At 43.3% G+C, this 72,089-nt stretch overlaps 2 protein-coding genes across 3 annotated transcripts in view; one reads left to right on the forward strand and one right to left on the reverse strand.

The window, feature by feature from the left end:
• chd6 (chromodomain helicase DNA binding protein 6) overlaps positions 1-5,309 on the forward strand; it is a 93,398-nt gene extending 88,089 nt beyond the window's left edge. For both annotated transcript variants that reach the window (XM_040158522.1, XM_040158523.1), the window contains exons 43-45: positions 39-179; positions 448-552; positions 763-5,309. In XM_040158522.1, coding sequence (XP_040014456.1) covers positions 39-179; positions 448-552; positions 763-2,022 — 1,506 coding nt within the window. In that variant the 3' untranslated portion in view covers positions 2,023-5,309. The remainder of the gene's footprint in view (positions 1-38; positions 180-447; positions 553-762) is intronic.
• Positions 5,310-21,972: 16,663 nt separating this feature from the next.
• On the reverse strand, positions 21,973-45,366 carry rspo4 (R-spondin 4). The gene is made up of 5 exons (XM_040158913.1): positions 45,282-45,366; positions 35,210-35,398; positions 33,860-33,997; positions 31,438-31,682; positions 21,973-22,044 (listed from the first exon to the last, which is right to left on the reverse strand). Exons 1-5 carry the CDS (start codon positions 45,364-45,366, stop codon positions 21,973-21,975), a joined length of 729 nt encoding a protein of 242 aa, XP_040014847.1.
• Positions 45,367-72,089: the final 26,723 nt, after the last annotated feature.

Raw genomic sequence — 72,089 nt, forward strand, 5'->3', positions numbered from 1 at the left:
TCTTTCCACTCTCCTCTTCTTCCTCTCCCACTCTGCAGTCCGGAGCAGGTCTGTTACATGGTTTTGTGGAGCGCCCCAAGCAGAGGAGGCATCGCTGTAAAGACCCGACTAAGCTGGATATCAACTCTTTGACGGGGGAGGAGAGGGTTCCTGTTGTGCACCGCGGCACCGGACGCAGGGTAGAAAACACGCACACAAACACACGGCACATTCACATCAACAGTTAAAGTGCATTTTAAAATCTCAAGTTCTTTTTCGATAAAGTTCAGTCACGGGAGGAAGCAACACCAGTGTCCTGCTGCTTTTCTCTCTGCTGCAGCTCGGTGGTGCTATGGTGTCATCCAGTAACAATACAGGCCGCCATAAAGTTGAGAAATCGGGAAAAATCCTAAATGTTGATGAAAATCTTTGTCAGTAAGTTGTTGTACTGGTTTTCCTTCCTTGCAGCTCGGTGGTGCCATGGCCCCAGCCATTAAGGAGCTTTCCAGGTGGCTGGATGCCAACTCAGAGTACTATATAGCTCCAGACTGGGCTGATGTGGTCAAACACTCTGTGAGTATAATACACTTTAAACATTAAGTGATGATTTTAGTTGTCCTTTTTCACTTCCGACTTTCTTCTTCCTCCTCCTCTTCTACTTATCATTATTTTTATGTTACCTTGCATTTTTTAATAATCATATTCTGTACATGCTGTTCAGTACTTATTCATTGTTTTTACAGTTGAATATAATGTGTAATATGTAACTCCCGTAACCTGCAGGGTTTCCTCCCTGAGGGGAAGTTTTGTCGGATCCTGACGGAACCAGTCAACAGAGATCCGGGCTCTCGGCGCCGTGGACGTCGGCCTCGCAGTGAGATGCCTAAGCCCCTCCTGTCCGTCTCTGATTCCTCCTCATCTGGCCTTGGACCCCCCCTCTTCATGAACGGCGGTTTAATCGGCAGCATGGACTCCATGGTGGCCATGCAGAACCTCCGTGGTGGTATTCCTGGAATTCCCATCTCCGGGATCATGGCAGCTGGATTCCCACATGGTTTTCCTGCAGCTGTCCAGGCGGGAGGGGCCGGAACGTCGGCGGAAGACGCCAAGAATGGGTTGAGTATGTTACCCATGATGCTGCACGGCATCCCACACCCCCATGGGGCAGCAATCCCACAACACGCCTTGTTCAGCGTTGGTGCAATGATGGCACACACACCACCGCCACCTCCTCCTCACCCCAGCTCCTCCTCCTCGTCCTCCTCCTCCTCTTCCCTGTCTGCTCCGAAGGTCACCACAACAACCGCGCCCTCTACATCTGAGGCTGGCAGCCCCTCGTCGACGACGCCTGCTGAGAGAGAGAGCGCTGCCTCTTCGGCTACTGGTGGCGAAAAGGAGAGGAGCCGGGAGGAGAAAGGAGCAGCGGAAGCCAACAAAAGGCCAGGAGGAGTGGAGGCAGCAGCCATCATTACCTCCACCAGCAGGGCACATCTTGGCTCTGCGCATCTCGGAGCCAGCACTGGTAGCCATCTTACCTTCAACCCCTTCCTGATCCCGGGCATGTCCCACGGCCTGCTGTACCCGCACATGTTCTTGCCGCACGGTGGCATCATGGCGCTGCCCGCCATGCCTCCCGGTGCAGTAGATGGTTCCCCGGGAAGCCCAAAGAGGAGGAGGAAGAGAGGGAGAGAGGAAGGGGAGAAAGAGGAGGAGAGGGAGAAGGTGGCAATGGGGGAGTTACAAGAGAGAGAAAGTACAGTTAAGGCTATTGTTACCTCCCACCCGGCCTCCTCCTCATCTCCCTCCATTCCCTCTACCTCGGCTCCAGACCCAGGCCCGTCTCCAACTGAAGAGCCCCAGACTGGGCAGGGAGATGGGGAGGACGGGCCTTCGGAGCCCCAGGAACCAGACTCCCATAACCATCCTGAGGGAGCAGCAACAGAGGAGAACGAGGAAAGATTGGAGGAGACGGGAGGAGATGCAACACAGGAAGAGAAGCAGGAAACTGAGGAGCAGAGACAGGTGGAAGGAGGGGAAGCGTAGAGGAGGAGACAAACTGCAGAGGACAGAGAGACAAACCACTTCCACACATCCTGCTCTCTCCTTCTGTCTCCTTTGTTGCTCTTTTTCTCGACTGAGCAACAGTGTAAACTTTGTGCCGTGTCTGTCAGTCAATGTCCATGTAAAGACTTTTATTATGATGATGACTAATAATAACAATGATGATTATATTCAACTTGGTCATGTTTATATACCAAGACCCCACCCACCCTCTTCACTCCCTCCTTGTATACAAAAAAAACTAGTGTAAGAAATGATCTTCTGTGTATTCTTCCCCTTCATTCTGCATCGAGACTGAGTCGGGAGGGACACTTCTCAACAGGAACACACACACACACACACACACACACACACACACACACACACACACACACACACACACACTGCAGGCAAGATGTGCTAACCAAGAAGCGGCTTTGGCAGTAATATTGATACAGTTATGAGCTCAAAGATGGTCTGTTTTCACAAAAGTTTTGGAAATGCAGCTTTGGTTTGGTGTGTTTGCACAGACACAAGGATGACTGCAGAGTTGTGGCATAGCTGTCAGAGGTGGTTTTCTAAAGTCGTTCTGAATTACTCACCACATTTTGGGAATTCAGAGAAGCTCAAGGAGAGGAGCACTTGCGTATCTTATGTTCAAGGTCAAAAAAGGAGCCTGTTTGACTGAGTACTGTCTTGTTATTTTGACTTTTGGATGATATTTTTGGATTATCTCTGTGCAATGTTTAGAAACCTGCAGGCTAGATTAACCTGGAAGTGTCTTGGTGAGACTGCAGAGTCTGACCCAGCATTCCCAGACACGTGACACTAAAACACCTTTTCCTAGTTGATACTGAGAGAAAACACTGATTAACATTAACCTAAGTATACACAAGCTTCTCTTACGAGAAAACAGACAGCAGCCCAAGTGCGTTTCAGAGTGCAGCCCTTTTGAAAGTCTCCAAATCATCTTGATGTGACTCCATTTAGTAGATTTAAGAAAACTGCCAAATCAGAAAAAAAAAACCCAACAAATTTGTTTTGATAGTTTTTTACCTGTTAAAATCAAGAAAATTGTGGCTGTTATATTGACTAGAAGGTCAAGAAAAAGTCACAATAAAAGTGATGTTAATAAATCCCAGGCATGGATGTTGTATCTTAATTTTAAGATATCATTGTCTGCCAGTCCCCCATGTTTTAGATAAAATCATTCATATTCTTATTTTGGCTATAATTGTACTATTATCAATGCTATGCCATTGCTGCTATAACTTCTTTTTAAGAAGAAGTTCAGAGAAAAATATTTGATTTTGTTCTTCACACTAGAAGAATCCAGATTCCAAGAATAGGAAATGTTGAGTAAAACAGATATTCACAACATGAAGAACTCCATCTTTTTATCTGCTTTCATGGATAAAATGATACATTTCATGAGATTAATGTCTTTTTATTACTTTTTAGATCATGGAAAGCTTTTTTTAAAGATTACTTTTAAGTCAGACACAAAGTCACTTTGAGAGAATGTCCCTTAAGAGTTTAGGTCTAATCAGAAGAAATGGAAGTCAGAAATTTCAAAGTTAAGAGCTCAGTGAAGCCACCAGAGGGTGGTAGGAGGCAGATTTGATTGTATCCTGTCCTGCAAACACTGGGGTGGAGGGATGGTAGGAGAAAAGAGGAGAAGAGATGTTTTTGTTTTTTTGTTTGTTTTCTTTTTATTTTTTTTATTTTGCCCTGAGGTTATTTTTATCAGGGTCCCAAACGACATTCACTAACAGCAAATCATTGTAACAATGGCTCATCAATAGTGTAAAAAGACTGCCTGCAAAATGGTTGCAATCGTGACCTATAGCATCTTGCCATTTTTTTTTTTTTCCTGGCCATACCGTCTTCTCCTCACTTTTCTTTTCAGTGTGGGGTTCTGTGTTCAGAGAAATATTATCTGTGTGTTGTCGACCATCTGTCCAGTGAAAGGGAATCGTCTGTTTTTTTAGGAATGAAGAACAGATGACACAGGAGGAGGAGGGATACAAAGTGGTGTGAATCACTCGGGCTGAGTGCCTCGTTGTTGCTCTTTGTCTTTTCCTCGGATTAGTTTTAATAGCAGTTCATACTAAGAGTTTCTAAATATGTAAATCTATCGCTGTACATTGCTGTTTAATTTTTTTTTTTAAGTGCACCATTTATTTCTCTCACCTTTTGTTTGTTTCTCCAATGGGAAAAAGATACTTGACATATGCGAGGGGATTTTGCATTGAGGGTAGTCCCAGTGTTTTCTGTATCAAACAGACTGTACTGTACATTACATGGATGCAAGTCGCTGGTTTTATTCAGTCTTTTCACAACGGGGTCTGTATTTTGGGGGTATATGTCAAATGTTTCTGTTGATGATGTTGGACTTCATTTCTTTTGTTTTCACACATGAAAACATTATTTTTGCACAAAGTCTTTTTGTGAATGTTAACCTGTTTCTGTGCTGTCTTTTCTTTCCTTTATGTGTGTGAGAGTGTGTGTGATAATGGGAGAGAGCGTGTGTCTGTGTGCATGCATGCGCACACGTTTTGTTGTGGAGCTGTGTTAGTATTTCTGTCTCGTTTTTACAGGTCACATTTTCTTGTTGGGAAAAAAAACATAGTTGTTGCCTTGTCACAAGTTTGTGGCTACATATAATTTATTATACTTTTCTTTTGCTTTGCCAAACTTTCACCAAATATGACAGTCTTTCTCTCTTAGTTTCATTATGTATTATTCAAAGTAAAATGCCTTATTTAGCTAGTATTTTTTTTGTATAGATGTTCTGTTACATCTCCATATAGGGACATGTTATAGGGTTTGTGTTCAGTTTGTCCTTTTCTTGTTTGCGTACACGGCCTTGGTTGATGTGCATTATCTTCAAAAGCCAACAGTAATGCAAAGGTACCACTGTCCAAATCGCTGCGTTAATTCCCAAAAGTCAATCAGTCATCCCTCAAAGCACAAATGGAGAGTTAACAAAAAGTGACTGTTTTCTTACCAGTGCCTCTAAAATTATTTTAAATAGTTTCTCTTCTTGTGGGCTTCTCTCGCGCACTATGTTAACATCGCACTTCCGTAGTGACGTCGTGATTGGAAAAGTGATTAACTTTTGAAAATATAACTCTTTGTTGGATTTCACCATTAGCAGACGATGCCATGCTGTTCATTAAGGGAGGTTTAAAGGGCATTTTTCTCAAGAGCTCCACTGTAGAGATTTGGAAAACTCCCGCAAAGATATCAGTCCAGAGCAAAAGAGTGTTCGCCTCCTCCGGCTCTTGTAACTGAAACACTTCTTTCAGTCTGACCAAAAGTGGAGCCACCGTGGGAAGAGACCAAGACACAGTAGACAGTGAAGCCGTCACGGCGAGCGATGACATGAATAAATCAAAATTTTGAGTCTCTGGAAGCATCAGTTGGGTTGTGTCGGGCCAGGTGTGAAAGAAGTGTGTTTCAGTGGGTCTCAGATTGCAGAATTTGATTCTATAAGGCACACACCGTGCAGATTTCATTGACCGTAACTACACGATACATTGAGACGAATGCACGTCCGCAGCCGCTCATGCAATCTGCTGCGGCAGCTACAGGGGTATCCAGCGAACCATGTTCCGCAGTTACTTTTGGTTGGACTCAAAGACAAGTGTTTGACATCACCACTGTTGAAATAAATTTGGAAGAGGTTCACGCTCTTTCTTACCAGTGTTTGCTCTCGAAAATCTCCACAGTGGAGGCGGCGAGTAAAATGTTATGGGATGCAGGTTGAAAAATACCGCAGTTTCCCTTTAAGGATGGCTATCTGGTCCCATACCATTATGTTTGGTATTTAGCACATCTACAATAGGATGATAATGCACACGCAGTATGTATCCAGCTCAAGTATTTGATTGTTCTTGTGTGTTTGTAGAGATTCCTGAAGGAAAAAAAAAAGCATCAGTAAATCACAAGGGGAAGCCAGTTGTTATGTACCACCGCAACTTTTAAAAGGAAAATAACTAACTTTTAATTCTACAGCCCACATATGCACATCATTTCCTGTTACTGGTGTGTTCTCGTGTAAAAACTTGAAACAAACCCGTAGGTGCAGTAGTAAGAGCTGGTCAGTCACGACGATGGCTCTGTACCGTCTGTTCATGTCACACCATGCCTTCTTTAACAGTGTTCTCTCTTTTCATTGAAGTCCTTTTGGTTTAACTTAAATGTGTCTCTGAACGGTCACCTCAAAATGTTGTAAACGTTTATCTCATCATAAATAATGTATTTATTGTGAAGTTCTTGTCTTTACAACGTTGTCTCATGACTGATTAATGGTTGGTTTTGTTACTCTTGAACGTCTCCTGAAAGACAAAAGTGTTTTGGTTCACATGGAAGTTAAACTATCAGCTTTTTCTTTGTAACGCTCGTCACCTGCCAATCTGCTTTTCAGACGGAATAACATGGGATAACATGGTAAAGAGTCCTTAGAATACCTCCTCTGTATTTTCTCAACATACAGTAGTCTGGGGAACTGAGCTACTGTATGTGTGCCATACAATAATAATCTAACCTGAGGGCACTCTTTGGGATTATTGGGCTGAAACAATTTACAGTAGCCTTTCCCGTGACACAGGGTGCAGCTGACAGGTGCCCTTAATTATAAAATGTACATTTATGCATCTTTTGACTGAATTTCAGGAGAAGATGACTGAAAAGTAGCAGCCTCTGGAGCAGATGTAGCGCTTAATCTGCCCTGCTTCAGAAGCTGAAACAAGATAGCAGGCATAGATTTACACAGTTACAGCTCCTGTAAATGTCTTACTTTCCTTTTTTTTTTTCTTTTTTCTTCTTTTTTAACTTTTTATCAGAAATACTGAATTGTTAGTCACATAGATCCAGTTCCAGAATCAGCAATTTGATTTTAAAATACCTACAACATGCGATGCTGATTGACTCTCTCAAATCAGAAGACAGATTCTGGATTTCATGGCCTGTTGTTATACTTTTTTCCTTTTTAAAAAGTTTGATCTCTAAAATGATAATGCCTGTGAAACATTTATTACCACCCTGCCACTGGCCTGATTAGTAACCAAACCTTCACATGCTACTTCTACGGTTTGACCTGCACAGGGGACTGAGAAACTTGGTTTTCACTGTCTGTACAACCACCATCACACTGTTCATGGTTTAGATGGGGGTCTCTGAGTTCTGGGTTGTGTTTGTAGACTGGCCTTCATTTATTTTTGAGGATCCATGTTTAAGCCCCCCTCGTCCTGGTCGTTGAGCAAGACTCCGAACCCCTGACAGCTGATCTGTAGCTGACCTTTGGCCTCCCCGATGGGATAGATATCTTGAAATCTAACGCGAAGAAAGAAAAGGGGGACGTGGCCGGGTTGTGCGACACTCTTTAACGTGCACAGCCCCAGAAAGCAGACGACCTGCAAACATGCTCCAAAGCTCCAGTTCTGAACACAAACAGGATTATAACGGTTGTGTCACTTAAATGCTTAAAATTGAATGTTGTTCCATTAAAAAAAAAAATCTCAATATCAAAACGTGTTTTGCCTTGTAAAAGAGAATCTTATAAAAATGAGAAAATCCTGTCCCTATTACAGGCTGGTTTCACAAACGCTGAACTCTTGGCGTAAGAGGTGAAGAAATAAGAATTACAGCTCCTGTGTATTTTTCCCTCCTCTTTGCATTCTTGTAATTCGCACTTACAGCAAGCTCACTTAAACGTTACCTTCTGTTTCTGCGAAAAATGAAAGCGTGTGACGGGGGCAGAGGAAATAAACAAGACTTGTCTCTTAAACATTAAATCAAACTTTACAATAATCATACAGGAGTTAGCTTTTATCCTATCGTACCCATTTGTTTTTCAGGAGGCATGCCGAAGGGAAACTGACATTTAAAGCATCTCTAGACGTGATCGTGTGTTGAAGAGCAGCAGCAAAGCCCTGCAACTTAAAACAAAACTAACTACAGTTAAATAAAAATGTTTAATAATCAAAAAGAGTGAAAGAGAGCTGGGAAATAAAGATTTGCGTTGGCTGAACGAATAAGAACTCCATCACCTTACTCCTCCGAGTCCACGTCTGTGAAACCACCCACCTCAATATAGCTAAGATAGGGCAAGCTGAAAAAATACATGACTGCTCACGGCACCACTGAGCCAAGTGCAATGTCATTCACAAGGGTGTTCTTTCTAAAACGTGGAGAAAAATACAATAAGTGACTCATCCTGAAGTCAGAAACCTGGTCATTACTGAGTAAGTTACGTGGTGGGGTTTTTATCTTTGGTTTTTTTTTTCTTATTTGTAACTATAGCTCTCTGTATTCCCATGTGGACCAATCTCATGAGTCAAAACATGGTATGTGTGATCTTTTATTGTGCAATAAAAGATGACTTTCAACTTTCTTTTGTCTTCGGTGAGTAATTAATGAACCCTGGAGATTTTTTACTGAATTCTGAAATCGCTGCTGTACTTTTCTTAATCTTGTGTCGACATTTCAGGTTTGTTGACTGCGATAACCCCGGTGTGGACTGACAGCCGGTTTCGGTGCGTTGCTCCGGGGTCCCGCGCCGTCCCTGCCGGCAAGAGGCTGCAGCGTTCCCCCCATGCTGAAAAGGAGAGGGAGCGGGTAGAGAAGAAAAGAAGTGATGGAAGCTCTTCCTGTGATGCTGTTGAAAACACTTCGGGACGTCGCTGCTTGGAACGGTGTGTAGCAGTGGAGGGAGCAAAAGTACCACCACAGAAAAGCAGTAATACTGTTACATGGAAAAGATTTCACTCGGGTACAAGCACAAAAGCATCTGCATCAAAATGTACTCAAGCTATCAAAACTAAAAGTACTGCTTTTTCCCAGAATGACCCACGTCAGAATGATGTATCTATTATATAATAGGATTATAATTAGCATCAATTTAACGTCGCAGCTGGTAGAGGTTGGGGGTGATCCTAACTACTTTACTCCGTGTACTGCCCGGCAGCTTGGTCTGTAATAATACATCAGAATTTATTTGTTGATATTTTTGCGTTGATGTGAATCTAAAGAGTAACTAAAGCTGTCAAATACATGTAGCGGAGTAGAAAATAATAAAATGGCAGAAAATGGAAAGAGGTTCAGCACAAGAATCTGCTAGTAAGCATCAATTTGGTGATTTGCAAGTTAAATGAGGTGAAGGGCAGAAATGGTTTTGGATAAAAAGGGAAGGTTTTAAATGTCTGCATATCACATTGTTTCTTTGACAATTAAATGTGCACTTCACTTGGGCTGCCTTACGCTGAAATATGGTTATTTAAATGCCAGTGCAGACGCGAGCCCTGTTTTAACCTTGACATCATTTTGAGTTGCGAAAAAGGCACAGCCTCCTTGTTGTCCAGACGGAGGAAAGAGTGCCAGGATCCAGAGAAAACCCCCGACGCCGTTTGCTCAGCAAACGATCTCACGGGAAGTGCAGAAACAAAAACACCCAAACCCTTTTTTAGCAGCTTAATGCTAAAATAAAGCTCTTTGAATGCTGTTAAACAGTTACAATTAATCTAGACGTCTAAAATTGCCCGTTTTCAGCCTGCTCAAACCCCATTTTAACAGACATCTTTTGACCGAAACATTTCCAAATATTGCGAAATGAATCCCAAATGAACTGTCGTGAAGAGTTTTGAGAAAACTGGACAAACAAATGAGAAACAGTCACGACGATCTCTCGGGAAGTGCAGAACAAAAAACACCAAAACAGCGGGCACTCAGCGGCAAAGATGGACACAGATAAGTAAGAAGAGGAAACATTTTACTGTTGTGCTGTTAGGAAGGACGTCTCTGCAGCCAAGACCCCGATTCTTAATGTAACATATATGCAAGTTAAGGAAGTCAAGCATTTTTAAGAAGTCTGTACTGAACTGCACAAGTCAGCAAATAGCCATGGGTTTTAAAAATATGTAAACAGACTGTGTACCATGGCGGCAGCATCAATATACAGTATACATTTAGTGAAATATGCATTCATGTTGTGGAATAAAATCCCATTTCGTCGTAGCAGTATTGATAAATATACGTTTGACAGGAGCTGGCCAGGAAAAGGACGGGAGATCTTTTATTACCAGCTGTGGGGGGAAAAAAAGGAGGAATACCCACATCCTCAGCCGTGCTGCACCTTAGCTTTGCTTGAGCGACATCGGCCGAGACAAGCCGGTGATGAGACTGGCTGACTACAACATTTAATTCATACATTGTGTCAGCCGTCCCTTTCACGCCGTACGGCACTTTCATATTGAGAAACGTCAACCGGGCACTTACAGTGTGATTTACAGGCAAAGTGCGAAGTTCAACTCTGGTCACAAGTTGGACTGTGGGGATTCCTTCTCTTTTTCTCACAAGTACAACATTTTTGTCTGTGCAGAAAGAAAAGTGACAGCTACTTCGATGACATGATTCAGAGGCCGGAGTTGGAAAAAACGACTTTTTAAACTGGGAAAATCAGTCTTGTTCTCAACTTCACCGACTGTCTCCTCTGTATTTAGAGTTACTGATCACATGGTGATGATTTTCTTCCTTTTTTTTTTTTTTCTTTTCTTTCTATTTTCAAAGCTCGCTTTCCTACCGAGGCGTCTCCGGTGATTTGGAAAAGGTTCACAGGAAACAGCAGGTAACACACGCGGGTAACAAAGTGACACCTCCCGTCATTAGTTTTTGAATTATACGTCCCGTATATCCTATTATTTTGCTCACCCAGTCACCCGCAGGCGATACCGCTCAGGTCAGGACTCCCCAAAATGACTGAAGGTAGATCGAAGAGTTTTTACCATTCGGATAAAGGCTGCCGTTGATGCGAGATGTTAGACTCTCAAATCAGATCAGATGAACTTCGGAGAATTTTTGAAAGTATTTCATTGCCGTTTTTTGAGAATTTGTTGGCACTTTAACTATCCTCCCCTGGTGAACCCGAGTATTTTCTGAAATTAGGAATTCACAAGAAATGTTCAATCAAACGAGACATTTGCAGATTCCTTAAAATTCTCATCTCTATGGTCGATGGCTCAGGACCAGATTAATTGGACTCAAAGGGGATAGTTGTTTACCAGCTACCAGCAAGTTGCAACACTTCTGTGCTGGAAATTTGACTCATAGGTCAAATTCAAGACAGCACAAGAATTTCTTACTCATAATATCTGCTCATTTGGTCGTCTTGAGTTTCCAGTAAACAACATTCTGGTGAACGACAGCGTTTGTAATAAGCTCCTGTACAGGCTGATTGTATTCTGAGACCAGATGGTGGTTTCCTAACATTTCCAAAGGGCCCTGCTGACGTCAGGTGAGGAGGTGAGCTGTTTGTCTCAGGGTGTGTCTCCGTCTCGTCCTCAGGGATCAGCCTGCTCTCCGGCGGCGTCTGCTGTTCCGTTTGGCGAGTTGCCGACATTGTCACCGATGGGCAGCTGTTGTCGTTTTCTCTCTCTCCTCTTTCCGAGTCCTTCTTTTCTATTCTGTCTTCTCTCTGACAGATAAAACAATAGAGAGCAAAGAGAAAACATTAAATAGCGCAAACACGTTTGTTTCGGTCGGCAGGTTATTTTGTCAGGTTTTTGCTCTTCTGTATCTGGTTACAGTCACGTAACTGCAGACTTTGTATTTTCACCTCGAGCTCACGTGTTTAAAAGTACGGTAATGCTGCTGTCGCCTTCTTCGTCAGTGGACATATAAATGTGTCTGCGTGTCCACTTTTTGTCTTTCAGCGACGCAGTAAGCAGCGATTCGCCGCTCTGCAGGACTGAATACATCCAGGATGAAACTTTCTTTGGTTGAGAAGTGAGAGCTTCGGGATGTCGGCATCACATAACTGTTTCAACAGCTTCTCGGTGACTGAGTAAGCACACATCAAAATACCGTCATTGAAAAGCTGTTGAAACAAGAGTTTATTTCAGTCATCAGAAAAAGTTTCCGGGAAGTTTCTTCATTGACTTTAGATTGAAGGGATAAGCTGACAATTTTGTAAAGTCGAACTTGTATTTAGATTCTCTTCACTCTTTGTATAAGGAAAAAAAAAAAAATCTAATTATAATGCAGCTATTTTTCATAATCTCCAATCTTCAAAAGAGGATAAAACGGTTTAGGGAAGGATTTGCGAAATCTGTGTCTAGTGCCATATTCATGACACCTGGGATGGACGATGGATAAAGATGAAGATCTCCAACAACTGAAAGAAAGTTGAATGTTTGCAGAGTTGGTCGTGGCGTGACTGTGGCTGTAATGAGGCATCCATGCCTGCTTACGTTTCAGGCACTCGTGTGTTATTAAGGTCCAAGTCATCCGGATATAGCGATGTCATATATACACGTTAGCTGGCAACGTCAAAAAAACAGCCAATAAATAAATCAATAAAACTCACATTTCTTTTCTTTTTCATGGTAATTCACTCCGAGGATAAATATACTTATGTCTCAGCAAAACCGAAATTGAAAGTCAGTTCACTCAAAGCCTGTCCTGTTGTTTTATGACAGACTTGAACAGTAGAGGGTTAAAGTGCATCTTCTTTGTCCACGGAGGGAACTTTCGAGGGACAATAAGCATTTCTGCTGTGAAAAACCCTCAAAATCAGAATGAAAAGACATGCGAGAAGTGACGCAGGTACCTCGCCCCGTGTGCTAGATCAGAACAGAGTTCACCTTAGGTCCTAAGATCCCATAAAACTGTCTCGACATGTGCGTGCTTCAAGGACCGGAGGTTTACAGACTGAGGTTTACCACCGTGCAACAGCAGACCTGAGTAATATTCAAACAGCTGGCCTGCACCTTACTTTCCAGATCACGAGATTACATGTTTGCCTGTGTTGCACATCAAAAAAAAAAAAAAAAAGAAAAAGGAAAACTGGCAAACCTTGGGGTCATTCTCCCCCAACTCACTTCATCAGTTGTTCACATTTCATCAAAAGATTGCGGAAAAACGTGCAAAGCTGTAGCAAAGCTGTAGGAAAGCTAGTGGTGGCGGGCTACTTCTTCACGCTCTGTAAACGTTGCTCAGGTGTTTGGGACTCTCTGATTTTGATCCAGGATAAATACTGTGAAATATCATGTCAGCTGATGTTTTTGGAGTCTGCTGGTTTATGGTCTGCACAGAGTCCAGATCTTACAAGTGTCAGTAAAATATTTTCACTGATGAATTGCTGCCTTGAGAGGGGAATCTTGGCCACAAGGATGCAGAGACAGAAAAAGCTTTCGAACTCCCTCCTCAACGCAGATCTGATGTGATGTGACAGATCTGACACACAGATACATCTGATTTTATGTCCTTTTAAAAGCCTGAGGACTTTAGATAAAAACTTTACTGGGTCTGAACTCAGCGAATAAATTTTGATATTTCACAGTGGATCCTGACATATCGCGCTCAAACTTACCCATATATCTCGTATAGCTGTCTCTCGGTATCAGGGCAGGGTTTAGCCTGGATAGAAAATGTGGTTTTAATGTTCAGCCATGGAGGAGAGAGCTTCGGTTTTTTTGGCTTCAGTTTAAAAGTGGAATCGTTTACTGTAAAATACAGTGCTGAGGCTGATTTAGAGGTTGGTTGGACACCAAAGAGTAAAAGCAAATGCAGGCAGAAAGGAAAGAATTGAAGAGGAAAAGAGGCAAACTCTTCTAATTAGCAACCAGAAATGATCTCTTTACGTCACCAGCCAAGAATATCCACAAACAGTATACAACAGAACTGAGTCAATATCCCCAAAATGCTAAGTAATTACACATCCTGTCCATTTAATGCAGTTTTGGTTGTGTTTAGCCAAAGCTCAGGAAGAGAGATGCCAAGAACGGAGAAGTCAAATTGCGAGAGAGCATTTTGAAATGTACACGCTCCCTTTTTTTTCTCTTTGATATCAATCTTCAATATTAGTTATCATCAAAAAGGCAAATAACTTTACCTGTGTAACAGGCAGCCAGTTAGCAACCGATAAACAAGTCCTCCAAAGTAAACGACCAAAGGTTCGGCTGCGTCATGTTTCGAAATGACTGTTGCAAAAACGAAGAAATGCCATATTTGATATCATTGTTTTCTGATCTGCCACTGCTGTGGGTCAAGTTAGGTAAGGGTTGGGCAGAAAACTACCCGGTTGAAGTTGGAGAAAGGCTGTAGTTTGGGGGTTAAAAAATACTCGGTTAGGCTTAGGGAACCATCGTAATCATGGGTCCAAGAAGTCAACGTCGACGGTTGGGAGGAAGCGGGGAACCAACAGGGGTCGCCCGTTTCTTGACTCAACCAGCGCTGACTCCTCTCTGGTGAAGACAGTCTCAAGGTCGGCCGTGTTCTGGGTTGAACGGTTAAAGTTTGAAAGTGGGCAAAGGCAACAAACAACAAACAATTTAGAGCAAAATGTTAAAGTGAGTTGCCGGCATGGCATTTTGCGTCTTTTTTCCTCCGAAACATCTCTTCTCGTGACTTCTTTCTCAGCTCCTCCTCATTTTCCTACGAGTACCCCATTCATGAGCAGTTCCCTGCTGGGTTGAAGAAAAAAAAAAAGACCAAACGCGGCTCTAAAAGAAATGTTGGGAAAAGCACAATAGATTCTGAAAGAATTATGCTTTCTCTCTCCCCTTTAGCTTTCTCTCCATTTAATTCCATCCAAAACACGTGGAGAGCCGCTGCACACGAATTATTGCAGGGATAAAGAAAACACAGATGGTGACACTTACTATGTCATTCACTTTAGCTCTCACCCATCAACCTGAACTACTGGTTGCATTTGGGCAGCTCCACAGTAGAGCGGGGGTGGTGGCTGTGGTGTCGTAACTGCCCTGCTCAAGGGCACGTCGCTGGCGTTCCCACTTTCCGCTGACAAACGAATGCGAGTCTCGAACTGACATTTATGATTTCAAGCCAGATGCTCGCATGAAATGGTTGCCACTGGCGGAGCAGTGAAAACTTAACTCCACGCTGGAGGTCGGATGCGGATTGCTTCTCACACGTCGCTCTGAATGATGTTTTGTTGTTTAGCCCCGGTGTCGGAGGCCAAAGTGATGAGCAGGAGGTTCCGTTCTGTGTGTTCACATCAGACCTTCTCCTTTCTCCCCCTCGGTCATGGGGAGGCTGCAGTGCCACACCATAGTGCCCCACCGTCATCTGCCCTTCATTAGTAATGAGAGCTTGTCTTCAGAAATTGGATTTTTAAATCCCCTCGTCTCCCCTCTTCCTCTTCCTTAAATCAATCCGTTCTTCCTCTCCTTTCCCATCTCCGTCTCTCCTCTCCTCCCCTGCCATCTCTTCATTATTATAATCTGCCTTTCATTAGTAACGCTGTCACAATGACTTTGATTTTGGATGCTGCCCTGATGATTGGGAGTTAAGACAGGCTGTCCTGAAATGCCTCTGCATGTTCTGTGTGTGTGTGTGTGTGTGTGTGTGTGTGTGTGTGTGTGTGTGTGTGTGTGTGTACATTTGCGTTTACATGTATGCGCTGTGAGAGTTAGCAGACCTGAATACATGAGCATGTGCTGTACGTATGTTCTTCTTCACACATGGATCGATTATGTGCACGGTTCTGCTCCTTGACGTAACTGTTTATGGGTATGTATGTTCATATGGTATGTGTTTGTCCCTGCTCTTTTTATTCACTCAAAAGCATGCATGCTAAGCACGAGGGGTGTCGTTGCCTGTCGTAAACCTGCTAACCGTGGCGCTGCCTCGCTGTCGGCCGCCAACGGGGGCCAGGGAAGCTGGATGTGACGGTGACCAACGCCCGAAACCTAACCTTCCCCCTTTGAGGAGACATCTAAGAGCAAGACAACTGTCTGACTGAGCCGTGGAGCAGTGACATAAGAGCAATTAAGTCCTACCATCTGGCTAATTTCCTGCCACCTCGACCACTGTGGCTCCAGTAGGTTTTAGCCCGGCCGGTCTAAAACCTACTGGCTTGTCCAGTAGCACCAGTAAGTCAGAAAGAGACCGAATCACCCCTGTGCCGGCCCCTCCTCGCTGACTTCTTGTGCTTGGAACTGATTTCAGGCTCTTGCAGCTTCTTTTCAAGGCTCTTCAGGTTGTCTGGCCTCTCTTACTGTTAAGGGTGTTAACTCATTGCATCTGTAATGAAAACCACCGCGGTCTGTTTTCATATCAGTTGCACGAATACATGCTCCTCTACAGGTTCAAAATAGCTTTTCCAACCCTGCACGTCGCTAAAAAATGCGGAGGTCCTGGAAAGCTGACGGTTTGTAGATTTTTACCAAATTACACGGATAAAGTTTCTGTTGGTTTTCTGAGTAAAACGTACAATTAAAACGATCTTTCTGTGAACTGTTGTTGAGGGAAAGTCTGGAGTCTTGCAAAATGGAAATGTTTAAGTAAAGCACCAGTTTGCTTGAAATTGTAATGAAGTGCAGCGCAGACGTACAAATGTGCTGCACTGTAAATACGCGGTTCACGGAAGAATGAGTTCTCACCCACTTTGACCACAGGAGTCCGAGCAGCCCTGGCGATAACTAGAAGAAACCAACGGAAACTAGACCTTTACATCTAACAACGCCCAACTCTCGTCTCCTCCCGCCGCCACAGTCGGTGTCTTTTTGTCCCTCGGTCTCGCACTCACTCACGTACACAGAAAACCGGAGACAGTGACCTAGGTGGGAGGTAGCTGGTGCGTCAGGAGGGCAAGCCAAACCCCTCGGCCATCTTAACCGAGTCGGGCGCTGCGCTCGAAAACAGCCCCACACACACACAGACACACACACAAACGCATACTCATTCATCATGCATGTACACGCGCAGAAATACAAACAGTGTCCCTGTGGCTATTCTATTGGATTCCATTTATGCTCTAAACCCATAGCGCTAAATGTGCGACCACATCACAAACTCCTCCGTGGATACACTGACACCGAACTCTTGCATGTGTTGCCAGTATCAGTATACTGTTCCGTTGATCTGAGGACGTCCTGCCAAAACCTTAGCATGTTTCAAATGCTTCCATTCACCGGCTCAGCTTTAAAGCTGGGCAGTAAATTTCAATTTGTGGCCAGGTTTGGTTATTTTTGCAATGGCTGGAATTCGCTAATGAGAAACGGTACATTGTATGTGTCAGTGAGGATATAACGAGAACAGAATGACTGTACTGGAAGTAAAAGGTCACCGCTAGAGACGTTTCAGAAAATACCCACCTGCTCCCGATTACCAATAATAATAAAAACAATAATACATATAAATTATAGAACATTTTCAAGATACTCAGACACTTTACATGAACAATAAAAATCCAGAACAAGATAAAAAGACACTAAAAATCCATTATGAATTACTCTGTATTTGTCATACAGTTTTGTAGTATGATTTATGAAAAATACTGTACGGCTGACACGAAAATATAGTGGTGATTTGAACTACTTTCCCAGCACCCTCAGTTCGTCAAGTGTGACACAACAGCCCACGGCAGCGAGGAATCGGCGCAAAATGGCCGATAACACAATCGGCGCTATTGAGACAGAAGAACACACAGTTAAGCTTGTAAACGATTGAGGCCTGAGCAAGTTTTATTCACTGAAGAAGACAATGGGATAGTCATGAAAGCCCCAGAAAAAGCAAGCAAGCGAGCCTCGTTTTGATTCATTTATTTTTTAAATAACGGATATTTAAAGGGTTTTAACTTTTTTTCAATTACTTCTAATGCTGTCTAGTCATGCGAGTGCCCACACTGGCATCTGTTGTTTATCCAGCCTACCGAGGACATTGATGCGTCGGGGCGAGATTTAGTTTTTTTTTTTAAATTCAAACACCTAAAACAAACTATGGTTACATTTGCCTCAGAAATGACTGGAGTCATACAACCTGACAGGTTTATTTTCCAGCTGTAAAAAGGTCCCACTCGGTACATCACAGGTTTAGAGCAGCACAAGTAGAGAAGAGTCATGCAGTCAGCCATCGAACTTAGTAACGCAGCAGAATCTATCAAAATTTTGAGAACATCTGCAGCCCTAGGCTCCTGGTCATACCAGACCAAGTAAGACTGTAGCAGCAAAACCGCTCAGCGTGTTAAAATGACTAAAGGTGCATTTTATTGCTGCCGAGTTCAGCTTTTCATTTTTGAAAGGAAAAACGTCTAATTTCCTCCTCTTAAAAGTTACATGGTCTCACTTTAATGAAAAAAAAACAAACAAACTTGACTTGTTGTCATTTTCCAGTGCTTTGAACATCACAAACATAATTCTGTTTGCCTCCATTATATTCTGTATGGCTAGATACCATTAGGGGGAAAGTGAGAGAATATGTTTTTTCGTGATACAAGTCGACCGACCCTTTAAATCAAGATAATATTTGTTGTCTCAGAGGACTAAAATTTACTAGACAAAGACGAAAAGCCAGAGGATTTTTCAAAAATGCTGATATTATCCTCCTGAGCCTGCACTGACTCCTTGCACAGCACAGAGTTACACTAAGAACCACATGTTGCGGTGGGAAAAAAAAAAAAAGCACTGTACATCGGCATACCGGATAATAAATCAGCATCCAGTTATAAGCAGCACGGAGCCATGTGGGCCAACACACACAACCCCTGGAAACAGTGAAAACAACTGCGGGGGTCACGCACAAACATGCGCCCTCGCATGTACACGAGCCAATACACGATACAGCGGGGCAACAGTAGCGAGGAGGTCACACGAACAGCTTCTAAATGTGACTTCTGCAGGTTTGACCCTGTCTTCTGCTGCTCCGCTGGGGCTGCTCGGTCTCCATCGACAGCGGTTGTACCGGGCAGCTGCCAGCAGCAAACGGTAGCAGACTGGTTTCACTGGTTGACTCTGTGTGAATACGAGCCATGGTGGCGTTGAAAATTAGCATCTGTACACAGTGGAACCGCTTCGGAACAGACACAGGGCAACACATGGATAGACCCGGGTAGGGAATTAAGAACATCTTCCCCTCGTCTTAAGGGGCATTAACTTTACTTCAGCGTTTTAACATGTTCACAGTGACGATGGTTACATGTTGATATTTAGCAAGTATAATGTTTACAATGTTCACCGTTTTTAGTTTAGCATGTCAGCAAGCTAATAATTGCTATCTAGCACTAAACACAAAGCACAGCTGACGGGAATGTCATTAGTTTCAGTGGTATTTGGTCTTAAACCAAATTACGGGGTACACTGAAAATCTGACCTGATTTTGGCACTAGAGGAAAAGTAAGGGGGTCGCCACGGTTTTTACAATTTATCCAGAGTGGGGCGCAAATGGCTGTTCCGCATTTCATGGCAATCTCTCCAAGTTGTTGAAGCATTTAACTCAAAGCCACAAATGTGAACCTCATGGTGGTGCTATAGGAAAAGCAGGGGATCACCAAAGCAAAGAGGATTCTTCTTTTGGGAACCATTAGTGGCGGCACAACATTTTATGCCAATACATAAGGCAGATGTTGAGATATTTCACGGGAAGGGTGAAGACCTTGACCCACTAGTGGCAGTATGGAGGAAAAAGTCAGGGGATCACCAGAGTCATCAGAATTCCTCATCTGGGGACCATGGAAGTCTGTAGAAAATATCATGGTAATCAGTCAAGTAGCTGTGACCAAAGAGGTGGACTGTGACTGTCTGACCAAGGTTAGAAACGTATAGAACTGAAATGTTTGCAACATCTCAGATATTTCCATCTCAAATCGATGGAAGTTATGGCCCATAAATGCAAACGGTAACACACAAAAAACACTGTAGGAACTTATTTCCGATCCAGGTCAAAAAAGAAAAGAAAAGCCATGAGATCAGTCTCAGTCTAAATCTACGTAGGGGCAAGTGATCGTCGACTCGTATCTCGGAGTGAAATCACAGCTTTCTCAGAGTGATTCGTTTGGACAGTGGAAATTTGTGGAGCACTAACAAGATACTATATCATGATTTCATTCTGCCTCAAGTCTATAAAACATAGATTTGACAGAGTCACCTCTCATGAGATTTTTCACAAGGGAGACCAGGGAGATTTGGGACCAGGAAAATCTTTACCGAACAGACTGAACCTTTTCAGCACATGGCCTTTTTTTTTTAAATCTATTTTTGAGAAAATCGCTCAATCTTTGATTAGATATAAACAGTAAATACACTCCACCTACTGTATATACTGTAGTGCTTTTCAACCTTACTAGAACCAACACACACACACACACACTTGGAAAGCGGTGGTGGTGGAGCTGCAATGCAAGGTGCTGGCCGGGCCATCGGGAGCACACTGAGGTTAAGTATCTTGAAAAGACCACCAGGGATCAAACCACCGAACCTGCCATCAACAACAACAACCCACTCTGCCTCCTGAGCCACGTCTGTCCCTAATTAACCACATATAACACATACCACACAAGTAATATCGCCAGCAAGCGATCCTGCAGTGTGACATTATACCCGCATAGCACGCAAATGTTTACCCACCCAGAAGCGGTCTCGTACTGTGTACCGAAGGATCGGGAAGGCATGAGTAAATATACCGGATCAGAGGTGTGACGGGGGGGGGGGGACCAGCTCCTACTATGTCTTCTCTGCCATCACAACAAGCCGTATACTTGTCCTCATTTAATAAGCAAGGCAAATACATCTCCATGAGGTATCCTCAAGGACCACTGGGTAGCCTCAAAGAGATGAGGAGGTGTCGTGCAGAAAAATTCTCAAAGGACAAGAGACGCCTGCTAGTTGTAAAATAAGTATAGAAGCAGAACGATGGGGCATCTTTGGTACATTCAGTACTTCAAAACAGAGTATACAAGGACCACCTGTGGAGCACACTGAATCTCTAACTTCTTGATGGGCTGATAAAAGCTTCATGAAAGTACGTTGAAATAGACTGAATCAAGCCAAATTGAATCAGTCACACTGACGCAAAACCTCATGTAAATGCCTGGAATCCACCTAGAAACATACTTTTCTCATCTCTGCCCACAACTTCGAGGGCAGTCTCTGAAAGGAAGAAGAAAAAAAATCTCATTACAAGCTTTCACTTAGGCCTGCCTCTAAAACACATTAAAGACATTCAAGGAGTGAAAGTGAGAGAAAAAAGGGGACCGCAGAGAGCTCCTTGTTCTCTAATGAGTACCTGTTGTCCAAGGTTTAGTTGCCCCGGGGCTACGTCTGCACCGGGGATAACTTAATGCATATGATACTTGGGAAAATGTACTTTAGCTCGCTGTCTGTGTTGCGTTACACTTTAAGATCTGCCCAGATCCACGTGTTGCTGGACGAGAAGGCCACTGAGTTCGGCACTGTACAGGCGGCATGTTAAAGTAGCAGCGTCTGAAACAGCGTGTTTTAAAAATGGATAACCGGGATAAAAGCACGGATTCCTCTAAGACGCTCATACGAGGGGGAGATTACCAACATTTGTGTTTCTAATGTACAAGACAGTCTCGAAACATTTCGCAAAATGTGCACAGATGAAAAAAAAAGGTCCCATCACACGATTAAATGATTGAGGAAAAAAAAGAGTTTACCAATGATTTGACCAGCTCTGACAGTACCATGAATTTAATCATCTTCAGCTGTTTTACACCCGGGAAGGTTAGCTAATAGTTATGTTGTGACACACACAAAAAAAAAACCTTTGGTGAGATATTACATTTGAAAGCATTTATAGTAGGGTGTTGAACCTTTACTGAAGACAAAAACTCCCTGGGGAAAACAAAAGCCAAGACAATCAAGAGTCCTGTCAGTCATTTTGTCACTTCCGTGTTATCCCGAACGCACAGATTTAGTCTTTTCATCTTTTGCTTCTGAAATTGTGTGGAAGCGGCCTTGTGCCTGAGGTGTAAAGTAGCCCTTTCGAATGACGGGACAGACACGTACTGCAACATTAAGCGAGCGGGAAGAGGCATCAGAGAGGCTCGGGACATCAGCGTGATACTTTTAAAGTGGCTCAGTCTGAGAGAAAAGCACCCCTCAGCGTGAACTAACTCCCTTCAGAACGCGGATGCTTTGTCGGCTGACTTGAACACCGAGCTCCACAGGTTCGACTTCAGCCAGGAATCATTTAGACCACGGGTGCTCCCTTGCTCTCAGAAGTCTCCGCTGTGTCTGATGGACATCTGTCCACAGCAGTGGACTGTGATAAAAGGAAAAAGGAAAAACACAGATACCTGTACAGATCCAGCCATGTCTCTTACGCTACAGACACATGGAGAACAAAATACGATTGGAGGTACAGCCAAATTGTTTGAAAGCTTAACCAAAACTTAACCTGTTTCATATACAGGTATATAAATACAGTACATAACATTCAAATGGATAAGACATACAGTTGCTATCAGTTAGTTCCAGTTGCCAGGCTTTCTGTCGGTGAACATTTGAAGCTCGTAACTGTGCCACACGCACCCTGTATAAGGTCTGCTTGGCAGACTAATGCTGAAAAAAGCAGCGCGGCAGGCTTGAGTGTATAATTTCATGTTGATGCCCACAGCTCAGCTAGAAACTTCCCACCACTCCCATCTATTCAGCAGTGACAGAAATACATTTGTCTCTGTCCACTGTGATCCACAAGCACATCATTTAGGGCGAGTTTTTGGGATTTTTTAAAAGCATTTCTGGGGGGGGGGGCTGTAACTGAAGCGTAACTCCCAATGGCAGCTCCTCAAAGCACACGGATCTCTGGTTGTTTATATGTTGTGATCATATTAGCGATACCTCTAATGACTGATGAAGGCCCCCGGTTTTACAATGAGGCGTCTAGTTTCACTGTGGACATACGGTATAACACTAGGGAGAGCGGGGGAAATGAAACGAATGGATCGATGAATAAAAACAATGTTTTTTTCCCCCCCTCTAGTCTCCTCACGGATCCTGCTTGAAAACTATTTTTGTTCATCGAATTCAAAGGTTACTCAACCTCGGAGGCTCGTAGCGCAGCTGCCTCTGAGGAAATTAACGCCACTACTGGCTGGAGCTGGTGAGGACTGGACAGATGCCGCAGTTGCGCTTCTATGCAGCTCATGTCTCCTGTCCGACCTGATTTCATGATAGGAGAGCGATAAAAAATGTCTTGTAAGTCACCGATGTAATCTCCATGATCTGCAAAGCTCAGACCTTCCAACTCACTACATCTCACAACATTATCAATCGTTCGCCGCAAAGCCGCGATCGCTGCGCACCATCCTAAATCTAGCCTGCTGGCTGATTACAGGTGTAGCAACGAATAAGTTCACAATCCTGCATCAGTACTAGAGTAGTTACAAAACACTTACCCCCCCCCATTAATTCTACAACTGATTACACAATAAGTAAGAGGAGCGCTGCCGTTTTCATAAAACGGTTATTATTATCACATTCTGCCTTTGACAGTAAAGACTGACGGGAAATGCGGGCTCCAAGAAAGGAGGGGGGCGATGCGGGTCCCCAGACAGTTTTGAATTCGGCATCACGGTCACGGCGGTTCAAGGTGCATACCATGCAGAACCACCAAGGACGCCCCGTGCTGTGTTTGCGTCCTTACACCTAAATTAGCTGGATTCTGTTGTTGTGCTAAAAGTGCCAGACCAGAGAATGAGCTCATATCCCCATTAAAAAAAATGATCTGGATAATATCACTTTGTCCCCCCCCCAGAAAAAAAAAAAAATCCCGCCGATAAAATCGAACATGGTCTCTTTTCATCAGTAATGGAGCTGTTCCAGAAAATGTCACTTGTTAACATCAGCCTGGAAAAAGTGGGTCACTTCTGTTTCACTTGTGTTTCTAGCTGTGGGACACAGTCTTGTAAACAAGTTACCCAAAATTTACACACAACGACGGGGATGACATACATACAAAAGCCATTTCACCCACGCAATGTAATACCATCCAACTGTCTTGTAGTGAATACTGTTTATAAATCCTTTTGTTCTTCATCATTTTAAAAAAAAACGGACTGGAGGGTTCATCTCGCTCCGTGGTAATTGTTGAGCCTAGTTTTGTGGTGGTGTTGTGTCAGTGCACCATGTTCACAGCCACGGTCACACACTCGCAAGTCAAACGGGACAACAACCAGAAAATGCTGCTGAGGGTCGCGGCCAGAAGGGTGCTTTTGTAGCTGCAACCCAAGAGCCTGTTTGGGGGGGGGGTGCCAGCTGTAATGGAGGCTGTCAGGCTTCAGAAGGACGTCTTTTGGCCCAGTGGACTTCAGGGTCAATAGATGGGTATCAACAGGCCAGAGGGACTGTAGCATCTATGGTTGCAGAAGCAAAGAAATGGTTGGCGAGCCAAGTCCCTCAGGGCGTCTTGTAGAGGCTGCTGTGGGAACAGGGGATGCCACCGCCATGGCTAAGAGCCATCAGACGTTGTCAAAGCCAATATGCATAGTTGAATGGCTACGTTTTGTCCCACATGACATGAATATAATGCATCCACTGGATGGCTGACTGACAGTTTGGGTGGGCTGGTTGTCAAATTTTTACCAGCAGCGACAGCGAGGCTGGTAGTGTTTCAACAAGTGACTCTGTGTGTGTTTGTGTGTGTGTGTGTGTGTGTGTGGGTGTGTGTGTGTGTGTGTGTGTCGCCATGGCAAAATGTGGTCCTGGAGAGCACCTACTGAAGCGGGAACTACCACAGAGGTGGTTTTGAGCAGCTTGGCAGGCGGGTGTCACGTCGCGGGCGTGTAGTTGCGATCAAAATAAAGGCCGAGTTCGGCGATGGGTGCGGTCTGACCCGTGAGTGAGAGCTCATGTAGTCAACGCGTTCCGACGCAACTGGAGTGATCCCATCGCAAGATGGTCTCTAGTAGAATCTGAAATTGGCAGTAGCCTTTCGAAACTGCAGTTTCCCTGATGTTCTTAGAAATAAGACTTGAATTGATATTTTATGAATATAGGCTCATGAGTTTTTTTGTTTTAAACATTTTACAAATCAGTTCACACCTTAGGTCATTTCCTGTTAGCATTAGAGGACATTAGTTACCGTAGACTGAGCGCACACACTGCGGCTTAGCGACCCCAGTTGATGGCCCTGTTCCGCCTGCTATTTTCAGCCTCATATTGTGCTCTGAACTTGTTCTCGGCTAGCTAGCTGTAGCGCGCAGAGCCGTAACTTTGCTGTGGGACTGTACCGAGCCTGTGCTCGATTTTTGTTTCATCTGATACGCTGAAGTGCAGCTGTAGCAGGATTTCTCTTCTCTTGTAGGAATTAAGCTTTCCTTTATTTTTCTGCACTCAGAGGCCACAGGGGACGTCAGTTTTCTATTATCACTTATATCCATTCATTTCTACTTTACTGAATTAAAAAAAAACAACACACTGCAGCAAAAATGGAGCAATAATGAAGGACGGACGTCTGACTGGGGAGTTCAGCCACACTTATTTTAGCCTCTTGTAATATAGATGCAAAACAGATGCATGCTGCTGCACGTCGACCATAGATGCCACGGTTTCCCTCCAGTTTACATTTATGTTGCGCTGCATCATAAAACACTAGCTATGCAGCCTCTTTCAATTTTATAGCAGGGGAAATGCATTATGTCCTAAATAAAGCTCCACTGACGCTCTCTTTCTTTAAAAGGGAGCCGAGTAAATCAGTTCGACTATGGGAGATTATCACTACCATAAATGCAGCTTAATACGCTTTCACACTAACACCAAACATTTGGCTGCATGTACGAAAGTGATTTTAAAAATATATAGTTTATCAGCATGTGGAAAGAATATATATAATTACACAGCTTGTTTATTTTTCCAGTTATGTTGGCTAAATTTACAGCCAACATAGCTTTAGTAGTGATTTGGCTTTTATCATCTGTTTTGGTTGCTTTCTTTATGAGCTAAATACCTAACTACGGGCAGTGAGGCACAAAACTATATTATAATCTATTTCTGACTTCTAAAATCTCAGGAGTTGCAGTCGCCCAGTTGAAAATGCCATAAAATCAAGTCATCGAGCCAACGGTTATTCATTTTTTACAGTTTTTTGGTTCTTTTTTTAAACAGTAGGACTACAACAAATCATGGAAAACAGAGACGAAAACCGCTCCCAGTCAGAGACATGTTTCTAATGTATGTTTTGGTTTGGATTATCGACGGTTTCACAATAAAAATCAGTCTTTATGAATAATTCACAAGTTGACTGAAGTATCCAAACATTTGGATTCTTGAATTATTTCCTGATATTTCGCAATAACTGCTGGTCAAATCAGATGTCCACTGAAGTGAGATGAAATTGTTCTCTGCATGGATGTTCATTCTTGACCTTTATGAAAAGAACATATGCACAAAAAAGGTCCACGCATGAATAATTCAGAGCTTTCAACTGCATCTCACGGTCTTCATCTGGCGAACGGAGCTGGCTCCGGTGTCGTCACACGACCTAAAGTCCTGGTAAAGTGATAGCAAGTGGTCACGTATATCAATATTAATAGTAAGTGGACCATTGAGCTCCTTCCTTGCACCATACAGACGTTGTGTATTGAGAAGTTACACTAATGACTTGATTGCATAGCGATTCCGAGGTCCTCAAACGTAAATGCTCTGACATTCACCTGCTGGGTCCCAGCCTCAGAACATGCAGGACAGTTTGTTCAGTGGGACCATGTCGTGAATATTATGTGTGTGACGAGCTGTTCTTCCTGAAGCCTAAATATAACAGATCTCTGAAATCTCAGATTTGCCCGTCATCAGTCTCGCAGTAATTCTAAGCAACAGTCCCTTCTCTGGTCGGCCACTGGGCAATCAAGTAAGATGAGGCGCGACTTGGTACGGTCTTTTGGTTGACATTGAAAAAAAACCTACGGCCTCTCAGGCTTTAAGGGCTGATGGTTGAATGCTGTCCTCAGCATGGGAAGCCCTGAATGCTAAACCATCTGTGGGTACACAATTTTTCAATTTTTCACAATAACATTATGGTCAACCACTTGAAAATAATTAGCTATAGATGCTAGACATCACAAGGTCAAGTCTCAGGACCCCGGAGCAGCAGGACAGGGCACGTCTGCGCGTCTCTGGGGGCGTCAGTGTCGGTCTGTCTGTCTTCGGCTCAGGCTTAAATAACTAAACTGGATGGTTTGCCCTGGAATTTTGTACAGACGTTAATGGTGCCCGGCCGATGAGTCCTAATGACTTCAGCGATCCGCTGACCTTACCTCAAGTTCCACCATGAGGTCGACATTTGTGGTGAACTATCTCAACTATTTTGTTCAGACATTCAGACATCCCTTTGGTGATCATCTGACCTCTTGTCTAGCGCCATCATCAGGACACAATTAGAATGTACCCAGTACTTTTTTTTATGACCGAAAACGTGCAAGCCTCAGCTGTTCTTAGTGTTGAGTGCTAAAGAACAAATGTTAGCATGCTAAAACACTCTAGGCAAAGATGTGCTAGCATTTAGCTCAAAGCACGCTTCTCTAACTGAAAACCACAGTGCACACTTCTGCAGAGTGCCAGCACAACACCACCTGCAACTGCTAGACCTCCACCTTTGAACACTTGACTGGGACTTGAACCTGTGATTGGGATTCTCTAACAGCCGGCTCACCTCTCATGAAAAAAGCTACCGACAAGAAGATGTGGATACAAATGGGAATACGTTTGTGTTGCCGGGACACTCCCTGACAGCACAACATCTTAACTGTCAGATGTTGCTAAATTGCCGGGAACGCAAGAAACAAACTCCTCTGTTAGCCCCTGACAATTTGCTGCCACTGGTGGAGCAGAGGAGAGACGGTCGATGGCGGATGAGACCCATGTCCTTCCTTATCATCTGAAAACAATAAGAGAACAAGAGAGCTGGAATTAAAAGACGAGGACCGTCTAATCTGGAAAAACAGAGGAATGTCAGGGAGATGCCACAGCACCCTTTTATCCCAGATGTGTGCTATTAGGTCCACAGGCCTGATCCCTGCGCCAGACTCAGCTGGATCAGATTTCTTCCTCTGCTAATGCCACCGGACATACGATCTGACAATGATAATGATAATTACTTCAAATGACATGTCTTACATCGTGGAAGAAGTGGAAAACACACAGGCACGCACACACACACTAAAAACGAGACAATATTTGCAGAGCTTTAAAGAGAAATTACTGCGGCCTTTCTCACCAATTTGGAAAACGTTAAAACCAACAGAGCTCTGTACATTCCTCCGAGCTATTAAAAGGTTTCACAGCTTCTTGTGCTGTTTGTGTAAAAAGGAGGAAAATATGGAACAATAAAAAGGTCACAACAACAACAACAACTTGGTTATAGAGGGAAAGCAGAAGCCGCTGCCAAGTTTGGCTTTTAATGTTTTGGAATATCCGTATGAAGTTCATCATTAATTTAATGCAGAGTTAAAAACAAGAGCCAGACACTTTATCCAATACAATAGTTCTATTGCTGATGAGGGCTTAGAATAAGGGACTAAATAATCAGTGTTTTTGTTCTCTTCCATACAATTTTAACCAGTACTGACAGCATTTCCACAACACAGAGCTTTCAAAATATTTTTTTGCAGTTGGAGTCTATTTTCGGGTTCCTCTGGACTCTCAGAAACACAGAACACATGATGAGCATTACGCCCTGGACACGATTATGCCTATTTCTGCGAGCTAGCACCAAATCCGAGAGGTCGGAAAACCTTGGATGGAAGCAACGCAAAGGCATAAACCCCCGATGAAGCTGATGAGGTGCGACGTTTTAAGATGTTATCCCACCAGCGTAAAGAAACAATACGAGAGTCTGTTGTCGTTCTCCTCGTCATCATACTCGCTCGCTTCTCTTTCGTTTCCATCCGTAACTCGTATTTTTTTCGGTGCTCGGGACAAAAGGGCGTGTAGATGCATGTTTGAGATTGTTTTTGCACAGGATCGAATTCAGCGAGATGCCGATGATGCAGTTAAACAGCAATATCAATAGATGCTCGGTTTTTCGATGAAAGGAGCGAGAAAACGGTGTCGTCCGTGTCCTCTCATCCACTCACAACAGCTCTTGTTAGCAATGCTGCTTTTCATAAACCCTCTGTCACAAACATGTCTTTCGCAGGAATCGCCCTATGTGGGACGTCTTCCCTTTTCATTCCATCAACACAGACCAACGTTTTGGAGGTGGTTTTCCCGCCGCAGCCTCTCACTGGTTCTACCACACGCCGTCATCCAGACTCTGGTGTGCACCACGTTTGTGTCGTATTTTCTCGGGGTGGAAAGAGTACTGGGAATTTGCACTCGAGTTCCCAGGTGAGGGAATCGCACCGGAAAGCGACCATTAAGTCCCAGTCAGGCGCTTTGCAGCCTGTGCATACGACTGATACACTCAGTTGGCAGTTTATTAGGTACACCTAGCTAAAACTGATGCAGCCTAATCCAACAGCCCTGCATTAAGTCCTCCCTGCATGGAGCTTGTAATGTTCAGTTTTTATTAGGATGTGGCGTGTGGTGCTGTTGAGCTGTGTTGCATCATACAGAGAGGTGTTCCTGTTATTTAGCCTACCTCCATTGGTGTAAATGGGGCGGACAGAATGGTAGAAAACACCTGAATACCACAGCGGGGGTCCGGAGATTTTATGTAGCAATATTATGTTACGTTAATCACATAGCTGCCGCTTCTTGAAGAATAAAAAGCGGAATTAGGCAGCAGAAGAGGCAGAGATGTATAAACAACATCAACTCCACAGCGGCTGGTAGCGCTGGGCCAGACCCAGCGTGCACCTGTTGGTCACACAACATGGCAGGTCACTCGCTGTCTATGCCGAGCTCGTTCTAATCTTGACCATTGGCCGCAGAATGACACCGTCCTTAATTTTATTGCATACTTAGACCCGCGCCCGGGTGCGAACGCACGCCCCTCGCGCCCCCTGACCCTCGGCCAGTGAACGTTAACACGCAGACCGCGAACCTCTCCGAGCACGGAGCTCTGCCCTCCGGCGGCCGCAGACCAGCTGCTTCTCCTCTGCCGCAGCTGCTGATCTGGCTCACTTCATTAGTAGCCTTCTCATACGTGAATCATTACTTCTTCGTTTTTTTCTCCGTAACGATTTCCAAAATTACTTAAGAAAGAGTGAAACTACCGATTTTTAAAAATACTCCGAAAAAGAGCAAGTACACGAAGAACAACTCCGTTACAGTAATGAGAGTAAATGTAACTCATTACTTCCTCCCCTGCATATTTCATTTGCCATTTAAGCTCCTAGGCAGTGCCGTTCCGATTCAAACACACAAATCCCGACACAAACATCTCCTGCGTGTCCCCTGCAGGCAGCAGCACTGACCGGAACGGATGAGGAGCCTTGAGTCCGTCAACAGCCCCACAACCAGATTCAAGGGGATGGGGACCGTCCACCCAAGAAAAACCACAGTTGTTTCAGCTAATGAGCCGAAGCAACACAAGTCCACAGGGGGAGGAGGTCGGGGTGAGTCTGTTTGTTTACACTTGCCCACCAACATTTAACGTTGGTTTATTTTAACCATGACCACGATCGACCGAGTGGTTATTATTGCAACCGTGACAACAAAGGTCCCCTAACCTTAACGAAGTAGTAATTTTAACCCAAACCGTGACATTTCCACGAACCCGACTAAACTTTAACCATAACAGATTTCTTTTTCAGCAGCGACGTGTAACGGCTCTGGAGTGTCAACCGGCTGAAAACGCTTCCACGCGTGATTCTAAAGGGCAGTTACAACTACCTATTTTTGTTGTTTAATGGGGAAGACCCGCTGGAGGTTTTGAACCGAGGCCAACAAAAGTGGGTGCTGTTGCGAAAAGCCCGACTCGTGTAAGGACTGCCCGCTCATGAGTTTCAATGTTGTGCCAGATTTGACATGTGCTGCAGTCTGACTGTGATGCTCACAATAAGAGAAGGTGAAGAAGTAAAAAAAAAAAAAAAGCAAAGCTGGATGAGCCTTTTCCTGAAAAGGTTGAGCCTGAAAACTAACAACTTGCTTTACCAAACAAGATTTCCTGAAGATAAGCTTGATGTACTGAAGTAAGACTAGAAGTAGCCCGTGAAATATCCCTTGGGATCTTGGACGTCTTGTGGATGTGGACATGTCCATCGCTTATCACTGAAGTTACAAAGTGTCAGTAGTTTCCGCTTTGATTGAAGGCAAGTCACAGAGACGGCGCAGACTCAGCAGCCTGGAGTTTTCCCACACAGAGCGTACGATGACCAGAGCGGAGGAGGCTTCCCTGCCCTTCTGCACAGCTCTACACCACCACGCGAACGCTCCAGAAAGGGGGGGGGGGGACTGTTAACATCAGCCTACAAGTGTTAATTAGAAGTAGCACATGTTGGAATTTTTTTATAGGGTCCATTCTCTCTTACTTGGCATTATAAATTGCACAAGTGTGTCAACGCAGCACATAACACAAGACCAAACAACGCAGGGAATCCACAGATGTTGGCGGTCCAGCACAATAAGGAATAAATCAAATAAATGATCGGTTTTATCAGACTGTGCTTATTAGAAGCAGGGAGTTTCTGCTGAAATTTTTTTTTATGGTTGATTTTGAATTTATGAATAACAGCAGCGACAGCAGCAAATCTTCTAAGCCCCTTTTTGCACCTACTGTTTGCACCTGTAATCTCCCTCCCGCTTCCTCCTTCCTTCTCTCCTCACCTGTGGGACACTTTTTCTTCAATCTGCACCTCTGCGTCTCGCTGTGGGATGGGCAAAGCGATGCTGCTTTCTCCTCGGGCGTCCTGCCCCCCCGAGTCCTGGTCTGCCTGCCCCACCTGAAGCCACAGGCGACGCCATCGTGGAGACAGACGCTCCACTCGCTCCACTCTCCCGCTGGAGCCAAGAGGCAGTCCTCTAAGGCAGAAGAGGATTAGAAAGAGAAGAGCCGATTGAAGATTTTTCAAGATCGCAACCAAAAGGAAAACTTTTAAAATTTTATTTTACAGAACCAGATCCCGAAAAGAAGACAATATTGGAATAAACTGGAATCGGAGAAGCCAAGTGCTTAATCGGTTTCACGTGTGATGTATCCAGGGAACCTTAAGGCTTTCTTGAAGATGATGAGAAAAAAAAAAAAAAAAAAGACCACAGAGAGGAAAAGTTGCTCAGGCACTTTTAGGTCAAGTCCCCACGAGGTGGAAAGTGGTCAGCATGTTTGATTGTTAACACACTTGATAAATAAATACTTTCGCTATACGTCATTTCCTTTCCTGGGCTGACGGCGCCGGACAAACTTTTCCTTTAATTGAAAATAATGGGTCGGCTCAATGTCCTTTTCCATACAGTCCACGGATTAGAGAAATGCAGAGACTGAGACAATGAAGATACAGAAAACAAATTGCAACCGTTAGCCGCGGAGTGGTGATAATATATCGAGACAAATGCTTTCTTCAGACCTCTGGCAACCACACCAGCTGAGGCATTAATACACGGGACATTACCCTCGTTGGGGCTGGTTGCTGACGAGTGATGTCACCCACAAAATCAGTCCCCGCGAGTTTTTCCAGCAGCTCCGCACTGGAAAAACCAGCAGCCTCGCCCCACGATGAATATTTCTTGGTATTCATCAATATCGTTGTCAGATTTGAAACCAAGAGACTTCCAGCAACCCTTTTCTCGAGCTGCCTGAGGTGCGCACCAACAGTCAGACGTGAAACCTTAGCATCGCCATGAAAACCAGATGTGGTCACGATGCCAAGAAACAGCAGTAGCTGCAGATGGGGCAGGTGGACGGCAGAGGGGGAATCTGGAGTCCTGAACAGCCCCGAATGACGAATGAGCTCAACAATATATCTCACTTAGAAGGCAGGGAAGATACACAGCAAGATGCGAGGATACATTCTGAAACTTCTCTTAAGACTATTAATGCGAATCATGTGTTGCATTGAAAGTTTGGCTCCGTATTCGGAAAGATTTAAGTGAAAAATAAACAAAGTGAAAATAATTGAGTGGATGAGCGTTCGTGGAACTAGACGAAGACAGGAGTTGGTCCTCGGAAGGAAAATTTAAATATTTCAAGACAAAATCTAGCTTGGATGTGTCATTGAGCCATCAACAGTATTTAATGTGATAGATTTTTTTTAAAACTTCAATAATGTTACTTCGTTGAGAACAATGATTTGCCCAATGTGAACGTGTTATTTGAATTACAGAATTACTTCAAGATTTGTTCTCTTGTGTCATGGTCTTTCCTGAAACAAAGCGTAGTTTCCCAAACAGGTGCTATCCATCAATGGTCACGTTATTTTCACTAAAATCAGTTTGATGTAAGATAAAAAAACCACAAACCACAACCAATGAAATGCCCGACCATTCACACATGAAATACTGCAGAGCCGGCGAGGCAGATAAAAGGAGAAGGCTTTGCAGGAACAGGTCTGCTGTTCATTAAACCTCTCAGATTAACCCCGCTGCTGCAGCCATCGCAGAGCGGACCTGGATTTCATAGCTGGCTGGGGTCAAAGTGCTTTTGGTTCACCCGCTTGAAACAGCAATTAAACTCGGACACAGGTCACAAAAGGTCATGCAGGTATTAGGCAGAGTGTTGGAAGCAATCGGTTTGCGGCATGCACACCAGCATCCTGTCTTTGAGTCATATCCCGAGGTACATGGAAAATACTGCATACCTGATTCATCGTCCAGGTTTCTAAATTATCTGTGCGCAGACACAACTTTGTTCCATGGAAAAAACCAAAACCACCAGCGTCTTAGTCCATCTCTCAACGCCGACTCCTACTACCCATTGGTTCCTACCGAGTGTGCAGAGCTCCGAAGACATGACAAATGCATGCATTAACTGGTCGCTGTAAAGATTGTTGGGACAACTTATCACACATCTTGTCGCATCATCATGACGGAACAGTGTTTTCTAGAAGTTACGGAAATCCTCTCCGACCTGTCATGCTTCACTTCTGGTAAAATACGCCCTGTTGTTGTCTGCGTTAGCCACAGGTGTCAATCATTCAACCGGCCATGGCGCGTGACAAGCTACTCAGTATTCAAAGCGTTGGTCGTAAATGTGTCTTCGTTACCTAGGCAGTCTGTTTGGTGGGCGAATGTTCCCTCTGGGCAGCCGGTCACACACTTGCCCTTGTACAGCTGGAAGCCAGGCTTACACTTGGTGCAGAAGTCTCGGCTGAAACAGCTCTCACAGTCCAAAGAGCGGCACTCTGAGAGGAGGGAGACCATCAGACATCTAGTCAACAAACAGTACAGAACATCTGCTCGCGGCGTAAATCTGTTTGCATGAAGTCGGGAGAAAACGAAAGCCTCTTGTTCGCCCGGTCGCTCTGATTTTTCACTTTAGTCATGAAGGTGAAACGCAGGGCGGACAGAAGGAAAGGATGGAGCTGATTAAACACGCTGCAGCAGTTCAAATTGGGCAGGGACGGAAATGCTGCGGAAAACCACGGGTCAGAAAGAGGGGCCGTGTGCAGCGGCATCTTTACTTCCTCATGTGATGCATTTCCTTTCGAAACAGAATGTGGGGATGGGACATAAAAGTGACGGATCGCTTTTGAGTTTAAACCGTTTCAGATTCAGGGGGGCAGGCAGTAGGATTTGATATGAGCGGCAGAAAGACCAGATTGTTTGAAAAAAAATTGCGATAGCTTTATTGGCTGGAATTTGGAAGTTACCGCAAATTTTCCCGACTTTAAACAAAGAGGGGGAAGATCAGAAAACCCTCATCTAGTGAGTCAATTGTGAAACAGCGTTATGGTTCGTTTTGGTAACTAACAAGTGTCCTGCAGTATTTTGTCTTTTAGGTGTGAGGACTTGTTGAAAACCACGTAAAACAGAAATTTACCAGCGTCCCACGTCTGGGCCTTTGGCCTTAACATGCTACTTCGTTTACCTGAGTGTAAAGACGTCTATCCAAGTCATCACGGCATGTTGTTTTGTGTGTCTGAATATACTCAGAGTGCTGGTTGCACCCGCTGTTTTCACAAATCCCTACTTCATGCCATCTCAAAAGCCTCCCACGTGAATATGTGTACAGGATTTGTGGTTTTGCCGTTGGGGGTTTTGACCAATCAGGAGGGCTCCTGTCTCTGCTCTCACTCGGGACAGAAGAAATTTCTTTGGTGCTTTGGAAGCGAAATCTCTCAGTGAATGAGACAAAAGCTGTGCACTCTTAGGTGAAACTTTCATTTTTCTATTGGAACAGCATGCGTCTGAGATGAATTAAGGAGGGTGCACCTCGATAAATATGTAAACTGTGAATCTGGGCAGTGTGAAACTCTAAAGTCTTTTAATCTGACACAAGAATCATCGTTTCCTACACTAGTTTACGCCTCAAGACAAATCAGTCATTCGTGCTTGATATCAGTCAGACCGAGAGATCCCTGCAGGCCAAGCAACTCTTTGTGTAAAACACGTACTCATGCAGCGGTTGACGTCCTTCCCCCTCTGTCCGTAGTGTCCAGCGGGGCAGGCCTGGAGACAGGTTCCATGGTGAGACATTCCCTCCCTCTGCAGGAACAGGAAGAGTCGCTCGGGGCAACGCACGCAGCCATTGTCCCGGGAACACTCCAGACAGCTCCGGCAGTCCTCGGATGCCTCTCTGTGAGCTGCGGCGCACAACAGGCCGCGGGTTAGCGCAAGGGGGGAGGGAGAGAGAGCAGGGAGACAGTGGGGGGGTCAAAATAAAGGTAAGGGAGGGTGAGAAGGGAGGAGAAACAGAGCGAGGGCAGGGGCAGGAGAGTATGTGGAAGGAAAGGAGACATCACAAATCCTCATGGTACCAAGGGAATTCCTGGACTCCATGAAAAATCCACCACTGAGCTCCCTGGAATAAAGGCCTGTAGATGCTAGATTCCCACGAGGCCACGGCAGAGACCACCTTTAGCCCTTAACGCTAGGATAGACCGAACGGCTGCTTTTTCCTCTGGACATTCAAGAAAGTAAAATCAAGTCAAATTCACATTCTAAATTTCCTGAAGGGAATTATTCTGTACAGAAACGTCCTCACTAAGTTTTTTTTTTTTTTTTTTAATTGATAAACCGCTGACATAATTTGTGATTATTTGAAGTAGCCGTCTTGGATTCTAAGAGCAGGTTTGACTTCATTTAAAAGTTGTTAACATTGAATTACTTCTGCTTTTGAAAATGAAATGTTCTTTTATTTTAAGCCTCTCCTTGATTTAGTCATTTTGAACTTTATTGGCTTTTACTGTGTTGGAAGGGCATTGAAGGGGTGGAGCCTCTAACTTAAATCTTCTACATACCACATTTCCCGTTCAAAAAATGAGGCCGCAGCACTTAAAAAACATGCCGACAAAATGCTAAATGGAAACGACGACTTGTGGTGCTTCTGCATTTTTTGGAGAATCACGACACAACCCGGCCTTTTGATATTCTAGAGCCCCTAGAAATGATTTAGTTATTACTTCTGGAATGGAGTTCCCTTTTCTATCTTACCAAGATAAAGGCCATATACGTCAATTTCAGATTTCTTCTTTCAGTGTCAAATAATTGGCACTTTTTTTTTTTCTCTGCCAAAACAAAATGTCCGCCATTACATAAATTGGCACAGAGATCACTGAGATGATAATGGAAAACATTATCTGTAGTTGTTGAGACTTGGACTCATCTCAAGATTTCGCAAAATGAATCTGAATTAAGAGTTATTCTTTTTTTTTTTTTTTTTTAATGTTGACTGATACGTTTTTGGGTTGCAGATTTGTATTCCCAAAAAAGGCAGTGTCAGTAAATGAATGATGTATTGTTAAGACATCCTATTACATGCCCACAGTGTTCACGGTATGGGGAGTAGTACGCATGGTATGGCTGACTCTTGTAGGTCTATTGCTCCTGTACCTGTACCAGCTTGTCTTGGTAGCCTGACAGTCAGGCTTAGGTCTAAGCCAAACTAAGTCTTATTATATTATAACAGTGAGCGGGGAGTTCTGGTCCCAGAGACCAACAAGACTCCGCGGACAAAGTGGGAACGCTTCTAATCTGACGGGATTAGGGACGGATAAGGAGAGACGGGCAAGGTGGGATGGAAAGAAGGACGGAATGAAGTAAAGAGGGATAAAAAAAGAGAGATGGATATCGTCTGCTGAGGCGGTGAAGGACAGGCGGTGAGTATGCGTGAGTCCGAACAATCGAGTCTGATCCTCAACCAGAGCATGTGGCTGACTGCTGGCGTCCTTGTTTCTCGAGTCTGTGGGTAGGTGTGTGTGTGTGTGTGTGCGTGCGTGTGTGTGTGTGTGTGTGTGTGTGTGTGTGTGTGTGTGTGTGGGTTTGTGCGTGCAACTGATGTTGCATGCATATAATCAGGTCACCAGTAGAGGTCATGAAAGGTCACAGTTCGTGCAACCTTACGCCTCTGTGAATTGAAAGATGTCTGTTTTAACCTTGTAAGCTGAGTCCATATCGTCATTCATTTATACGCCTCTTTTGAGTACACGGTAAATGTATTTGCCTGCTTTACATACTTAGATAACAAAACTAACAGCATGTAAGACCAACAGAGACCGGTGGCGGTGATCCATCAGAAAATGGCGTGTGTGGTGTGGTGGTGCTCCGACAGTCTCTAGAAGCGAGACCGTGGTCTCTGTGTTTTCTGTGTTTGAGTCGAGCGGCAGGGGAAGGTCTTCAGCAGAGCTTCAGGAGTCCTCGGCAAGGTGTCTGACCAACAAGCCGCACCGCTTGGACGGGCGGACGAGATCCAGGAGCAAAAGTTAATAATCAGGGAGAAGGGCAGCAAAGTCGCAGATCTGGAGCGACGCTCAGCTGATCTGGAACAAGGTTCTCGCGTGGACGGTGTGATCAGAAGTGGACAAGACATGAAACACATGTCCGGGCAACAGCCGGTGGAAAAGGTGAAGACGTCTCACCGAGTGAATTAGTGTCTTTGGAAAAGCAGGTGCTTCAGTTCTAATAACCCATTCGATTCCAGCCTCTCGTACACTCCCCAGGAAGGAAGGAAAAACGAAGCTGATAACTGTTTACACACTCGGTGAACACAAAAGCCAAAACTGACATACTCAGGCAGACCAGAAAGCTGCGAGGGGCTGAGGTGTACCTGGATGAACATCTGGCTGAAATGATACAGCAGGACAGGCACGCAAACCCAAATACAAAGAATGTGGACGAGGAAACTGCAAAGTGTGGATGAAGCTGAACGGCGGCAAAGCAAAACCAGTAGTAGTAAGAGAGCTCACCGATCTGGACAAATATAGACGAATGATCATCTCTGCTTAGGCTGGTTAATGGGATTTATGGACAGACCGAGAGACAGACTGAACGGCACTCGTCTAGTCTGCCCAGAATGACATTAAAGTAAAGTATGATGTTTTAAAAACGGACGTCAAATACAACCAATGACAAGCTCTGACAGATGGTTTTTATTTTCATCTGCGGATAATCATCGGCAACCAAAATGGAATTCCAGATAAATAAAAACCTGGCGCAGAAATGACAAGATACGGTGAAAGACCCTGATCCTGGGAGTAAGTTTGACAATAACACGCACAGTCATTGTGACTTCGGCGGCAGGAGATCCAACATCGTTTAATAAGAAATACAGGAATGAAGACGTCTGAGACTTGGCTCAACCAGGAATAGGCTGCTATGGTCAAAACAGAGGGATACGAGATGTTTTGTATTAGTAGGACTTAAAAAAAAAAAAAGAGAGAGAGCTGGGAGTTGCCTTGTATATTGATCAAAGTTACCAAAGTAAATCTGTGAGTAAAACCTTTCACTGTTCCTTTATAGTTCCATATATAACTTACATACGTATAAAACAAATAGACTAACCGATGCAATTTTTATACTGCAACAGAAAGGCTTAAGAATTGTGAACACAACTACTTAGAGAGAACCAGCAAACTCACTCTTTATTCAGTCAAAGCCTCAAAAATCTGAAGATTTGGTTGATTTTAAATCAGTTCAAATTATGTACAGATCAAAAAAAAAAAAAAAAAAAAAGTACCTGAATTTTATCCAAAGGTTGTTTAAAAAGAGTGGAGAGGAGTTTTTATGTTCTAAAACCAACCAGTGAGGACTGATGTAAAACAACTTGGTATTTCTGCCGACGGAGTGAACTTATGGAGCAGCTGCAGTAAGTTTAGCAAAGCAAAAGCATTAAAAAAAAAACACACTGACACAAAAAACAAAAATGGATGATCAGAAAGAAACAACTCCATCGAAGGTTGAGATGTAAGTTGTTCCTCATTTTGTATATCGTTACGGTTTTGTTTTGTCTTTGTTGTCTGATGTCAGCTTTAGTGGTTGGACGTGACGTATGTGTTGTTAAAAGGGTCGACATTACAAGCCGTGGCTTCAGCCTACAGCTGAGAGACACACTCAGACTGCAGAAATCTTTCTGTATGAGTTGGTATATTTATAGATCTGCAGAACGAATTTCTGTTTATTTTATTTTTTTGATGGCAGACTGAGATAAGCTCTAAAAATACGAAATTCTCGTCAGCTCGCTCGAACAACCGTCACCGATGTAAACTGATACGGATCCACTCGCATTAGAACATGCAGCCGAGCTGAGGCTGACAATTCAGAAAGAGGCAGAACTGTTCAGTTCAGTAAAGGGGTTCAAGCATTTAAAGGTCCATTTGTGAAACAAAAAATAAAAAAACAACTCTACTAAATATAAGATCAAGGACAGTGTTTGATTTTGTGTTAACTGATATTGGAGGCGATGAGTCCTACAGGAGTGTGCTGCCATAAAGAATTACTTTTCAGGCAAATGTTGTCTAGAGTGTATGTTTTGAATTGCAAGTTGCACCTAACAGCGAAGCATATTTGAGTTAAAATGACACCGAAGCAAATAAAGTCTCAGACTCAGCAGGAAAAATCGTACTTTTTGCTCCTCACAAATTCAAGCAATGAGCAAATATGAATAAAAACCAATGAAATAAATGTTGAAAGCATCATGTTTGACTGTAGAAACTATCATCACGTGTTGTTTAAGGATTGGAGCCATCTTAAAGGATTCGTCAAGGGGAAACCTGGTGGAAAAATCCCCTAGTGAATTCAGGATAGCAGCCCATTGAGAGTTTTTTTTACGAGAGCTCCTGGGCGTGAATGTGTAATTCATCAAATGAGAAAATTTTACGGCCGCTCTGTCCAACGCCACACAAAGCTTTCCAAAGACATTCTGGGAAACGCAGGGAATACGTTGAAGCGGAACTAGACAATTAAGCTCTAGTTCATTGGGTTCTTCATGGACCCACTGCTAAAACATTCTACCGTGTTGTTTGAATGATTTGGCTGGATGGGGAAGAAGGGTTGGTTTTAACCAGAGTGTACCGGTTTAGTCTACACAAAACAAAAACTGCGATCGAATGAACACTGCCGATCCATACTGAGCTTCCTGAGTGGAATTTGCCATCACCTAAGAAGACTTTGCGGGTTTTCCCACTGCAGGTAGAGCAGTCAGGTGTTGCAGAGGCTATCCAGCAACAAGTGGGCGAGGGATAAACATCTCTGACAGCCAACTTGTCCATTAACAGTTTGAGTCCTGAAGAATTTTCCCTGGGAGACATACTAGTAAATGTACCCCCAACGTAATACATTGCAGGCATTATAAATACTACGGCACTGAAAAGCAATGCAGAAAAATCTAACATCATTTTTGACTTCAAAATGTTTTAATTATTAGGAAATGAGGTAACATTTTATATAAATGGCTTTATATAAATCTTACTTTCAATTAGCCGTGAAAAACTGTTGCTGACTCAACGTAAGGCGGAATAAAAATTCCATATATTCATTTAAAAAGTGGTCACAGAACCTTTTATTTTAACTGTTGTAAATACTTAATGGTACGTCTGGGAAGACTCCTGGACAGGAAGTCATTTCTCGTTTGTTAGGGGAAGAGGAAGAGCAGGTGGTTAAGAAACTCAGGCTGCGGACTGACTTAGAAGCTGGATCCTCAGAATGACTTGGCCCATGAAGCTGTAACCGTTAAGAGGGCTTCGATTCAACCTGCCTGTCCCACTCTAAAGAGGTGATCCAGAGACGAAGCCCAATTGACGGGCACTCCGGATTCATTCCTGAGGTAAAACATTCGCTTCAGCGTTTGACGAGGTGTGGCAGTGGGAAAGTGAGGAACGTTTAATGATACCTGAGGTTACCGGTTGTCACCGTTAGTGGGCAACCTCGGAAGAACTTCCATTTATCTGTAACGCTCTGTGTTCCTGGGGCTTCTTCCGTTTTTTTTTTTTTGTTATTTTTTACCGTTTAAGTTTTTTTGGGGGGGGAATTTTTCCTCAGGTTATTCTTGATGCCAGACACAGGGTCACTGATCTCTGACAAACACAACAACCGGTTGTTAATTCATGCACTGCCACAAGTCCAGTGACTGCAGGGAGGACATGTAATCAGTTTGCCAATAATGTGAAAGTCCCAGCCACAGTTTAGCAGCTGTCTACCTGCAGCTCGGCTGAATCTGTGCTTGTTTCGACAGAAATCTGGTTCGACTAGTACGCAGCTGCTTTTAAACCCCTGGAACTTCCAATTTAGCTCATATGTGGCTAAGCTAGTCAGATGCCAAGCGACACAACAGCCAGATATTTCCATACTTAGAGTTGAACCACATGACACTGATCGCTGTGCTGTGGATTATGGGAAACTGATAGCCACGAAGGACAGATTGGTTTTGCCTTGTAAATTCTGGCAAAAACAAGCTGTGTCTCTCGCTACATTCGGAGGAACCCCTGAACTTGGACAGTCCCTGTCAATTAGGACATATCTGATGACACGTGTTTTAGGACGCACCTTCAGAAACCTTTCGGAACATGTTACTGACAGCAAATGCATGGAGGCCATCACAGTATAATCTGCTACACTGCTGGAATAATGGGCCTAAGTGGGAAATGACGCACCGCAGAAACACCACAGTGATGAGCGCAAAGCATCGACGATGACGACAAAAGCAAGCAACGGCTCAAGAAATCAACCAAGACAGTGCAGCGTAAAACGGCAGATCTTGCAGAAGTGATCAGCGACCTCTTCTGTCACACTCAAGGACTCGTATTTCAAATGATTCACCCATCTGTCTGCACTTCTCCTAGCCGGGTTTAGGTAGCACTTAGCAGTGACCTCTGAACTTGCTTGTGTTCAGGATATGTTTCAAGTAATCTCAGCTCAGCAGAGTCGAGCAAAGTAATAATCAAGAACAGAGGGGCACAGACAAAGTCTAAGTAAAGAGGAATCTAGTTTTGCCCGGAATAAGCCAGGAACCCATTTCGCTGAGCTTTGGGACTTCACTTTGAGGTCTTGACCCATTGTCTAAAAAACAGTTCCCTACACATGTGCTATCGATCTGCCGGCTTAAGGGACTTTTAGAGGAGCGGCAGGTTTAGGTAGCGTTAAACAGTGACCTTTGACCTTGCACGGGATTGCACTGGGTTTTTTAACAAGCACCAGGTGTATTAAGCTCTGTTGGGATTTCAGGGAAACATGTTAGCGAGTAAAATGTACTTCCACCTTAAAACTGAATTTACATAATGTGGTGAGGGTAACAAATGGTGAGAAAGGGAAGAGAAATGGTTTAACAAAGATAGAATAGAAGCAATAAAGTGTTACGATACAGTATTTTCTAATGGTTTTATGGACATACCACCAAGTTTGGAGAGCAAAACAACTGAAGAAAATGACAAATATATGATGTAAAGATTTGCTTGTCCCAAGATAGAATTATCCTCTTGGAAAAATGTTATACAACAACAGCAGCAGCAAAAATCATATTACAGCTCCTCCAAAGCATCTTTACTTAATCCTGGGTTTTACTCATTGTTAAGTACAGATCATGTTAAAGGACGGAAAATCTTCCTAATATCTCCAGCTGAAGTTGGGTAAACTCCCTGCTGCAGACAAAAAGATCACAAAGGTAAAGGTGAAGATGGGTTCAGGTGGGCGCTCTCTCTCTCTCTCTCTCTCTCTCTCTCTCTCTCTCCACCGCCTCACCGGTAGAAACAGCACAAATCCGGTTTTAGGGTGTGTTTTTCCAGTAACACACAGCAGCCACCACCTCTGCAGATGAAGCCGAAATACCCACAATGCACCATAATGTGTACATTAACAAGAAAAACGTGCCAGGTGGGGTGACGTGTTAAAACAACACAAGCTGTGCGGTCCCTAATGACACACGTGTGGACGTCCAGACGATTGATAGCAGTTGGGTCTGAGACGTGCTGCTACTTAACACGTTTTTCACCACGGGATTTCTGAAATATGTATAGAGCGAAGCTTGTGTTACATCTTCGCATTCACTCCGCAGACCTTAGATGATGATCCTCTCCAGCTGTACGAGAGCCATAACAAGCTGCTTTTAGTCCTTTGCCGAAGTCAAGCTTGGTCGTGAAGCGGTTATGTCTGTGACACCACACCTTAACAATCCAAATTTCCAGGCCAGGGGGTTACGACTCATTTATAACCTCACAGTCCCTGGTGCAGTTCTGGCACAGGACCTTTTGCTCCATGTTGTACCACCTTTTAGTTTGAGAAGCCTTTAACTGCACATTTGGTTCCCTCAGTTAAACGTCCTTCCAGCACGCTGATAATGCACCGAAGCATGAGTCTGCCGTAAAGCGCAAATGGCAAAAGCATGAAGTGAAATGCGCACAAAGTCACAGGTGAATAGACGTGGATTCCCAGTTGGTTCCTTGAATGCAGGATGACGCAACACTAAAAGCCAAAAATAACCACTGATTACTGATTGTTAATCAGCATCATGTGACTGTAGATAAAATGGTTAAATCTCGGTTATGTATTCCTATTTTTGGTACAGAGGTTTTCATCTAAGCCCATATAATAGTGTAACATGGATTCGAGCACCGTGTGAGAGGAATACCTGGCAAAACAGCAGACTGACGGCGTTTGGATTTGTCTCTTGAAGCGTTTTATCTCAAATTTTGTTGGGGGGGGGGCAATAGGACGACACGAATCTCCTCGGGGTGAAGTGATGATTTTCTGACAGCAGGTCAACCGATGGTGCCCACGATCAGCATTTTCAGCATTTGACCCTTCAGATCTAAAAACAGTATCTAACTTAGAGCTGATCTGATCCATTAGCATCGAATGTCTCAGTCCAGGTCTCAGTAATTTTGGGCAGCATTCATTTTATAATTTTTTTTTTTTTTTTTACACCTTTGCACCCTGCCTCAGAATTTGCATATGTGATGTATTCTTTTACAATTTGTTAAATTCCTCCAGTCCGTCTGAAGAGTTGACTGCGTCGCCTGCTCTGTTTTCACGCATGGGAAATATTTCAGTCAGTTGTTTTTAGTGTTTGTCAACCCTTATCTGAAACAGCACAATCTCGCCGTCACAAGCTGTTACCTTGAATGAGAGTCAGTGACACCTGATGGCTCTAATGCCTCGCCTCTGTTCGGACCGGGCAGGGAGGGGGAAACGTCGGAAGCCAAGATGATGGTGTAATTGAGACCGGATCCCCCTCCAGTGGTCCCAAATCCCCGAGGAAATGCCAGACGCCGCGCGCTGTGAGGGTCACCACATACCTGTGCGGCTGCGGTCAGGACTTCAGGGTTTTCAGAAGGATTTTAGAAAGATTTATTAGCCACGAATATGGAGCTGAGGAGTATTTTCTAACCGGTGTAGGGTGTCTGCTGGTGCAGAGCTTAACAAGGAGCGACATGACAGTTCAGCCACTGTTAACCACGAGACAGACGAAAACTTGAAAACGTGGTGGGGGAAACAAAATGTGATGAAGATTCAACATGCTTTGTGGAGTGATTTCAAAGCGTTTGATTTCTGCTCTCGGAGCAGTGGCAGGCAGGGCTGTCATGAAATGTACAATGTCACTTTATTCGTCTATGTCACCGTCGTGAATGGATGTGTTTCTTGTTAGTGCAAGGCACTAAAACTCTTTGCTTCATTTACTGTCAGTTATTCTCGATTGTTTTTTTTTCTATTACTTTCGTTTTTTAAATCATCTCGTCAGATGAAATAAAGTCAGGAGATACCCTGCCGTGAGAAACCCGTTTTTTTTCACTCTTATTATCAAATATGAAATGAAAATAACTGTTGAATCAACAGCAAGAACGTCACCTTGCTCTCTTTAAGAACACCTAGTGTCTGCTGTAACCATGTCAGGAATAAACTCTGTAAATTTTGCAGTTCCAGTTTGACCTTAAAAAACATTTTCTAAATGTTACACTGTGTCCTTAATGTTTTAGTTCTTAGTGACCTGTAGTATTTTCTCGTAGTAAGAATGCGATATGGATATATCACCCTGTTATAGAATTCTAGTATGTCCATTTCATAATCACAATCTCTGCATGTTTTCATTTTGTGTACAGAATCCCGTCAGTTCCTGTTTTGCCCTCATACACAACATGTGGAATATAAGCTCAGGTACCACAAAGAAACTGAAGAGAATTTACAACAAGTGCCCGTAGAAAACAGCAGAAATGATCATTTTAAAGGCACAACCCCAAAAAACTCTCCGCGTTGTGTACTCACCGCTCTGCCTCTGCACGACACCAGACCCCATCCTGATCACCTCACATAGCAAGGACATCACAATGGCAAAGAGTCGCAAATGCATCTGGGCTGCTGGCAAGCGCCCGCTTCAGCGCCAGGCTGCGGACATCTGCGGGGACTCCGGGGGTGTCAGGTCGAAGATTTAGTTCCACAGCGAGGGACAGAAAGAGAACAAGAAGTGAGAGGGGCAAAGACGGGGGGTTTAAAAGCTGAAGGGGTGGATGGAGATGAAATGGACGGGGTGATCTCACAGGCCCAAAGCTGCGATGAAAACGATGAGTGTTAAGGTGAGAGATGAGAGGAGAGACAGGAGAGAAAATCCTCTTCTCCTTTGTCCTGTTTTACGCAGAAGATTTAGGGATAAGATGAGGAGACAGGCGGCCATAAACAACAAAAGAGCACCGGAGAGCCAGAAACACCGGAGGTGAGGAGAGCAGAGAGCCTCGTCTGCTTCCCCAGACTGGCAGCTTGGAGGGAAAACTCACCATTTAACTACCACTGTCAAATTTGCGATAAACGAGCTCCACTTATCCCGTAGCCATCTTTAACCCTTTATAGGGTGAGCTCTTAGGGCCTAAGTGGTTCCATATTTCCAGCTTGATCTTTAGCCCCCTCCTCCTGGCTCTATCGACTGTTGTTCAGTCTCTTCTTTTTATTATTGTTGTTTATTTTTTTTCCTCCTGAACGGGGCAGCTTTGTTTTCTGTGGCAATCCTATTAAATGTGGGCGTTCAGTAAACTTAATTTGACCACCCTGAAAGGAAGAAAAACAGCTGAAGAACAGCATAGCTCAGAGTTTAAAATCTGATTATAGCCTACCATGTTTTTACAATTGATTAGTTTTGCCTGTTTGGGTAACGAGTCAGGTACGTAAGAAGTCTGCGATTTATAAGTCTGAGATGAGGAGGCTGTTTTAGACAGACCCGGGTACATTGTGTGCATGCAGGGACCGGGCAAAGCCATGTCTTTGGTTGATCGTGAACTTTCCCTTCAGGCCCGTTGCTGTTAAGAGAAAGTATAGCGGATGAACCATCCAGACCTCTTCTGAAGCGTGCAAACGTCTCTCCAAGCTTTCAGAATTTGTCAAGAGTGATTTCTGCTAAAAAAATATACACAAGGTCTAAAAACAGCCGACAGTTTTTAGACCTTGCCGGATAGTCCAAAAATCTGCTTCTCCTTATCTACAGCTCATCTCTCCCTTAAGGGTTGCGAAGATTTTTGGTGGGTTTATTATTTGGTGTTACGGGCTGACACTTAGCCATGTGTCAGCCCGTAACACCTGTGCAAGGGCCCACTTTCATTGTTCTTTGTGAAAGAGAAAGTGCTGCGCCGTTACATAACGTATCCTGTCAGATAAAGGTACAGTAATGGCCGAATAAATGAATCCACGCATTCATGTTGCACCTATCCTGCGTGGCGAGTGGTAGCCATAAGGGGCTGGGTGATACGACCACATACAGTAATTCATGAGACGGCAGAGATCTGTTTACCAGCACAGATTTTGCTATTGCATTTATGCCAAGATTTAATACTTTTGATAAATTCCATAAAGACATTATTGAATTACAGGACTGTTGCATAAGTGTGATGAGGTACCTTGATCTGACTCCAGCGTGTGGTTTGGTTTAGCCAACAGAAGTGCTTTGATTAAGGTTAGATTAAGAGTTAGGGGTAGGATCGTCGTTGTGGTTAAATGCTCATAAAGTAAACATGTTGTGTCATGTCCTTTTAGCCATTTTTTATTATTGCACCATTTAACCAAGACCACAATCCTTCCCTAACCTTAAACAGAGCTGTGAGAGTATAAAAAAAGTTTTTATCATGCTTTTGTTCCTCTAGCAGGTAATTGTATTCCAAGAGCGGATATGGTGGGAAAACAAACGAAATGTGCTGCTAGTACATTTTGCTGATACATTTTTACACATTTTTCTCAACTTGGCACATACCTTAATTTACAACATTCCCCTTTTTATGTTGATAAAAAACACACTATGTGGCATTATGTATTTTTCAAAAATGTATTATCTGTTGCAAATAAGTTATATATTAACATATTTTCTAGAATACAGGGTTTGGTAAATTATGTCACTTGACCTCAGCTGAAAAGAAATGAAAACATTCTTACCAGGAAAATTATTTACTTATGTTTTTCCTCAACGAGCCATTTCTCTTGAGAACCTAGTTCAGCGAGCCTGAAGTAGAGGGTATAACATCTACAGCGGTAAAATCTGTAAATACCCACTAAAACTAAAACTGCAACTAGACTGCACTTGGGTATATTTATATATATATATATATATATATATATATATATATATATATGTATATGTATATGTATATATATATATATATATATGTATGTATACGTATATGTATAATATTTATATTTTTATATTTGTATATATGTATATGTATATATTTATGTGTATATATACATATATATGCAAATATATATATATACATATATTTATATTTATATACATATATTTATATAAATATATGTATAGGGTTGGGTAAATTGTGTATATTTCCTTGTGTCAGCTTCACACGCCATTAGTTCTGACCATGTGGTTGCAGTGTTTTGGCTTTGACTTTGACTTACAACCTTTGTTGCATGTTATCCTCTCTTGTTTGTCCTTTCTCTCTATCCCCCTAATTTAGAACTCTAATGTTCAATGTCATGTCTCTATTTAGAATAATTTTCTTTTAAACTAAAACTGATTTACTGGCTGACTCACTGAACCCTTCATTACTAGATCAAAGATGGAGATTTATGTGCTGGAGAAAAACTTTCTGTTTTCTTACATTCTAAAAGTAAAATGGCTTTGAGGAACCTTTTGGGTTCCTTGGGTGGCACCAATGGAAGAAGCCCTCCGTTTTTTTTTTTAAGAACTCAGAGGATGCGTGCAAAAGCTTTTATTATTTTTCCAAGAAACTGCTAAAGGATATTTTCCATTCAATTTTACTTATAAAGCGCAAAATCATAACATACATTATCTCAAGGCACCGTACAATATTATACAGACAAAACCCAACAGTTCCCACCCTGAGCAAGCACATGGCAACAGTGGAGGAAAAAAACTCCCTTTTAACAGGAAGGGACCTCCAACAGAACCGGACTCAGGGTGGGCAGCCGTCTGCCTTGAGAGAGAGAGAGAGACCAGGAGCAGCTGTTGTAACAGTACAGTTGTATTGAAGCTCTGTCAGACCGGTTGTTATAATGGTAAAAATAATAGTGATATTTACAGGTGTAATAGATGTATTAATAATAACAACAGCAATGATAGCAGCACCAATATCTACTTAACAAGCAGGGCTGCAATACATATTTTTAGTTACTGTGACAAAGACGGTGTCACCCCCCACGACCGCACCCTTATTTTAGAGGAAAAGTCTTTACTGAACAGCCACATAGTCATACACAGATAGTCATTCAAGATCGATGGTGTGGTTAAAACAGGGTCAGGGTCATTTACATTGTGAGAGAAGCCAATTGAGGTTCTTTCAAGAACCTCAAGCAAGTCCAGTTGCCTTTGTATGGCACTTAGAAAATGATGCACAGAGAAATTTTAGGGTTACAAGATAAACCGAGGCTTACTGGTCAACACCACTGTTCTGTTCCCGTTGCATGTAAACGGGGCATAGCCTGAACAGATAGCGTATGACAAGGTAATGAATCCTCAGACGCTGAAGTAATGTTCAACCGTTTACTGCTGTTTTCTTCCGAAATATTATTTGTCATTTGTGTTTTAAAACCGGAAACAAACACATGAGTACAACTGACCGGTGCTTCAAAATCATGCTTCTGTAGCATCTGTAGCTAACATTAATAGCCTTTGGCAGGAATTGTGTGTAACACAGTAATGTATGAATGCAGGGTCAAAATATTTACACTATTAGACTTAAAACAACATATGCCTCAAGCATGTACATTACACAATGTGGTTTTGAATGAAAAAACAGGTGAAGTTATGAGCAAAGCCTTTCCGGGGCAAGGACAGTAAAGAGAAGATGATTTCACCTTGAAAACGAACTGCTGTCGCGAGTAGAAAACACTTCCTGGTTTAAAACACGTGATCTAAGTCGCACGGACAAGCTTAACCGATTGGAAAGATACGGCGAATTAATTCGGAAATGAATTCGATACAGTGCCACAAGACGTCCACCAGGCATCGTCATAGCATACCATGACAACCACAGCACAGCTCGTCGGAAACCGGCAGTGAAACAATACACTTACCACGGCGTCAGACAGCCCCACTGAACTCGGAGTATCCCCTGATGAACTACAATCTTTAAAAGTCCAGTCAACCCACAGGCCTCGGGTATTACACGCACACTACTGTTGAATGACAACCTCATGTCTTTGCAACAGGCGTGTTTTTTGTTTTTGTTTTGTTTTGTTTTGTGTTCCAGCAGTCAGGTTCGGGCTAATGATCAGACACAACCCACAAAGAAAGGGTCACAGGTTTGATCTACGCCAAACTAATGGATCCAAGTCTGAAGTGCCTTTGAGCAGGACTCTAAATCCTGGCGCTCCTTGTAAGATGATCAGGGCAAAATCACCAGCTAAAAGCTTTACATTGCACTGATTAGCCAGTAGCCAGTACAGTAAAATGTTATGCCTAAAGGACTATGTCGACTTCCAGCACGAGAATTGCAATTTCAAGCTTTTATGTCACTGTTTTTGTTGCTCTGTTTTTTCAAATGACACCATTTTATATCTTTTGAATGCTGCAGTTGTATTTTTAGTTTTACCGATGGAAATCAGTAGTTCAGGGGAACATATCCTAAAAATTCACGTGTCTTGGCACGGATCCGCTCTAGCCAAGTATGCAGCAGACTGTTTTTCATTGTGCTCATTTGAAGACTTATTAACTGTAATATCGGTCATCTCCATGTTTTCATGTTTTTCACGTCACATGCTTTTATCCTTTGTTTAGCTAAATGTCAAACCAAGATGCCTTGGAATACACAGACAGCTGAGATGGTAAAAACAAAAGTTTCCAGTCTGCAAAAAATGACAGAGATGACTCTATTCAACATTATTTAGCAATAATGAAATCCCTCTAGTAATCTCCACATTAACCAGGTCTCCACAATAACCCCGGTTGTAATTTTTATGCCTCTGCGGCTGGAGGCATTATGTTTCTTCGGGTTGTGCGTCCGAACGCGGTATCTCAGGAACGCCTTGAGGGAATCTCTCCAAATTTGGCGCAAACGTTCACTTTGACCGAAGGATGACCTGAGTAGATCGTGGGCGTCAAAGGTCAAAGGTCAAGGTCGCCGTGACCTCAGATCCGTCCCATTCTTCTGAACGCGATATATCAGGAACGCCTTGAGGGAATTTCCTTACGACTGGCACAAACGTCTACTCGGACCCAGGGATGAACTGATTAGATTTTGGTGGTCAAGGGTCAAGGTCACTGTTACTTCACACAACACGTGTTTGGCCATAACTCAAGAAACTCATTATGTCAGAATACACATAATATCTTTCATCAATTTACTTCAAATTCTTTACTAAACATATTATGAGTCTTGACAGACATGGATGCAACTTGACTGGTTGGCGGAGGCATACAATTGCAAAGCGGTAATTCTAGTTATTTAGATGTTTTGTGGCCACAGCCTTTTTACGGGGTTGGACAGAGTCAACTGTGGCCTGTGGTGAATTTAGAACAAGAGAGACATTTAGTAAGGAGAATTCTTATTTGTATCTGCTGCCTCTGTCTCTTTGGCACCGCTCATGGGGAGTTCAGGCTTGCTTTGAGAGCTGGCCGCTCTGAACATGTTGGGAGGGAGATTGAGCAACTGTTCTTCTATATGCACGAACCTGGAAAAGAACCCGATGATAGCAGAAATAAGCAATGACCTGGACATGATAAAAGTATTTAAATTAAAATGTGTACAAATTATTTACAATAACAGGCACCAAACCGGAGCAACGACTCTCTCAAGCATCCAAAGGCAGCAGGAAACGGCAGTAACATCCACAGGCTAACAGGCAAACAAACACTGAGTCTACTGTCTGAGAAGAATGAAGCTCCCCGTTGGTCCCTTTGGCACCCTTTGATGTAGCTGCTGCAGTTCGGCATGTACGGGAAGTGTCGAGGGCTGCGAGTAGAGTTGTCAGTCAGCAGCAGCTGCGTCGGGGTTTGTATGGGTTTGTAGCGCTGAGCGGTCTTAGCAGCGAGCGCGTACAGCCACGCCGAGCCCCGGGAAGAAAGCCCATATCAGTCGGCCACCTCCCACGCCGCTTAAAGCTAAACTTTCTTAACGCTGTTTAACGTTATAAGGCTTTCATTTGCACTGCCGGCAGTTACTCCGGTGACATGTAAAAGCCGAGTAGAAGCAGAGAGCTTTTGTCGGGTCAGACTTCGGGGTGCGGCATATTGCTATTTCCTGGCAGCAGTACGTACAGTGTAAATCTGATTAGTATCGGACTGGTAAAAATATGAGTCTGGGAGCCTCAAATACATTTTTATCGTGCCAACAAGTTTAATGGAAAGTGTGGCCTTACTTTGGGAGCACAAAGCCCGATGCTGCTCTGATGATATGGCTTTGATGGTGACCCGCACATTTATCAGGTGCAGAACAGCAACGAGTCTGCTTTCTTCATCAAAGAGGAACCTGCCATAGGGAAGTACAATTTAGGCTTTCCATATCTGCATGTCCACAAGGGTCCGAGTGACATAATTTTCACCATCTGTCCATAGCTACCAGGGTCTGTGCAAACATCTGGATGTAGCAAATACATGGGGACAGGCATTTATGAACATGTCCGTGTATAATGCAGATACCCAACAGAACTGGTATTTGGCCCTTCAACACCCGTTGATACATTTGAAATGAAAGAAATTCAAGATGTTTTGCATCGAATGTTAATGTTATATTTTTAAACCAAACCAGCTCACCAGATTTTGAAATGACTTGATTCTTGGTGCTTGTTTGTGCATTAACAGAATTTAAAAACAAACAAATCAAAAGTTACAGCAACACAAAAAATGGACCAGCGGCGTATGCAGGAGCAGATACAGGTAGGTAGATAAAGACTACACAGATAAAGCAAAGTTTCAGAGCCATACTAGCTACATCTATATTAGAAAGCCATCTGTCATTGCAAATTATTCCTTCTTTGTCATCAAAATGATTTATTCAAAATGTATGGTTTTGTTTCACATCACTGCTACATGCCTGTTCTCGGTCGGCGCTGTTGTGCATCTCTCCATCTTTTTAAAAAACAAAAATGTCATTTGATAATGGAAAAAATATGTTTTATAGAGGAGTGAACTCAAAAACCATATTAACAAGTCAGTAAAGTATGCAGAGTTCAGGGGATTAGAGGCCAAAAAACAATTAGGTGAATGATCATAAAAGGGTCTGCACGCTCGAAAAGAAAAGTAGTATTTTGATCTGAGTTATAGAAACGCTTCATTGCACGCATTTTATTAGTCTCAAAGCTAAGCAACGCTTCAAATTTTCTGTCAAAATAAAAACCATCAAGGAAATCACAGAGTGAAAACTTTGTTGTTCCTCACAGGTGCTGTTTTCACCAGCAATAATCAACAGAAAAACGTCAGAAATTCTCTAAATTCTATATCATAAATGCCTCTGACCAGCAGCCACCACATCCGTAATACTTAACGGTAAATTTACGCCGCTGCATATTTAAGGAATTTCTTTTTAATTTTATTTCTGTGTTAACAACTCAGTCTCTCGTGAGTCTAACATAAATTTATCATCCCGTTAAAAGCTGCAGGTTCACCGCAACTGAATGCACAGACTCCTCCATCGCAGTAACTGAAGCAGGTTATTAAAATGCCAAGAGGCTGCTCCTTTATTGACTGACAGACCTATATTAAGCCTACAGACACAGGCTTAACCAGCTGCTGACAGATCGCTACTAAACACATTGTTAGCACACACTTAACAGTAACTTCACAGATACAGACAGAGGTTGAGGCACGGTGCAGGGGCCCGTTGTCCCTTCATCTTTTCCTGTAGAAAACTCCAGTTTTTCTTTCTTGTACACGTAGTGTACGTGCATTCCTACTCAGTACGTGCAGCTGAAAACACAACTAAGCCAATGCCAGGCACATTTACAACATTTATTTGCACGTTATTATACAATATAAATTATAATGTGCGTATATGATAAATTACAATTAAAAGAGATGTGTGTGCCCAGGTGAGTAAGTGGTTTCACTTTGTAGTTCAAAGTGTCTCCCTACTCAACCCTGCAAATTATGTTTCTATACTGCTAATTTGTTTTGCCAAATACTTTTTTGCCTAAAGTGTAAAAAAAAAAACTACACGGACACTGTTCAGTGGCAAGAAGCTGTATTTTTGTTGCGCATGCCAGCCGCGCGGAGCTGGTCGGGATCGGGTTGGATGGCGTAGAAAAAAAGCTACTCTGACACCAGTCCTACGTGTGCAAGGTTTAGGCAACACAAACACTTGTACTGTTGACTGTTTTCCCGAACCCTTAACCAAGTGCTGTGAGAGCCGTAACAGAATAATAAATAACATCAATCACGCTTTAGTCCCTGCAAGCAGATACTGGATTGCACGAATGGACACCGGCATAGTTTTTCCAAAATGTATTTGTTGTTGCAAAACAGTAGAATATAATGTAATTTCAGGGAGACGTGTTTGCCTTGCTTGGACTGCCATTGGTCTGCTAGTATGTTCAAATGATAGAAACCCTAAAATTGAGATACCATCTACAGTAATAAATCGCTACTTATCTCATGTTGTGAATTAAGGATCTTAATAGTTTACAGGAATCAACAAAACTGTTTTATTGTGGTTTATCATTGTGTCATTCAAATATCATGTCTACTCATGCAAACAATGATTCATTCATTAGTTCATTTTGAAAGGAGTCACCCTAGTCAGAGTTAAGGTGAAGAACAGAACGTCAGGCGTCCATGAGTGTCTTCCGACTCCTTTCAGGGATCCCCCCACTGATCCCAGCAATGCTGGGAGATGTATCCTCACCGAGCACTTCATTAGGAACGCCATACTGATACCGGGTAGGGCCTCTCTTTGCTCTCTCAGCCTCAGTTCTTCGTGGCCTGGATTCAACAAGATGTTGGAAACTTTCCTCTGAGATTCTGGTCCTTGTTGACACGATTGCATCACATCATTTCTGCAGATTTTACAGCTGCACATTCACGCTGCCAGTCTCCCGTTCTACCACATCCCACAGTTCTTCGACTGGATTCAGATCTGGAGACTGGCGAGGCCGCTGAAGTCCACTGAACTCATTGTTATGCTCATGAAACCAGCTTGAGACAACTTTTGCTCTGTGACATGGAGCATTGTCCTGCTGGAAGTATCCATTAGAAGATGGTAAACGGAGGCCATAAAGGGAAGCACGTGGTCTGCAACAATACTCAGACAGGCTGTGGAGTTTCAAACCATGATTAGGTGGTATTAAGGGGCGAAAAGTGAGTCAAGAAAAAGTTCCCCACACTGTTACACTGCCACCAGCAGCCGGGACTGTTGAAACAAGGAAGGTTGGGTCCATGGATTCATGCTGTTGATACCAGATTCTGACCCTACCATCTGTGGGCCTCAGCAGAAATCCAGATTCATCAGACCAGAATACGTTTCTCCAGTCTTGACCTGTCCACTTTTTTCGAGTGGAACGCGACACGGTACCAACAAACTTGTCACGGTCAAAGTCAGTCAGATCACATTTTGTCCTCATTCTGATGGTTGATGTGAACATTAACTGAAGCTCCTGACCTGTACCTGCATGATTTTATATACGATACTGATACTTTGAACATTAGAAATAAACAATTTCAGCAATTATTATATAGAACAACTTTTATTCTTGAAATTAGGTTAAACTGGTGCCGAGAGATTGTGAAATGTGAAAATGTGATTGTCTATAAACCCATAAATGTAGCAAGTTAAGCTGTTCCAGATACAAGCATGTCCACACCAGACATAGTTACTGAATTCATAGTGCTTCTTCAGCATGAATGAACAGGAACAAAACAAAAAAAAGAAAAAAGAAACCTACAAACCCCTCAGTGAGATTGTAACCATTTCCTTCACTGTGGGTGGATGAATGAAACCAGCAACGGAAGAGGAATTCAAAGGCAAGGTCAAGTAGAGTTTGCTTTCAGGCGCGTGTGTGTGTGTGTGTATGAGTGTGTGAGTGATCATATATGTGAAACCAACTGAGTGTGTGTTTTTGTGGCTTTAACCCCTGATCAGATAAAGAGCGGGGGTGGAGATTTTGGAATGTGTCCGCCATCGAGCTTTGTTTTGGGTCTTCTTAGATGGAATTTGTGTATAAAATATTAAAAATCGAAGGCAACTGAAAAAAAATCAACCTTTAGCCATTGCATTGTTACTACCTTGAAGAGATTCAATAATATAGAGAGTACTGTACCTCCACATGGCTCAAGACCGGTAGGATGGCCGATTCCATGTGTTCACTACAACCAGTGCTGCTTCTTCCCTAGATAAAGCTAATCTAAATTTGAGTGTTACCTGGGCATGTTATGACAACTTGGGAATGTACAGTATCTATCACTTCTAGAAGGTAATGAATCATCAACCAGATGTAAATTTGGGTGACTCTCACTTGCGGTGTTGGATTTCATAGTGTTTGGTACTTGTGTATCCGTTTCTCATCATTTTAGGATTTATTACATCCATACATGTGGGCTGTATACAGTATGCATAGGTAGGCTTATGGTACGCACCTACTTTATCTAAAACTAATGCTGTCTAATACGACAGCTCTGCATTCCATTCAACCTTCCTCGAGGTTATAAGGTTCACTTTCTGCCAAAAGTCTCGACCGGACGAGTTGATTCAACTCCGTGGCCATTTTGGATGCTTCCGTTTTTGGTAATGATGACCTGCATTGTGTTATACTGATAGGTGTTTTTTTCCATATTTAGTCTACACAAATTGACATAAAGAAGTTGTTCAAAATATTAGAAACCCATCCCGGGATTGATCAGAACATCTTTTTTTTTTTGTGCACAGGAGCTTTGTCATGTTGAAACAGGAAAGGTCCTCACCAGGAGCTGAATTATCCACAGAGGTCTCCTCCTCCCCAAAACAAACAGAACAGGTGATTAAAACCAGTAAAAACACCGGCTAAAGCATTTTCATGATAAAAGTCGTCCTGGAGGGGCTGCGAGCTGAGCTGCCGCTAACATTTGCTCAGCTTGTTTCTCTGATAACCTAAGATCCAGACGTTCAGGAGGGGTCGTTGGGAGCCGAATATTCCGCAGAGGCGTCCTCCTCTCTAAAACAAATGGACCCGGTGATCAAATTAGGCAAAAACACTGACTAAAGAATTTTCACATTAAAAAAATCTAAGAGGGGCTGCGAGCTGAGCCGCCGCTAACATTTGCTCAGCTTGTTTCTCTGATAACCTAAGATCCATACGTCTGATGACTAAAATCCTTCATCTGGTTTAAATAGATGATGTTGAAAACAACCAAAAAAAGTGTATCGTAAAACTGTGGCTTGAAACTGGATAGAAACTCCCATTTTGGCTACTTCTGGCAGACAACGTCAACACTGACTCATGTGCGAAGGTGATATGAGGCCATTGACAGGCAACCAAATGAAACAGACCATTACTTTGAGTAAAATCACAGAATTCTCTAGCTTTGAACATTTCTGGAAACATTTTGGACAATGTAAGCTCACAACTCATCAAAATATACTGAATAACATAGGTCTAGTTGTTTTGAGACATTTTAATGTGGAAAAGTTGCATATTATAACTTTATTTGGAAAAAAGGGGCTAAAACTATGCAAAAGAGTCGTAATGAAGTCGTAGAGCAAAAGGTAGTGTTTAAGTACGACATATTGCAGATACATTTTTTAAAATAAGTTACTTCCAGACTTTGATACATTTTTAGGAAGACAGTCGTGTGGCAACACCAGCAAAACATAAAGGCTTCTCTAATTTGCTTTCCTTATGTTTTAAGATAAAAATCTGTTGATTTGAAGTATGGAGGAGAGGAAATAGGGGAACAATAGAGAGGAAACAAAGGACAGCTGATGAAGAGAAGAAGAGAGGGAGAGAGGAGAGGGAAGGCTGTTCTTTGAAAAACAGAGGGAGGGAGGAAATGAGTGAGAGTGATCAGAAAAAGCACAATCCTGCAAGAGAGAGAGAGAAGAGAAGCAAGGGGGCTCCGCAAGGCCATGACCACAGGGTAAATGTGCAACAGATGCTCAGGGTGAGTGTGTGTGTGTCTGTGTGGGTGTGTGTGTGAGAGTTATAGGCTGCTTAGTGGCACGCCATGGCATCGCGAGCTTATCTGCACATCGTATCTCTGACACCTCGACTCCTGGCGGTTTTACACTCTCAGGTAAAACACACACACACACACAGACGGAAAATAAATGTAGACAGACAGAGAGTTGTACTGCGCATGGAAAAAGTAGACGTGCACAGTTTTTTATGTACACGTGAGAACCGCACGCTGTAATAGGAGTTAAAACACTGAAGTTATTTTGAATCAGGGATATAGAAAACATTGTAAAAAGTTATTTTTGTAATTAAGAATAACTGCACTGTCATATGGCTTTTTGTTTTTACTGCCAATGTCAGATAAGCACCTGGATATGTGCATGATAACTGGTCCCGGGCAACCCCCCCCCCCCTTGCCTCCCACTTCTTCCTATCAGCAGCTTCAAGGAAAGTTTGAACGCTAAGGGCCTTTTTCTATCACGATACGAGAGGCGTGCAGCGGTGATAAAAGCCTCCGCACGGAGGACTGCCGCGGCTCCTCCTGTGGGCGTCCAGAGGTGAATCCAGGTCAGTCGTTCCAGGTGCTGGAACACCTCTGCCGCTGCGGGCTGTCAAATGTTACCGTGCCTCACCACACAATGCAGCGCTTTTAAAAGTTTTCATAAAAAATGGAATTGTATTAGACATGTAAAGGCTAAAGGACGAGTAATGAAACATCATTAAAACAAAAAAAGACAAATATGCTGGTCTGTTAATAAAATGCAATAAAAATGAGGCTGGTATGGAACCTCAACAGTATTGACCAAAATGTGACCGCAGCATCACATTTCCAGGCAGTGCCAGCTATTGAGAACTGGCACTGAACGCCTCATCTGGTTTTCAGGCCTGTTTACTTATTCTTTGATCAGATATGCCTTTCTCTAAATTTGGATTTTGATTGAAATCATTTTACTCGTTTGCTCGTTTTTTTTTTTTTTTTCTTATTCAATACTGACGCATTAAGCAGTTTGGCATATTTTGTTAAATGAAAAACAAAAGTTCAGGGAGTAAATATAAGCCAAACTAAGGTATCTAAAAAGAATTGTTTTGGTCTTGGTACTTATTGTGTTGGTAGCGATATGCGATATTTATTTGAAGCAAATATTTAGAAGAGAACATAAGTATGATTTGATCTAAAAGAGCAGACTGTGGTGACGTGCAGTTCTTTAGTCTATACGTGATATACTCTGCATGTGTTTTCACGACAGTGCTCCCCCTGCTCTTCCATATGCATCTCTATTTCAGGCTTTGTTTAAACTCGGTCTATTCACCACAGGTTGATTTTGATTGTACCTTTTTATTAAAAACTACAGTCTACTACAGCCCCGAATAGGTTTCACTGTAGATATCACTGCTGCAATTCTAAAGCATAAAAAAAAAAAATGATGGAATAGCCTCAGCAAGTTAAAGAAACATATAGAATCAGGTTTCATGTCTAAAAAAAAAAAAAAGAAAATAAATAAACATAAACACATGCACAGGAACGCCCTGGAGTGGAAACGACACACCATCTTAGAAAAAGCCATCCATCACTCGAACCTTTGAAACAGATACACCCGGGGAAAAGTCAGCCGTGTTTATTTCCTGCCTTGATGTCCAAAGATAAAAGACAAATGTAAAGGGGCTGAAATTGACAGGTGCTCGGTTCTGAAGAGTCATGGCGGGCAATGACAGGGATCAGGTACCCCCCCCCCCGGGCAGGTACATGGACTGATGTGAAGTCTGTTCTATGCGGAGGCAGAGGGGTTCACGCACACAGACACGGACCTTGGTCACTTTCGGGGACATTATATCGACTCGTACTCATTTCCTGGAGACTTACCCAAACACTAACCCTAACCACTGACCCAATTAGGGACACAGCTTTTGTCCCCAACTGTACAAGCTTAACTGTCTTCACCGTGGTACGTGCCCACGCGTTTTCTAAGTCCCAAGGCTTTTTAACCAACATTTCAAATGCACTTATGGGTTTTACCTTCTAAAGACGTGGTTTATATAATAAGGTTGCACTGGAAGTTTGTTTACAACCTGTACGATTGTCTGACCACATGTGCTCCCGTGGAGTCCTGTTGGACTGTAACAGGGCTGTAACGGGGGCCGCCGCACTGCCAGAACGCCGCAATTAACTTGATACAGCAGTTAAAGTATAATGACATATTAGCAACGCAAAGCAAAACTACACGAAGACCTTCCCCGTGAAATTCATACTGTCATGGCACTGACGGGTGCTTTTGATAAGGAACTCACTGAATGCCATGTTTAGTACCTGCCTACCAAATTACAAACCGACGCACCAGCCATCCTTTCATTATCCAAATGGACCAATAAAAACATGCTATTTACTGGTCGGAGATGTATGGAACAAATCAGTTCCTCGGTGCGGTGACTCAGTCTGTGCTGGATGGGAAGCGGAGTTCCCATGGATTCTCCCAGCCCAGATTCCTCTGGTGTCGGCAAAACAAGCTTGACTCAATCATCTCTGTGGGAAATAAAGGGGCATCACGCAACATTCTCCACACAGGTTTCATGACTAGAACAAAAGATGAACAAAGAAACTGCACGTTGTTCTGAGGTCGGAAGAAACAAACAAGCTTGATCTAATCAATGTAGCAGCGGGAGTGCTGTGGTGCGTACATTTTCCTTTGCTTAAGGCTGCGCAAGCGCAACACTTGCAGCCGCTGCAGATCCTCAGCCATCATGTATTAATCCAGCAGCAGGCGCCTCAGCCTGAAATTTATGAGTTATTTTAAAGACAACTGATTAGGCTGTTTATTTTTGCATCGTAGCACATAATATAATTATAAAAAAAAAAAAAAATTATTGAGGTGCTTTCATTTGTGATTATGTCTCAGGGGAGGTCCTGTTCCACAGATCCAGTAAAGGTGTTTTTTTTATTTTGTGAGCCAATCATTTTAAAAGATTTTTCTCTCTAAGTCTGCTGGTGCCCTGGGCGAGATCAGGATTTGGTGCCGAACACTGAAAACAGATTTGTGTATCAGAACTCTGTTTTTTCTCCTCTTCCCTCTTCTATCAATCATCTCACGACCCCTCGGATTCATCTGGTGTCCCTGTAAATAAAGCTGTACATGAAGCGGCTCCACCTGGAGCAGCTACGACGGCAACGTGCTGCTGACACACCGATGCTCATCTCGTGATGTCTTTTATAATCATACATCGGTCAAAAGAACCAAAGCAATACTTTAACTTTAATACTTTAACTCCATTTGGATTTGCAATGATGACTTTTAACATTTTAATGTCAACATGAGACGATATTGCTCTATAAAGTTCCTCCTTTTCCTCCTCCTCTTTTCTCCGTTTTTGTCCCCGCGGACCTTTTCGTTATGAAATCATTCGAGCCAATGACAAGTGAAGCGTCTCTCCGGCCGGCGTTTTTACTGTAACGCCGATGAATAAAATTATGTTAGTGGCGTATTCCGCCGCTGCGGTGCCCCGCTGACGCTCTGCGCCCCAGGCGACCGCCTATGTCGCCTATGCCAAGAGCCGGCCCTGGAAAAAACCCAAAACATGTGTTATGCGGGATAACGGTCAACCACCAATCATCAAACATGCTATGTGCATACCACATGGCTGCAACACCCTCGGTTCGACTCCCACCTCCCTCCCCGTGTTTCCTCTCTCGCTCAAAACGCCAAATAACAATAATCTGCCATCCGTGACGGCTTCACGGCGTGGCTTTTTAAAAAGGGGCCCTCCCGTCTGTCCTTTGCTTTTTAAAAACTGACTTTGAGCATTTTATGCTTTCGTTGGATATGACGGGAAATGAGCGGAGAGAATGCACATTTCATGTGACCTCCTGAGCCGATGAGGTAGATGTCGCCTGCTCTAATTGGCTGCTCCCTTTGCATTCTCTGGTAACGCGCGTAGTCCGAGGCATGTTAACGACGAACTGGACTCCTAAACTTCCACTTGAGGGATCTGCAGACATCGTGCTCACCTTTAACACGCATCATTCGAGGGACATTTAAGGAGGAAAAAAAAAGAAATTTGAAGCTGACATTACAGCTGCTGTAAACTTCTCTATATTGCAAATACCTGACTTTAAAAAAAATTGGATTGGTAATGTAATGTCCCCCTAAAGAGACGTCGTTTAACTCTGTGTTACGAAACACATGACGATAGCAGGTTTGATGACATTATATGCGGTGAGTATTTGGATTACAGTCCTTGTCCACTCCCTGCTGATATTTCTCATGATCCCCGACTTGCGGTTTTTCATCCGTTGCCATGCCTGTCAGCCTTTGTACTACAGCCATGAGGTTAGTTCCCCGACTCCCTTTTTAAACACCCTTCAGAGTGTGCTCCGCTTTGAAAAGAGCCTATCAGATGGTGCCCATGTGTCTCGTGAATGGCGTAACGCCCCACGGAGCTTCCTCAGTGGGATGATGGTTACAACAGCGCTGTGGCCGGAGACGTGGAGCTGCGGAGAAGTGCCACCTGGGAATGAGCGAAATCACCTACTTTTTGTATAAATACGGTGTCAGGCTTTGATTTCTGCGCCTAAAAAGTAGACCTGTTTTATTTGCGAGCAATGCCGGCCGGTAACATTCCTGCTGAGCGCTCACACAGGATTGCAGGTGCACCATATGTTGCCGGTATGAATAGTTGCAGTGTAAATCTACTGGACTCAACTTCCTTAAACACACACAGCTCAAAAACGTGCGTTCCATCCCACGGGTCACTGCTTTTTCTCAGTCTATCTCTCTCTCCGTCTCAGTCTTTCTCTTGATTTCACTCTCTCTACCATCTGGCTTTGCTCTTATCACTCGCTGCCTGTTTCTCCTTTTCGTGATGCCTGTCTCTTATTTTCTGTTTCTCAGCCTGTTTTTGTGTCTGTTTCCCTTTATCACTCTCTACTTCCACTTTGTCCAGTTTTCTCATTGCTTTTCTCCCCTCTTTTTTTTAAATCTCTCTTAAACTCTGGCTATTTTCCAAATAATAATAATGTCCTTTTGTTTTGTCTTTTTGTTGTTTTTTTTTTTAACCAAAGAAAGATCCGAAATAGGACTCTTTCGCTAAAAGTTAAAAAGGCTTTATTCAGACGGCTGTTTCATGGTGACATTCTTAGAAATATAGACCATACGTATTCAAAAAGAGCCGAGTATGAGTATCGTATGGACGGACAGTATTTTTAAGAGTTCCACTACGAAACAACCGTCTGAATACAAGAATTTTAACTTTTGGCCAGAGGAGTGTCTCGGGTCTTTTTTTTTAAGTAACCTTTGTTATTCAAAAGAGCACCTTCGTCATTCTTTGTTTGAACTTCTGAGCACTCCAGCCTTTTTCTCTCCGAATAATGTCCTCCTGCTCTCACTGGTATAATGTCGATATATTGCGGCATGTTTTTCTTGGCTCTGCCTGTGTTTACTGTTGCGTATCATCTAGTGACCTTACCTAAAACGGGGGGTATTTTACTCTTTCTGCGACAAAGTGGTTATGCCTGTGGAGCTCCACACCCTCTAGGGAAACTGTTCTGTGGTTTATCGCATAATAGGAGCAGTGATAGTTGGCAGGGTCGCTCCCCCTGCATCCTCACAGCGCGTAACACGTCAAAAAACATGTCCGAACAAGTGCTCGAACATGATTCAGGCCCCAAATTCGAAGAGCTAGATGAAGAATATCATCAGTTTTCCGGTTGTAAAAATCCTGTTGATGGCTTATTTAAATGGTGCAGTTCCATCACATTATGTAAAGCAGGCAAGGGTTTGAGAAACTTTTCCAACTAAAACTCCGAAGGATGATGACACAGTAATTTAACTTTGTTCTGAGTTTCCTTTAGGCCCCGTTAGGATCTTGGAGACCATACAGTCAGTTTTTTTCAGTCTGGTTGTTCCAAAACACATTTATATTACTCATTTACATCACTTGTGTTTGGTTGGGTTGAACGGGTTTTTAACAATCGTTTTTCATCTCATTATGTCGAGCAAATTATTTAGAAGCTAAAACCAAAGATGAAGTTGTCAATTTTTTGTCCAAAGTGAGAGTAGCTCTGCAAAAAATAACATTTACAACAAGCAGTTTGGGTAATAATGAGTCACTGCATAAGTAGTTTAGATTACTGGGTTAAACACTGGGTGTGTTTACAACCTGCCTCTGAACTCTGTTCCGAATGAGGCTGCCGCATGTCAACTTTAATGTCGAGAACGGAGAATGGCAGTAATCCGAAAAGACAGAAGCAAAATGGACATTTATTGATATGAAAATGTTTCAGATGTGACTTTGATATCAAATTATTTATTCAAATTCAATAATAGCAAAAAAAGCACACACACACACACACACACACACACACGCGCGCGCACAATGGCGCAGGTCAAAAGCGCACCCATAAAAGCAGCAGATGAAAACCAGAATCAACAGAGAGATGAAGAGAGACAGCTGGAAAACTAACTACTGGGCAAGAAGTGGTGGTATAACACACACACAACCACACACATGTTTACATCATATCCATGATTACACACGTAGGCATGCATTCAAACCCACACACGCTCAGTGGCTGTGTGTCGGTATGTGTGTGTAAGAGCATCCAGATGTCAGTGCAGGTCAGAGAGGCCTCGTGGAGGCCTGTGTATGTTTGTGAGTCGGTGTGTGTGTGTGTGTGTGTGTGAGTGATAATTGTGTATTTACAGTGTCTGTGTATGAAGGTGTGGCAGTGGGAAAGAACAACAATTGTTTGTACGTTCAGTTTGGAAACCACACGGCGATACACACGTCACAGTGTCTTCATTTTCTGGTATCGCTCCATTTCAAGTAAAACACACATTTATTTTTCTGTCAAGCCCTTAAAAGACCCCACCATCAGTGTGTCTGCAGGTTTATGTTTGCTTGCTTATTACAAATCACCTATACTGCACACGTGATCGTGATTTTTGAGCTGTGAGCTAAATGATATGACTGCACTGTGATGAAACACATCAGAGCTGCCGTTGACACCGACTTTTCTTTCCAAAGTTATAAAAATCCGCATTTCACGGGTTGCAAATGACTCAACACGCCATCTACTGTTTGGGACTCGCCTGCATCATTAAATTTCTATACGTAAAAAGCAATGTTGACTCGCTCTAATGGGAGGTGGGCGGCCCACCACCCCCAGCCCCCGTCCTCGACTGCGAGTCTGTGAAACTTCGCTCATTTTCGAAATGTATACTCATAAGAAACAACTTACACGCTGGGCTCCGAGAGCTCCGGCTTCAGGTATTACTGGGGCTGGAGACCGACGGCTTGAATCGATACGGCTCGGGACCAGCAAAGTCCTCCACCCAACTGACGCCCGCTCCAGGGGACTCTGGAGGGGGAAAGAGACCTCCACCCCCAAAGAGCCCTCTAGCATAGGTGCCCCTGCCGTCACCGAACAACTCCTGCCTCACACATCCACGCCCCTCCGCTCCCTGCTCCCCTTTTCAGCATTTTTCAAAATCATGGAGTGGGTGGAGTTCGACTCAGAGCTGGGGTTAAAGTTACACTTTAAGTATTTGGCTAACAATGCTCCCGTCTTTTAGAAACGTGGTTTTTTCTCATGTTTCAGGCATCCATTGTCTTCCACTTATTTGAGAACAATATGAAACTCTTTTAGCATATTCCTTGACGTTTGCTGGAGTCGTCTAATCTGCCATGGGGAGCGATCTGTCTGCATGGATTTTTCTTTTTTTTTTCAAAACTGTCATCATGAGGTCAGAGGTCAATCGGCACTCACACTGCACTACCGTGGAAGGACGAAATGCACAAATGCAGACTTGATGTCCACAGTGATGGATTACCCAACTCCAGCAAGTTTCAGGAATCTGCCAATAGACTGTCATATCATATGGGAAGGAATAGGAATTACTGCCTGGAAGGATATGAAAATACATCCAAAAGTTTAAACTACAATGCACAGCTGCACAAAAAAAGGAAACTATATATACACAAGCTCTTGTTAAGGAGCTAAAATTGCCAGTGCAATGTAAGTCCCTACTGGTTTGTTTTGAATTTCGGTGGCCGTATCTCCGTGTCACTGTTGTTAACGACGATACACATAAAACGCAAGATTGCTAAAAGGACAGAGACGAAAACAGGCTCCCAGAAATTGACATGTTTATCAGTTGTTTTGGGAGTTGCCAAATACAGCAACCGAAATCCCCCTGTAGTGACACATTTGTGGAAGGAGCAAAAAAAAAACAAAACAAAGGAAAATGTAAAATAGTGGATACCATCTAAAGGACCATAAAAAGAAATATCCCTTGATTTATTTTAATGAGATTTTACATGTTACTCTGTATAAGTTTGTCTGAAGACACAGGAGAAGACACAGATGTCCTAAAACTGTTCAGCATGAAATTTAATAGTGTCATAATAGGATGGAGCCTCCTATGAATCAGTAATCATGCGATGTCCTTTGGTCTGTTCTCTCTGTGTGTGTTTTTAATCAATACATTCTAAAAGATGACGCATTTAATTGGTGTCATTTTTTGCGGGTTATCAGTCACAATTATTATATTTTTTTTCAAAGCCTGTTCAAAAAAAATGCCAAAATGTTGCAAAACCCGGGCTCACGAAATCCCTCTTAATTATGGTTTGCAATGCTTCTGCCGTATTCTGGGGGCCACGCACCAGAACGCCAAACTCCTGCAAATGTGCCAGAATTTCAGAACCAATGTGCAAAACATCTTACGGATATTTGCAAGAATTCTGTAACACAAGACAAGTGCAGTTATAAGTGAGTCAAAAGGGAAACCCGTAATCTGAATCATCTTCCAAAGCGGGTGCACATTTTCCCAGTTGATGAATAACTGGTATCAGATGAAGTATGGCTGACGGCGGAGCTATACGGTGAAGGATGCTGCCCTCTGCTGCTCAACAATGGCTGATGCGCGTTGACTGTTTACAACGGCCTCTCTCGTGCCCCAGTATCACATATTGCTTAAAGACATCCCTTAATAGTGAAGTAAACCGCTTCACGGAGAAATTGGCAGAGGCTGTTCCCTGACACATTAACATAATTCGTTCTGTGGCTCCTCCAACCTCACATTAACCGTTGCAACTACGTGCTTAGACCCAAACCCTGCCCGAAACTCAGTTTGAAAACCAGACCTAAAACCGCAACCTGCTTGTTTTTTCTACTGAACTGTCCCTTGCAAAGATAAAATTACGAGAGTTTAAACGCGCACAGGCGAAGGTTTCTGACACAGGCACCTGACGCAGCTGAGAGAGGAAGGCAGCGCGTCGGCGCTCGCCACATCTGCTCTTTGGTTTACCTCGGCCTGAAGCGTCGTGGAGAGGTTTAGTTGCGTCTGAGTCAGTTCTGCAGCGTTCACTGATGCCGAACCCAACCAAAGGACTGAACCTTCGAAGGTTCAATCACAGTAAGTCAGTTTTAATAAACATCCCCCTTGGGTTCAGAGGATGGGAACTATTCTACGCGACTATCCGGATTAAACTGGATCACTTGTTTTGTCTGTATCGGTCACGAGCGGACCAAAGTAATAACAACTCTTAAAACGGACTCTGGATCAGCGGCGTTTGTCAGCTGTTGTTAAAGTTATAAAAAGTCGGCAGCGGATGGTTCAGTAGCTCAGCAGTAAGTTGATGACGTTACGGGCCAAAACGGTTTGGAAGGTTCAACATCAACACATTCAGTGTCAACGCTCACAACCTCACCATTGCAACTTTAGTTCTGTAGAGGCTTTCAAACCATCGTTCATAGATTTGCAGCGGGTGTGTTGTGCTCGCAGTGGTGTGTTTTTTCTCAGTGAGGTGTTTCCTTTGGTTTGTCCTCCCAATGTCCTCTGCGTGCTGTGACCCCTCCTGAACCGAGACAACTGACCGGGATGTGGAAACTGCTTGGTTAGTTGGGTTGTTGCAGAGCGTCCAGCAGATGGCGACGTTGCCTGCGTATTTTTCCACTTCCAGCAAGCAGCCTCATCACTTTTTCCCACACCAATGCTGCTGGCACATGACCTTAGTTGGGTTTAGTTATGTAGTTCACATTCACACTTATCTATGACAAAACATACAGCACAGTTGTTGTCTTGCTCCGGTGCTCTCAAACTCCCTCCTTGCATCAGACTTGCTAAATTATTATTGTTATTATTATTATTGTTGTTATTATTCATGATAATAATAATGCAAAGTGTCCCAAACATAACTGAAATCTGCCTGTTGTCATTGTTAGCCTTCCACTTGTGGTATAGAATATTTACTCGTACCTTGAAAGTTCATGTCTGGGTTGAATCCCGGGCTAACATGAAGAAAAACGTCCATCCAGATGTAGTATGACCTGACATATATGGACAGGCCCTCCCACGGTCCCGTTAATGGCTTTGAGCTTGTCATTTTCTTCTTTGGGTTCTGTGTCTCGTGACACAAGATGTCAGGGTAGGATGACGGGGGGGGGGCCGATGCACATTTCTGATCCAGGTTCTGTAGCAGGTGTTAAAGACAAACGTATGTAAACCTGCGGGGTTTGGGAGGTGCCCAAAAATCTACTTATTTACAGAATAACCTGTATTCCCCTGAGCTAATCTAGTTTTTAATCCAGTAAAACAAAATGAAAAATGGATAGCGAGGGTTAGTTTTACGTGCCTTGCTCGCCGGCATCTCAAACGTCTTACACACAAACACATATTATGTGTGCTGTTTAAATATCATCAATATTTCATACCATGGCCACAGAGAATAAATGATTGGCTAGAGGCTGGAAAGTATTTGTAGATAATTGCACAGCTTTGACGCAGCGCCCTGTACACTGTACTGTTTAAATATGCACTGGTCAATGCAAATTTAACATTCATTCTTTTTAGTCTAATCAGTACACGGTCAGATGAATTTCATTGTGAACACAGAATATGTGGAACAGGAGCCTCTGCAGGTTATCGGGCAGTTTCTTCTCCCACTTCTTGCAGCGGTAAAATAACAATTATCCGAATATTGACTAAAGGCCGCTAACTGTACAGTTTCGGGGTGTCTGAAACAACAGTTGTCAGCTGTTAGAGAACCGCGGTAAAATCTTTGGTCCCAGTTCGCAGTGTTTGACACATCCACAAGCCTGACGCTGCCAGAAATTTAGGGGCCAAATTCTCACGGTGGGACTGCTGCCATAACCCAAGTCTACTGTACAAACCAGCAGATCAGAACACGACTAGATACGACACAGAATAAACTGGCTGGTGCGAGGTTTTGCGAGTGACGTTTTTTATTAAAGCATACAAGCAAACAGGCAAAAAACAAAATGATGGAGGCAAAGTAAAAAAAAAACAATGTTTGTGGGACTCTGACAAAAGAAGAAAACCTTGCAGAGCTGCATTTTCAAAACATAAGAGAGGCGCAGATGACACAATCTTTTCTTTTTCTATTTTTCTATTGTCTACAGTCTGATGTGCCAACACAGAGTTTCTGTTCAAGGAGTGCACTGACTTGACATGTTTGGTAAGAGTTCACGGTACAAGATAATCGACACAAAGCTGTGCAGTTACGGAAAAATAATGGACAACATGGAAACTTATATGCGAGTTATTTTCTGACCAAGCAGTACCCGTTGATTTTTAAATTTAAAAAAAAAAATTTTCACGTTTTTACCTCCATTACTGTGCAGTAACTAATGGCCCGTTCTATCTCATAATCACCCGCATAAAGTGTACACTGTTCGTCTGTAAACTGCAGTGGAGGTGTGAGCATCAATCGCCTCCTCTGTCTCCTACTAAGAAGCTTATTAACCTGCTGGTCACGACAGTTCCTCTCTGTTCCAGGCACAAAGATCCCAATCTGGGTCAAGAAGCATCTGGATCATGAGACGCCCCGCAGACTTGTTGTTACGTATTTATTCAACCTTGACATCATCAGATAGGCCTGGATCTGTGTTTATTAGCTCGTTCTGCTCTGTGTCATGACTGGTACATTGTTTCTTTTTCTGGGAATGGGAGAAATTTATTGGACCGATCTTTCCTGATTCCACCTGAACTCAAATAGTCGAAATGTAACATTACGTACAATGTAAGAACGAAGACGTACACACAGGTGTGTGGTAGATTCGTCACCCCCTTTAAAGTTACCGCCTCGGTGATCATTTTTTATATCGAGAATGAATCAAATGACAACAACATGTAACGTCGAAAAATGTTAACAGTGATGAACTCACAGAGCATTATCACAAAGCGGAGCTTTTTAGCTTCGATAGCTCATTACTTTGATTTTTACTGAACAAAAAGCTCTGATAGAGCAGCCTGTGCTCCACGTCCAGCACCACACGGCGGACAGGCAAAGTTAGCAACCGGCTAATTGGACGCAGTGTTGAACTTTGCTCCAACGTTAGCCAACAGTTAAGACGATGATGTGTCCAGGCGTGCCTCAGGTTGCCGGCTGTACTGAAGCGTAGCTATTCAATACATTTATCACAAGTGCAGGCAGGGTGGGGGTGTTTATTACTGCACACCTTGTTGTAGTAGTCCTCCCCTTTGTTCATTTTGGTACGAAACTCTAAAACCGTTGCACAAGAACGAACGCACGAAGGCAAACAGACAAAACACTGCGGCTCTCGCTGTGCTAAAGTGCAGACTATCTTCAAGCCAACACAGAGAAAGGAAAAAACAAATGTTTTTGGGAATGTTTTCATGACTGATAAACAGTCGTGCCAAAAGGGGTTATTGCATTGTTTTGTAGCCCACAAGGACAAAGAGAGACGAATGAACAGACAGGCCCAAAGGAAAAGAAAGGGACGGAGACAGACACAAGGATGAGTAGAAGAAGAAGAAAGAGTCGTGCTGAGACAGATATTAAAGGTGCCATGAAATGACATCAATGGTTTGATGTGTTTTTGCTTTGATAATGTCGCGAGGGGACTTGATTTTAAAATTTAAAAGCAGGTGTGAAGAAAACTGTGAAGTGGACGTACAGCTTTCGCGGGGTGAGGATCATTCGTCAGGAGAAGAGGATTAAAAAAGGGACTGTCGTGCGCTATCGCTGTGTGCATCCCTGCGGCAGCCCTCGGCAGCAGACTGTTACCTCTCTAAGAGACCCAACAGCAGCTCGGGTCTACAACAGGCCTATTCAGGTCATTTGGACTGGGCCAAGGACTCCGTCTGCCAGAATAGACGCAAAAAAGCAGCTCTCGAACCCAGCGGCCAACTCCAGACTCTATTACCACTTCACTATAACATTAGATAGAGTGATTATTAGAAAAGACATGTTTTATAAAGTTGGTGCTGCTATTTTATTGATTAACCTTTTAACGTTAAAAAAACAAAACGGCTGCTGCCTTCTGTATAGCTGGGCTCATGCGGTGAGGAGTCAAGTAAAGTAACACGTTGAAGAGTCTTGAATCCAGAGCTGCAGCCTAAAATTTACATGAAAATCTACATATTTCATTTATTTGGCCTTTTTCACTGCAGACATTTCGGTAAAACATAGCGTGAAAAGCACAGGTGCCACTAAAACATTTAATGGTAGCTGCTGGCTCACTGGCTTACTGGGACACTTGATTAGACCACCTCCGTCATTAATGTTATTAGTTCCACCCTTGGTTTTTTTGTATTTTGACAAGTCACGGTGACCACCATTAAAGAGGATGACATGCTGTTAAGTCCAGTGCGGCGGCAACTCCTACTTTATATGGGGAATCGCATGACACGTGTCATCGTAAAGCGTGGGGTGTTTTTGACTCTGAAATATCTGCATTACTGTGATATGAAAACAACTTTTGATTTTCTGCCAAAGACAAGCTGTGTCAATGCCATAAAACGTTCAGAAGGTTTCTGAGTTAATCTATCGGTGTTCAGCATGTTGGAAAATAGCTTTTTCTACATTACTCCCAAGCTACACACATGGCCCCCATCCTCTTTGGCTTTTGAGAAAGAAAAACCAATGGTTGCAAAACGTTTCAGACGAACTGCTATCAATGGAGAAATCCTACTGCTTTGTCATTTTGCTCGGATTTGGCTTGAAAGGCGGGATTCCAGGCTTCACGTCTGACACGCTGTATTGCCACTTGCTTTTAGCACCGTACCTCATTGTTCAGCGCTAGTATGTGTGAGAGACGCATTTGTTTCAGAAGCAGTAAGGGCTGGAAAGGGACTTTTGAAAGCCAGAAATCTCAGCACCTGGCGGAGTAATTGCTGAGCAATTAAGAACTATTAAGAACCTCATCAACATCATGCCGATGTGGTATGGTGATTTTGTGGTATGTGCCAATTAAATTCGTAATTAATGTACATATTTACAGGGAGACCACTGCAAAGCCGATGAGAGAAAATGGTGCAAGAGTGAGAAAGACAGTGTAACTGAGCATTAACTGAAAAAGAACTAAAATGAGGAGCTGAACTGAGTCGTGGAGGGAAGCCAGGGCGAGTTGGCCAGTCTGTAATGTGACTTCTCGAGCCCCCCAGACCAGTTTACGAGCTGTGGGACTCCCAGCTTTGTGTGCTCTGTTAGACAAAAACAGGGCGAGTGGTCATGCGCAGCGGGTGTCAGCTTTCTGTTTTACCCAGGCGCTGTGTGGAAATGAATTAAAAG

The sequence above is a fragment of the Xiphias gladius genome, chromosome 21, assembly GCF_016859285.1.
Source record: "Xiphias gladius isolate SHS-SW01 ecotype Sanya breed wild chromosome 21, ASM1685928v1, whole genome shotgun sequence".
NCBI lineage: Eukaryota > Metazoa > Chordata > Actinopteri > Istiophoriformes > Xiphiidae > Xiphias > Xiphias gladius.

What these genes read in the sequence shown, in the direction of transcription:
- rspo4 (XM_040158913.1), bottom strand. Translation starts at nt 45,366, where the DNA reads ATGCATTTGCGACTCTTTGCCATTGTGATGTCCTTGCTATGTGAGGTG. An exon ending in TGTCGTGCAGAGGCAGAGCG is followed by an intron (nt 35,399 to 45,281) that starts GTGAGTACACAA and finishes TGTGCGCCGCAG; the next exon opens with CTCACAGAGAGGCATCCGAG. An exon ending in GGACGTCAACCGCTGCATGA is followed by an intron (nt 33,998 to 35,209) that starts GTACGTGTTTTA and finishes CCCTCCTCTCAG; the next exon opens with AGTGCCGCTCTTTGGACTGT.